The 72,089-nt window shown below is 43.0% G+C and overlaps 1 long non-coding RNA gene across 1 annotated transcript; it reads left to right on the top strand.

Moving 5' to 3' along the window:
- The first annotated feature begins 26,497 nt into the window (after positions 1-26,497).
- LOC142830158 (uncharacterized) lies at positions 26,498-51,909 on the top strand. Its single transcript, XR_012905145.1, has 3 exons — positions 26,498-26,997; positions 27,204-28,088; positions 48,820-51,909. It is a non-coding gene; the product is annotated as an uncharacterized LOC142830158 (long non-coding RNA).
- Positions 51,910-72,089: the final 20,180 nt, after the last annotated feature.

The raw sequence follows: 72,089 nt of genomic DNA, 5'->3' as shown, positions 1-72,089 counted from the left end.
GCTGAGATTAGGAGGTAAGAAAGAACCTTTTCATTTTTTGTCTCAATTTTTCATTCTGAAAGATGAGAACAAAAGAGACCAATCAATAACTATAATTATAATTTTCTTTTTATTGATTTCTCAAAAGTCCTTAAAGGCATCATCATTAACTGAAAGCTAGCTTATGAAAATGTATGAGGTTTTTACTTCTCTCCTGACAAAGTAAGTGACTTCTATATTCAAATGTTTAACATAGCCAGGCTGGAATAAGTAAAGACAACACTTGGTAAAAATGAATACAGTCATTGACACATTTTGGCTATCTTGCTTTCTCTGAACTGGAATAGGAGATACGTAAGAATATATTTTAGAAGCAGCAAAAGAATCAGGTTCCATGTTCTCTTCAATTTAATGCTTTGTGTTTGCAATGCTAGCACATTTTCTACATTTGTGCCCACTGTTTTATTTGTGTGTAACTTTATGGTTGATGATAGGTGCCTGATACACTATCCTAGATACTTAAATATTTCAGTCATACACAAAATGAATATATCACAAGCAGCTGCAGTGCAAGTTTTGCTAGGTTGGGTATGCTTCAATTCTCACTGAAATCAATGGAAGTCTTTCCACTAACTTTAACAGAAGTGGGACTGAGCCAACTGTCCCTCTCTGTCCTAGGAGCACTGTCTCTGATGGTATGAAGGCAGTTCAATCTCAATGCCAGGTAAAGCACAGGCCTCTCTAAGACAAACAGCAAGGGGTGAATTAGAGCAAATTATGGTGCAGATTTTTGGAAATGGACATCCTAGAACAGGAAAGAGACAAAAAATCTAATTTTACATAGGCCCTCAAAAAGCCAAGATGTAACAGCTGACCTGAGTTGGATTTGAAACAGCAATCTAGTAATGAAAGTGTCTGTCATTGTCAATGTTTAAAGTAATCTTTAAAAGTTGTTTTTTGCCATAAAAATAAGTTATCATCATATATAGAACCACAGAAGTTATATACACAGAGGAAAAGGCCTATTGGCTCATGCAGCCCGTCTTGCTATAAATTCAGAATGTCTCTTGATAGTATATTTTTAGTTATTTAGTCTGGTCTACTTTTAAAATATGCAATACAAAGAGGCTTCTATCACTTCTCTATGAATACTATTCCATAGCTCAATACTATAGATCTCATAGGAGAAGTCGATAGTAACAAATATAACTCAGAAGTTAGTAATGGTAGAAAATTTAAAAGGGAAGCAAAGGGACACAATGAAACTTGTGACCAGAAGAGTTAGAGACAATAAGAAGTTTATGTATACCAGGAACAAAAAAAATCCTAGCAATGGTACTGGTTCGTTACAAGGCAAAAATGATGGGATTATCAGTTTAATGTTGAAAAGGCCTGGTCTTTAATAATAATTTTTGTTCTATATTTAAGAAAAAGACAGGTGATGCAGTATTATCATACAACACTTTTTCCTTTCCAGTAATATGATTGGAAGATGTTCAACAGCAGCTATAAAAGTTAAACATATTTTAGTCAGCGGGTCTGGATAACTTCAAGATAAATCCAAAAGTTATAAAAGAGCTGGCTGAAGGGTTTGTTCACCATTAATGTTGCTTTTTGATAAATCTTGGAACACAGAGGAAGATCCAGAAGACTGAACGAAAGCTAATGTGCCAAGAGTTAAAAAGGAAAAATAGGATGATGTTAGGAGATATAGGCATGTAACTCTTACATCAATTCTGGACAAAATAACGATGACTCATTGACAACTTGATTAATAATGAATTAAAGGTAGATAATATAATTAATGCAAATCAATATGGATGTATGGGAAATAGATTCTGTCAAACTAATGTAATTGTTTTGATAAGATTGCATGTTTAGTTGATAAGGGTAATAATGTTTATGTAATACACTTAGAAGTGTTTGACTTGGTAGCATGCAACAATTTGATTATAAAATTAGAATGATATAAAATTAACATTAAATAGACAGGTCTTAAAATGTAATTGTAAAAGAGGGCTCATTACTGAGAGGCCCCTCAAGGATTAGTTCTTTGCCCTTGTGCTATTTAACATTTTTATCAATGACCTGGAAAAAAACCCAAAGTCATCACTGATAAAGTTTGCAGATGACAAAAAAGTAGGGAAGAGATAAACAATGAAGAGGTCTAGTGATCCATATAGTGTGATCTGGATCACTTTGTAAATGGAGTGCAAAACCAATATGCATTTTAATACAACTAAATTTAAAGGAACAATGAATGCAGGGAATATTTAAAGGATGGAGGAATCGGTGCTAGGAAATAGCGACTCAGAAAAGGATTGAGGGGGGAGAGGGATAATCATCTGAACTTAAGCTTTCAATGCAATACTGTGGAAAGGCATAATGCCACTAATGGATGAACACACAGGGAGATTTTGAACAGGAGCTGGGAGGTTATTTTACCTCTGTATTTGGCATGAGTGCAACCACTACTGGAATATGATCCTTAGTTCTGTCCACAATTCAAGAGGGGTGTTAATAAATTGGAGAGGCTTCAGCGAAGAGTCACAAGAATGTTAAGGATTAGGAAACATGGCTTATAGTCATATTCTCAAGGAGCTCAACCTATTTAGCTTAAAGAGAATGTTGTGAGGTGACTTGCTCTATTTGGGGGACACACATTTGATAATGGCTCTTCAATTTAGTAAAGAAAGGTTAAAAATGATCCAGTGGCTGATGGCTGAATCCAGACAAATTAAGAGTGGGAAGATAAAATGTAAATTGTCAGTAATAGGGACACTTAACTACTGAAACAATGTACCAAGGGTTGTGGAGGATTCTCCATCACTCACAATGTGTAAATCAATATTAGATATTTTTCTTAAAGATATGCTCCAAAAATCACTTTTGAGCTGTTCTGTGACTTGTGTTGTACAGAAGGTCAAATTAGTTATCAAAATGGTCCCTTCTGCTCTTGGAATTCATACATCATTGTTCAAAAGTTCTTCAGATATAAGTTTACATGTTCTCTTCTGATTTTTTCCATAGCACTTTTCAAATACAGCAGGTGATAACTGTGGTATTCTGGTCAGACAGTCCTTCTGTCTCTCAGTACAATATATCCAAGGCGATGTGTGAGAGTTGGGTTTTTACATTTGCCTATGGAATTCCTGCACTATTGATATTTAGCACATTACTTGAAAAAGTTATGTTGGGTAATTCTGACTAAAACAGATATTTTGTTTATTCAGTTTCATCCTTTCTAATCTACAAGTTAAGAACAGAAATCAAACTGTAGATAAAAGACCAAACCATGAATAGATAATTATTTTCCTTGGAAGTAAAAATGGAATACACCTGGTTTGGCAACAGCATGTTTCATTACTTCATAGAAGATTCAGGGTGAAAAGTGACATTCCCAGACAAACAGAACTTCAATGCATGATACAAGAGAGACATCTGAGCTGTTTGAGTATGCGGGTGATAACCTTCTCATAGTGTTCCAGGATAAGTCATTTGTGTAGACAATAAGGATTAATATTCTTACGTTGTGCCTAATGTCAAGGAGCTCTGATAATCATTGTTGAATGGAAAAAATTCACAGATTCCATTTGGCCAACTTGCACCACTAAGGTGTGGGCCAGTGAGAGAGAAGCCATATTTGTTTTGGATACCCCACAGGGAGGCGATATGGAATGTACTTCATCCCAGTATAAAAGAGAATAAGGACAACCCAGGGAATTATAGAACAATCAGCTTAACTTTGGTATCCAGAAAAATAATGAAACAAATACTGCAGAAAAAGACCTGTGGTTATAGTGGAACCCAAACTAAAATGAATACAAGGTAATACTGTTGCAAAAAGAGAGATAGAACATATTAGCAAGAGTGTTGTAAACAAGACACAACAAGTAATTATTGCTGTTTCCTCAGCACTGACAAAGCCTTAGCCTGAGTACTGTGTCCATTTCTGGGCACCACATTTCAGGAAATATGTGTACAAATTGGCAAAAGCCCAGCAGAGACCAACAAAAATGACTGAAGGTCTAGAAAATATGACCCAGGAAGAAAAAATAAAATAAAAAATTGGTATGTTTAGTCTGGAGAATAGAAAACTGAATAGGGACATAACAATCTTCAGGCACATAAAAAGTTATAAAGAGGCGGGTGATAATTGTTCTCCTTAGGCACTGAGGGTATGTCTACACTACAGCACTAATTCGAACTAACTTAATTTGAATTAGTTAATTCGAACTAAGCTAATTTGAATTAGTGCATCTAGACTTAAAAACTAGTTCGAATTAGTGTTTTGCTAATTCGAACTAGCATGTCCACACTGAGTGGACCCTGAACCGAGGTTAAGGATGGCCGGAAGCAGTGCCGGCAGGTCATCAGGTTAGGACTTAGAGCGTGGAGCTGCTCTCTCAGGCTAGCTGAGGGCTGTGATTAAAGGGACCTGACCCCCACCCTGGACAGACAGTTCTCAGGGGTTCCCCGCTTGCAAAGCAGTCCTGGCTTGGAGTGTTCTGAGTGCCCACACTTGGCACATCACAGCACTTGGCCATCAGCCTGGCTGCACTTGCCGCAGGCTGCCATCCGGAGGGGGGGTCAATTGAGGGGCTTCAGGAGAGCTTCCACCCCGAGGAGCCCGCAGAGCCAACCCAGTCCTCCCCATCGGGGGCTCGTAACCCATTCCTCCCTCACCTCCTTCCACTTACCCCTCCCTAGCCTCCCTTCCTGATGTAAAAAATAAAGGACACGTGTTCAAAAATAGAAACTCTCTTTATTTCACAAAACTGGGAGGGGGGAATAAAACTGTGGGAAGATGGAGGAGAGGAGGCGGGAAAGGGCAGGAGAGAGTGTGGGAGAGGGGAGGGGGAAAACTGGGAGGAGGGAGCTGGAAGGGGGAGGCAAAGGAAAGGAGGGGGAGGGGAAACTCAGAGATTGGAGTGGGGGTCTCGCCGGGCCAACCGCCTCCCAGCACGGCGAGGGAGGGGGCCTCAGCGTCCCCGGGGGGATGGGGTGGAGGGTGCGGAGGTTGAGGTGGGGGGTGTGGACATTGAGGAAGAGGATGTGGGGGTTGAGGAGGAAGAGGTGGGAGGGGGCAGGAGTGGGAGGAGGGACAGTAGTTGGGGGGGGGGCAGCAGGCGCAGGACCAGCACGGGGCACCATGCTCTGCAGCAGGGCCTGCAAGTTTGAGTTCAGCCCTTGGACCTCAGCCAGCTGCTCCTGGCGGAGCTGGAGGTCTGCCTGCATCCAGGCCTCCACTGTGCGGTGCACAGCTCGCAAGGATCCCAGGTGCTGGTCCCAGTACTCCTGCTCCGTGGTGGTGGTCCGGAGCAGGCCGCAGGTGTGGGAGCATGACCCGGGTGAGGTGGTGCGCCCTGAATGAGCAGCTGGTGCAGCTGTAGAGAAAGAAGAGAAGTGGTCAGTTCTCCCTGGGGACGCAGCAGATGATGCCCAGCCCCCTCCCCCCCCCCTGCGATGTGAGGGCGACCATGCCCTGCACCGTCAGAGCCACTGTGCTTGTACAGAGGCCGTGGTCAGGATGTCTGGCTCTCCCCGGGACTGGGAGCTGCCCCAAGACTGCACCCATGCCCCTGTGCCGTGTATAGTGTGGCCGGGGTGGCGGGACATGTCCCCTGCCTCCGTGTAGAGGGGACATGTGAAGGGAAAGCATCCTGCTGGGTCCCGCCCTGGGGTTGGGAGCATGTCAGGTCCCTTCACACATGCATGTGCCTATTGGGCCATAGCCCCTGGGTGTCACGCAGCTGGAGCCACCTGCCCAAGGGTGGCATGGCACGTGCTCGCACGTGCACAGGTGTATGCGTGATCCGTGGAAGGCATAGCCCACGCGCGCGGTCTCTGGTCTCCCTCCCGCCTCTCCCCCCCCCCCCCCGAACTACTTAATTCGAACTACTTACCCGGTACGGTCTCCCTGGATGACCCTGCCGACTCTGGTGCTGGAATTGCTTGCGGTGGCCCCTCCGGTGTGCCTGGGTCAGGGCCCTCCGGTCCTGGCTCGCTGTCCCCGGGCTGGCATGGACCGCCCCGCACCCCAAGAGTCGGTCGAGGGCGGGGAAGTAGGGGCAGGTGGCAGCCCCTGCTGCGGCGCCGTCCCTGGTGGCCCTGGCGTATGCCTGCCGCAGCTGCTTTACTTTCAGGCGCACCTGCTCCTGGGTGTGCCTGTGTCCCTTTCGGGCCATGGCGGCTGCTATGCAGCCATAGACAGCCGCGTTCCTCCTCCTAGAGATCATGGACATTGGGGGTCTGCCCTCAAACTTCAATGAGGTCCATGACCTCCGCACTAGTCCAGGAGGGTGCGCGCCGTCTACGGCCCCTGGATGGCCTCTGGGTGCTGGGGGGACTGGGCAGGGGACGGCTCACTGGCACTGGCTCCCTGGCTCATCCTGGGGCCACTGGTTCAGGGCACAGACTGCTGGCAGGGCTGGCTGTGTCAAGTGCCGTCTGGCCACAGTCTACCCCTTTAAGGGCCCGGGGCTGGGGGAGAGGAGAGGAGTTTTCCTGGTTGTGCCCAGAGTGGCCACCAGGGGAACCTGGGAAGGGCTAGCCTCCCACTAGTTCAAATTAAGTGGCTACACAGCCCTTAATTCGAACTAGTTAATTCGAACTAGGCGTTAGTCCTCGTAGAATGAGGTTTACCAAGTTCGAATTAAGTGCTCCGCTAGTTCGAATTAAGTTCGAACTAGCGGATTGCGTGTGTTGCGCCTATCAAATTTAATTTGAACTAACGGCCGTTAGTTCGAATTAACTTTGTAGTGTAGACATACCCTGAGACAGGACAAGAAATAATAGGTTTAAATTGCAGCAAGGAAAATTTAGGTTATATGTTAGGAAGGTTAGATGTTAGGAAAATCTTCCTCGCTGTAAGTGTAAGCACTGGAACAAATTATCTAGGAAGGTTATGGAATCTAATCTCTCCAATTGGTGGTTTTTATGAACATTTTAGAGAAATACTTCTTATAGATGATTTAGATACTTAGTCTTGCCTCATTGCGGAGGACTGTATTAGCTGAACTATTGAGGTCCTTTCAAGCCTTCAAGTTCTACATTTCTATGGTTCTATGAATATACAGTATGAAAACAGAAGTGAACAGACTAAAATCTATATTTTGTATGGAATGTTTTTGGTATATCATATTTACATCAATATCAGTCTCTTAGCAGTATGTTTGAAATTGTGTGAAAATAACAACATGCCTTACTTTCAAAACATTCAAAAATATATGTTTTAGCATTGGAGCTATAGACAAAAATGTGATTCTGACTACTAGAGTTGATTGAATGATTCATTAAGTATAGATTGTTCAACAGGATTTTTTCAGTTCTCTAGTTATCCTTTCATAGGCCCTGATTTTTATACAGGTGTTTATTATACATATATGTTCAATTAATATTGCCTGTGAACACATTCTGATATATTTGGGACCTAATCATTAGGGCTGCGTCTAAACTGGCAAGTTTTTCCACAAAAGCAGCTGCTTTTGCGGAAAAACTTGCCAGCTGTCTACACTGGCCGCTTGAATTTCTGCAAGAACACTGATGATCTCATGTAAGATTGTCAGTGTTCTTGCAGAAATGCTATGCTGCTCCTGTTCGGGCAAAAGCCCTCTTGCGCAAATGCTTTTGTGCAAGAGGTCCAGTGTAGACAACGTGGTATTGTTTTGTGCAAAAAGCCCCAATGGCGAAAAATGGCGATAGGGGCTTTCTTGCACAAAACCTCATCTAGATTGGCATGGATGCTTTTCCCGCAAATGCTTTTAATGGAAAAACTTTAATGGAGTATGTGCTAGCTGTGCCACATTCAGTGGTGAAAGTAACTTAAGTTTCTTACAAGTACTGATGTATTACTCTCCTTCCCTTCAGCGTTGGGGGGGCAGATAAGTGGATTGGGGGGGTGATATGACAATATTCATAAAACAAATTGGCTACGTCTAGACTGGCATGATTTTTTGCGGAAAAGCGTCCGTGCCAATCTAGACGAGGTTTTGCGCAAGAAAGCCCCAATTGCCATTTTCTCCATCGGGGCTTTTTTGCACAAATTAGTTTTTAGCTGTCTACACTGGCCCTCTTGCGCAAAAACATTTCTGGAAAAGGGCTTTTGCCCGAACGGGAACATCAAAGCATTTGTGCAAGAAGCACTGATTTCAGACAGTAGAACGTCAGTGCTTTTGCGCAAAATAAAGCGGCCAGTGTAGACAGCTGGCAAGTTTTTGCGCAAAAGCACTTGCTTTTGCGGAAAAACTTGCCAGTCTAGATGCAGCCATTAAGTGGCAGGGCAGGTAGTAGGGATGTGGGGGTGCAAGAGTCAGGACAGGGGGATGGAATGTGGGGGAGGGGTACAAGAGTCAGTGAAGAGGAGCTCAGGGCAGAGAGGTGGCAGTGGGAGGTTCAGGACACAAGGGCCATTTCTACACAGGCGGCTTCTTGCTCAAGAACACTTTGCGCAAGAGTTCTTATACAAGAACTTATACAAGAACTCTTGCGCAAGAATATGTCCACACTGACATGTGCGAGATGTTCTTTTGCGCAAGAGCACCCATGGCAGTGTGGATGCTCTCTTGCGCAAGAAAGCTCTGATGGCCATTTTAGCCATAGGGATGTCTTGCGCAAGAAATCCCTGTTGCGCGTCCACATTGCGCTCTTGCACAAGAGGGCTTACACCTGTTAGAAAAGAGTGTAGCTCCTGCACAAGAATCCCTCTCTTCCCACACTTTACTGTAAATCTTCTTGTGCAAGAGCAGGTGGACAGTGTGGACACTCTGCGGAAGAATGGCCGTTCTTGTGCAATAACCCGCCAGTGTAGACATAGCCTAGGTGAGGATGTGAGGGTGGCAGGAGTCAAAGCAGGGGGATAGGAATGTGGGGGTACAGAAGTTAAGGTTGGTTTGTGAGGAGGAGCTCAGGGCAGAGTATTGGAGTGAGGGGGTGCAAGAATCAGGGCTTGAGGCATCAGGGGGCTCAGGACAGGGTTGGTACGTATAGATGGGAGGGGGGCAAGAATGCCTTTTAGTGAGGGCAGGGAGGGCTGAAGCCCCCCATTCCTACTGACTGTGCTGGTTGCTTGCTGTTCCCCTTCTGTCACTGTCCGGTAATGAGAGGAAAGCACACACTCCTCTCCTCACTCCTCGGCTGCCCTCTGCCCTCAGCAGCCAGGAGAGAGAGGAAGGCAGTAAGCTGTGTACTTTCCTCTTGCTCCCTGACAGCGACAGCCGCAAGCAGTGTCAGTCGGAATGTGGGTGGGGCTTCAGCCCCCTGTCAATGTTAATGGCACCCTAGAAGGAGGCTGGAGCAGACCCAGATCGGCCTGTTTTACCTGCCTGCTGCTTAGCAGGAGAACCCCAGGAGCCCAGCAGGGAGTGTGCCGCCCCTCTTCCTGTAACCAAGTGCACCAGCCAACTCCAACCAAAGAAATGCACTGGGGCACACTGGCTTAGTTTCACCTCTGGCCACATGACTGGTCACCTTATGCCTGTTTTGTTAGCTCTGCTTCTTGATTGAATTACATGAGCTTTATAAATAAGAGGAATCTGGTTTTGAATTATCTGCAAACAGGTTACATTTTGCATTTGTTTACTGTGGTGTTTCTTTGTCAATTTAAATGGTTATGAGAGTACATATGGTTCAAATGTTCTCAAATATTTATTCACATTCATATTCACTACAACTTCTTGAGAATAAAATTTCTCTCACCAGAATGTTTACAGTAATTAATAAAAAGGGTTACAAATACTTGTGAATAAAGTCAATGAGTTTTTATTCAAAAGAATATGGACAAACAGGTTTTTTATATGTTGTATGGCCACTAATAGTTTGGAGAGAATTCTTTCTTCTCATCAAATTTCCTCTCTTTTGCCCCATATTGACTGACATAATTAACAGATGCTGAAATCTTCAATTTTGTATTATTTCTCAAAAACAAAATATTGCTTTCTAGTCATGAAGATATTTGGCCTGAAAACAGCTATGAAGCAGAAAGTTATGTATTTTTAATTGACTTAGATTTATAGCCTCATGTCTGAGGTATTTTTGATCACAGCAGAGAATTGTATGCAAATCACTATATTTAATTAAACATATTCAGACAGGACTAATAGAATATAAAACATCACTATTTTCCTAAAAAAAAAGATTACATTACATCTTAAAACATAAGCAAAAATGGTTGTGAATATACAACCCAAACCCTTTGATCTTACTATAGTGCTGTTGCTCTTTTGTCTACAGGATTTATAGCCAACATATGAGCCAAAGCAATAAGGCCTTAGATTCAATGGGCTAGATATGGTGCGGTGATTCCTAATAGGTTTAGGGTGACCTTTGAAACATCGCAATTCTCTCTGTGATGAAGGCCAGTAAGGCTGCTGACATAAGATGGATCAGCTCCAGAGACAGTTGTCATTTACAGCAGCCTGCTGACATTTCCCAATGGGCTTCTCCAGAATACCTTAGTACTGAGTGCTAGGATCACCAGCCTCCCCCAGCACATGAGTCTCTGCCAGTCTCTGCTTTTGGCAGGATTCATTTTAGAGGTCCTGTGCAAGGCAGTTGCCCTGGTGCCAATTTGGCCAGGCACATAATGTTCTGCTGACCATCTGGAGTTTTTTTAAATTGCATTTGCTCTGGTACATCTGTATGTGATGAAAATGTTTTCTGCCCTGAGTGGCAAAGACCTAGGCCTGGCCATGGCATGGCTTCTGGGTCAGGGATTGAAAGTGGGGATAGCTCACGTGGCATAAGTCTTGCACTGAAGGACCTCCCATTCAGGCAAGGACTCTTTATACTTCTGGAGCAGCTTATAGATGTTGGAACAATGGCCAGCTTAGTATGGATTTTTTTTAAGTAAGAAGTGGGGAAGGATGCCAAGAGTTGGCCCTATAGGCCTGATCCTACCAAGGGCTGAGCTTGTGCATCCTGCAGGCTTCAGTGAGATCTGAGGGAACTCATTACCATGTGTTTTTTATCCAAACATTAGAATCTCTGATTTTTTTCCCAGTCTTCTCCAATAGGCACCAGAACCTCCCAAAAGCAAAACCACCCCCTTTTCTGTGTCCATTAAAGGCCATGCCTGCAGTGGATTCACTTTGGAGAAGGCAGGATGCTATAAAGCACCAGGCAAGCCCAGCCCTAGTGGTTTTTTCACTATGTTACAGTAAGGCAAGGGTGGAAGTAAGTCTGGGTTAAAGAAGGATAGGCAGCGTGGGCAGAAAATTACAAGGACCCATCAACAAGAAACCTTCACTGCAACGGAGGAAAGGCACAGCCACACTGGTGAGTGGTGTGGGTTTAGAGAAGTCCAGTGGAAGTCCACATTTCTCTGGGTGGGTGCAGGAAGCTTTGGTCTAAAAACTATATTAAAGTTTTAGGGTAGTAACTTTAAAGAATTCCACAACACAGAGCACCACAGCAACTTGCTTAATGAGGACTACTCTCTTTTCATAGGTGTCAGAAATGCTTATTTTTCATTGTCTGTGAAACACTGTCAAACTAGCCAATGGCTTCTCTAAGCTTTAGGCTGTGCTTTCAAATATATTGGGTGTCTAGCACTGTTTTGGCCAAAATAAATACCAATCTCAGCCTCACGAACCTTATTTCATTTCATGTTTTCCATCTGCTACCACCTATTGATATTATTTGACTGGCAGCTGCTATTCAAAGTAAACAAACAAGCTCTCAGCCTCCTAAGCCTTTGTCTGAGTAACCCATTGCTATTTACTGGGAGGGTAGATGGCAGAGAGAGTTCTAGCACACCAAAGCTAACATGCCATTGTAAATAAATACAGAATGAAGAATGCTTTATTTTTAAGTTTGCAGTGTCTTGCTCCAAGTCCCTCTGCTGTGTACCCCTTAGCCCATCCTCTGCCAGGACTTCAGTGCCCTGCTCCTTTCCAAATGGAATCAGAGCATCACTCAGGAAGTATCAAACCCTTTGGGAGCTGCATAAATACATTCCATGTGTGCATCCTTTTCATTACAGCCATGGAAAGAGAAATCAGTGGCTACCTGCAGCATAACTGGGCTGGCCATCAACACTGGGCTTCATACAACTATCTTAAGGTTGGGGCAGTTCTCCCTCACAGCTGATGAGTGGGGGGCGGGGTTTAAGCCATCTTTACAAGCCTCCCACTGGATGCTTTAGAGAAACTTTGTGGCTTCTCAGTGTATGTCTATGCTGGTGCTGGAAGATTTGATTTCCAGCTTATACAGATATCCCTATGCGAGCTCCGCTCAAGGTAGTGCACCAGAACAGTTGGCATAGCGCAGTCAGTGGCTCAGCCTGATCTGGTGTCCATGCTATTCCAGCTATGCTTCTACTTGTAGCATGTTAGCATGAGTAATGAGTTGGAAATCACACCTCTCAGCTCTAATATGGATGTACCCTAAGTTACAACAGACTGGCCAGGACTCCAAGGACTGTTCTGTCTGCTGGTACTGCTTCAGCACAAGGACATGTGGATATGCCCCTTTTCCTCTTATCATACCCCTTACATTTAGGCTATGTCTAAACTACCCCCCTCTGTTGGCAGAGGGATGTAAATGAAGCACTTTGAAAGTGCAAATGAAGCAGGGATTTAAATATCCTGTGCTTCATTTGCATAATCGCACCATGGCACTGTTTTGAACAAGTGCCATTTCAAAACTGAAACAGCAGTCTGCAGACCAGGGAGACGCTGAACAAAGCCGCGCAGGACCCGGCCGGACCCACGGCGCTTCCAGCTGATCTGGAAGCGGCCGCGGGTCCGCCCCGGGTCCTCCGCTGCTTTGCTCAGTGTCTCCCTGGTCTGCAGACCAGGGAGACGCTGAGCAAAGGGCGCAGGACCCGGGCCGGACCGCGGCGCTTCCAGCTGATCTGGAAGCGCAGCGGGTCCGGCCAGGGTCCTCCGCCGCTTTGCTCCACGTCTCTCTGGTCTGCTGGGGGGGACACAGCTAGTGCCCCCCTCAGCAGACCAGGGAGATGTGGAGCAAAGCCCGGGGCCTGTGGTAGAGCAGGTGGGGTGCTGCCGGTTGGTCCCACAGCACCGCTCCTTGGTGCTACTGGATCAACCCGGCAGCACCCCAGCTACTCTGCCCCAAGAGTCCTGATTCAGCCGCTGCTGATCAGTTTCAGCAGTGGCTGAATCAGGACGCCTGGGGCAGAGCAGCTGGGGTGCTGCTGGGTTGGTCCAGTAGCGCCGAGGAGCAGCCGCGCTACTGGACCAACCCAGCAGCACCCGAGCTGCTCTGCCCCAGGCGTCCCCAAGTTAGCCGCTGCTGAAACTGACCAGCGGCTGACTACAGGAAGCCCGAGGCAGAGTTGCTCTGCCCCGGGCTTCCTGGAATCAGCTGCTGATCAGTTTCAGCAGCAGCTGACTTGGGGACGCCTGGGGTTCTTAAGTTGAATCTGTATGTAAGTCAGAACTGGTGTCCAGATTCAGCGGCTGAATCTGGATGCCAGTTCCGACTTACATACAGATTCAACTTAAGAACAAACCTACAGTCCCTATCTTGTACGTAACCCGGGGACTGCCTGTACTGAGGAGATATTCATACTTATAGGCTTAGTCCTGCCCTCAGGATTTGTGCCTGGATCTCCACCTTCTCACTTTGGACGTAGAGATCAGCCTCCTCTGTACCACACTGTCCCCTTCCCATCTAACCTCACAGAGAGCTCTCTTCAGATCAGTTTGGTGGAGTGGGCAAGAAGAAACCCTGAGGGACACAGATTGTACTTCTTCACCCAGGAAAAAGCCTCAGGACAGAGGCCCCAGGTGACAGCATAGCCCCATTGGAACCATATAGCTAAGGCAGAAATAGTGCAAAGGAATGGACTGATACACAGTTAACAACATTGTCATCTGCATCTACTTCAGAAGGGCTGAGCCAACCTTGGAAAATCAAGAAAGTAAGGAGGCATCCTGGGGCAATTTTATTGTACCCATCTTACTTCAGCCAATACTAGAAGGGAACAAGCTGTGGAGTGGCCATGCCATCGTTTCCCTGTGACCATTACATGTCTCTAACACTTCTATTTCCAGGACAACTCCTGCAGGGACACAATTAGGTCAGCATACCTAGGAGACGAAGAGTGGTTCTGTAGCAGTTCACACATATGACTCTCTTCATGCCAGTCTCTTCAACTATTAGGTCTTGGGCCTTTCCACCCAGATAGCTTCAACTGCACATAATGCACATATACTGAGAGGCTAAGGATCAAATCCCAATTCTATTGCATTCAATGGCAAAATTCCCACTGACTTCAATGGGGCTAGGATTTCACTCTAAAGTTTGGTCTAAACTACATACTTCCATTGCTCTAACTACATGGCTCAGGGGTGTGAAACCACAGCCATAAGTGATGAGTTATATGACCTTCAACTCATCAACGTAGACAGTATTATGTTGGCTGGAGAACTTCTTTTGCTGGAGAAGCTTCTACAGCTTCTTCACTATAAACCAGATAGATGGTCAGAGATCAATTCAGTGGGGGTCAATTTATTGCCAAGCGCTCTCCAGTCGACTCAGGTACACCACCTACACAAGAAGTGAAGGTGGAGTCAACAGCAGAGGATCTGTCCTTGATTTACTACACTGAAGATGCCATAAGTAGATCTTATTATGTTGACTTCAACTACATTATTCGCATAGTAGAAGTTGTGTAACTTAAATTGATGGCCCACAATAGTATAGACCAGGCCTGATATAGCTACTGTTTCTTATGAAGATGGACTTAAACCCATGAGAGCACTCTCTCCCTTCAGATTAGAGCATCTTTGATAGATATATGACTACAGTGCAGCTACATCAATATAAATGTGTAGCATAGCCGTGCCCTAAGACTTTCTTGATAATGCTGACAGTTACTCAAATACTTTTTAAAAAAAATTAGCAACCACGACATGTATTGGGGTTTTGTTTGCGTTAAATGTGTCAAAAAGAATCTTTTCCAGTGACTTTTTTTCAGTGAGTTGCTGTCACAAAATTGTTGGTTTTCAAAGAAAAAAAATCACCACCAACAAAAAACATGTTAAAGCTTAGTCAAGCAAATAAATCATTATAATGTCTTTTTAGCAACTCCTCTTTAAATATTGATGGTAATAATAGTTCAGGAAGAAACTTTAGATGGAGAGCTGGAAGTACTATGTAAGTAGAAGCTACTGTGTGTCATTTAATTCCTAATATGCTCTGAAACAGGACATAAAGAAAGCTGTCTACATATTTTAAATCTTTATGGTCATAATGATGATGACCCCTGGCCCCCCTGAAAAGTCAGCATATTTTCATGAATCTCTAATACAATTATACTAATAGAGCTGTGAGATTAAATGAAATTTACAGTTGTCTCATACAAAGAGAAATATTTCTGTTTAAGAGCAATCTAGCCCTTCCCTGGGAGAATGATAACAATTCAGTACAGGACATGGACATTGACTTTTATTGTTCCCCACAGCAGGGGGGACAACTGCTATATTGAACACTTTTATCACCATACACAAGCTTAACATTGCATCTGACTTTGTCAGACATTAAAAATTAACAGAAAGGTCTTCATTTGATTCAAGTCAATACAGCAACCGTCCCCTTCGGACAGAGGCAAATCATTTGCAGGTGAACTGCTGCAGCAAATAACAGGGATGTTGTTTTGTGTTTGTTTGTTTACCAATGCTTCCATAATATAATCCATTTATAAAGATGTTTCCTGTTAAAGAAATACTAATTAGGCTGTACCAGGATCCACAATTTGCATGAAGATTTACATGGACTATCATAAGCTTCTAAAATATACCAGATTTTGCCTAAGGAAGTCGATATCTCAGTAACAACATGGTAAATTAGTTGTTGCACACTATGTTACAGTCTGCTCTCTGGGCTCTATTTCCATGGAGTTGCTCCTGATTTGCACTAGTATAAGTGAGAGCAGATTCATGCATTCTTACTGCAATGGAGCTGACAGCTGATCTGGTTACCTTAACACTTCTCCAGTGTGTCAGCATCACTATTGCACAGTCAGAGGCTGTAAAACACACCCTGATACTTGAAGAATAAAACATTAAGAGATGTTGGTTATTCGAATTGTGTCTTCAGAAATGTCACATGCTTAAAGGGGGAAGAAAATTTTTATCTGTGTCCAAATACAAGTTGAATCTTTCTAGTCCAGCACTCTCAGGACCTGACCAGTGCCAAATCAGAGAATTTGCTGAACTATGGGAGGTCAATATTGTCTAACACTTCCCCTGCTTACTGGGCTCTGAGAAGACATATAGGGGTAAATTAGAGCTAATTAACAAAACAGAGCACTTAGAGCCAGGACTGGTAGCAGTAAACAAACTATATGGGACTGTGAGAAACTTGGCCACACTGTTAATAAGTGGATGTCTGGCTAACTAAATGCCTGCCAGACCACAGATGCTGCCTGACCAGAAAGATTCAACCTGTATAATTTCTTGATCTGTTAACTGCTCTCTTGCCTTCTCCTACAATGCCCCTCTCTTATGCTCCTGGGCTTCCCTCCTTGCCATCTGAAAATTTCAGAAACCGTGTCATAGATTTAAAATGTTAACTTGCAAACAAGGATTGTGTAAACTATTGTAAATCTAAAGATATGAACAATGAAAAATAATTAGTAATGTCTTCAACCTCAACCAAAATATATTTGCCTTGTTTTGAGAGAATAGTTAATCATCAGTAAGACCACAACATGTTGTGTGGATTTCTATTATTACTAATTCATTTTGGGCAGAGTGTTATTAATTAAGTTTAAACAGACTATACTGTGTTGTTATTATTATTGAGTAATAGCTGAGTATTATTAATTATATTTAAATGACACCACAGAATTCCTGCTGTAATACTGTGGATAGAATAATATTTAAACTCCATTTACTTGTAGACTCTTTTCTTTTTCATTTCAAAGGGAGAGCATTAGAATAGGCAGTAAGGAATTGAGAAACCTGAGTTTTGTTCCCAGCACTATTTCAGCACTGTAAGATGTCGGGGGCAAGTCATTTAAGTTCTCTATGGCTCAGTTTTCTCCCTGCATAAAAAAAGAATAGTAAAACACTTTGAGCTCTTGTAATAAAAATTGCAAGGTAATATTCTTCACAAAAAATAAGGCATAAATTCTTGCTACACTGTGATTAGTATTTACACAGAAATACTAGCATTAACTATTTTCTGCATAATTTCTTTTTAATTAATTATTTGTCAGAATCTTAGAAATGCAACAGATTTCTAAGAGAGTCCTGCTCCAAGTTAGGCATCTAAATTAAGATCTTAGCACAGAGGTGAAGGTAAGCCAGTATGCCGCACCAACAAGGATCAAACTGATGGGACACTTGGCAGCCAGGAGGAGGTGTGGTACACTCCCAGCTGGGCTCCTGGGGCTATCTGTAGGTTGCCACACTAAGCAGCAAGCAAGGAGGTTAAAGAGGCCGGCTGGGATGTACTCCCCACCATCCAAGACTGCCCAGCCCTGAGCCTCCCCAAGGCACCACTGAGGGAAGACAACAGTGTGAAGCCCCCCAGCTGCTTGCTGTTCCCATTTCCATTGGGAAGTGAGAGAAAAACATGGTGCGCTGCATTCCTCTCCCTTCTGGCAGGGGGCAAAGGCATGAGTGACCCACAGCAGGGATGTGATGAAGGGGAACAGCAAGATTCTTTCTGGTACCAATCTTGTGGGCGCTTCAGACTTCCTGCCCTCCCTGAATAGCGTCCTCAGCCCTTGCATTCCACCCATCCAAACATGCCTCAGCTCCCTATCGTGAACCTCTCCTCACACCCCCAACCCTGATTCCTGAATACACCCCCAACTGGCCGGCAGGTTAAAAGGGCCAGCTGGGGGTGCATTCCCCGCACACACCCCACCCTCTGCCCTGAGCCCCTTCTCATACACCCCAACCCTGACTCCCATAGCCTCACACCTCCAACCCCTTGCTTTGACTCCCACATCCCCAAACCTCTGTTCTGACTCCTAACCCCCTAGATCCCCACTCCATGTCCTCAGACTCCCACACCCACCACAACCCTCTGCCCTGAGCCCCTCCCACTGGGAGGGGGGATACAACAGTACCTGTAAGAAATTTAAGTTACTTTCACCTCCTGTTGAGAGCATGAAACCCTATTGTCCTTATGGGAGATGGTGGTGCTTAGTTGACCCACTGGATATCAGGCAAGCTGCTGGGAGCTAAGACCAAAATTCTAGCCTGGTCTAGCTGTGATCGGTGGGGGTGGGGGGAAAGACAGGGGGCAGGGAAGAAGCCATGGGCACCCACACAGCAGGCATCCCACACAGAAGGTAGAGAGGATTAAAGCCCATCTATGGCCTGGTCTATAGAGGACGGGAAGGTCAACCTAAGATGTGCAACTCCAGCTATGTTAATTGCATAGCTAAGCTCAACATACCTTAAATCCCCATCCACACTGTGGGAGGCCGATTGGAGCACATGCTCCCGCCAGCTTCCCTTACACTTGGCTGAAAGAGAATTACTGGACACTGTTGGGAGCTGCCCTCAGCGTTCGATTTAAGGGTCTACATTAGACCCACTAAATTGAATGCTAGAAAATTGACCTCTGGAGGGTCGATCTTCTCTATATTATAGACAGGCCCTGTGGGATTAGCCCTGACTACTTCTTCCCAGTCTTAGAAAATGTACCTTGTTTGGTGATGACCCATTTCACAGAGGAGCCCCCCAGTCCCTAGACTTCTTATTCATCAGTTTTCCACATCAGTCCTCAGTGTGGTGTGTTTAACCAATTGCGGTGTACCAAATAGAAAGGGCCTGATTCTCTCTGCTGACTGCACCATATGTAGCCACTGGAATAAGTCCAAATTCAGTACAAAGACAGCGTAAAATACTACAGTTCTAAGAATCGGGCCCATTATACACCCAGAATTCAATTCCTTCCAAATGATAGCAATGTTAATGTAAAGTTTTGGGCATCTATTGACACATTCACCTGTCAGGGAATCTCATTTTGAAGGTGCAATAAAATAACGTAAAATTGATACAAAAGGGCATTTTAATACATACTGCCACTGAATGAACTTATAATACAAACATGAGTAAACAATACAGAAAAGGGTTCTATTTAAGGCACAGAAGGTCTTTGAGCGACTAACAGGCTATTGGCTCAGGGCAAAAATCACCCCGTGCCCAAGATTGGTCCAAGGCTTTTGTACTACTTGGGATAACTTAAGTCCCACTTAACCCCAGTCCCAGGACTGGCTGTACATCCACAGGAAGGGATTCTAAAGAATGCAGGACTAGACATAACTATTTGTAGAGTAATTTTCCAGCAGTCACTGTGAAATGGTTCTTCCCCTTTTAAGGCTTCTGGCATTGCAAAATTAAAAAAATACAGTAATTTTAATTTAATTAAAATTTTGCATTGATGTTGTTCTGTCCTTTCATGGGTAAAGTGCCCTATAAACTGTGATAATGGTTTTATAATGCCCCATTTGTCTTGTGTACCATAGCTTTCCCATTGACAAAATAAAAATAATCTTTAAAAATATTAATGTAATTAAATTGACTTTGACCTGCTGAATATCTTGTCAACAAAATACAAATAATGCATCTGCTTCAGTATCACTAAAGTAATATTAGGACAAGTCTATACTCTGAAAATGACATTTTATATCAAGTCATAGGGACTTCATATAAAATATCTTCAGTTTACAAAGCCAAACAACATCTTGCTAAGATCTCTCTACCTTTTACATCATCGCTAGGAATTAAAGATTACTGCTGTGAGAAGCTGGCTGACAGTTCTGTTGAAAAGAGGCATGAAGCAGACTAGACATCAGTTCACTCTTCCACAGATGCATTGACTTTACAATGCTAGCATGGTCAAATTTGTTTATTTGTTTTCTGGAAAGAAAGCAGATACTAGTCATAGAAACAGATGGAAAGCTGATTAAGATGATGTATTTTTTTTCTAAACACTCATTCTTTTTTGAATACCAACACCATGAACAATAAATACAATTACTAGAAGTTGTCAAGCCATTGTTTGACAAGAAGCCATAGGATACTAAGACTCAGGAGAACAATAAAATTAGTAAGGGGCATAGACAAAATGATCTTCCATCTGTAACAGTGTTGATTCAATGTGCTGACAATGCCTGAGTTTCCAAGGAACAATTCCCAGACACATTTTGCATGTTTTGAACGTCTAGCAGTAAGACAGAGTGGTATCAGTACTACAGTACTAGTTAGCTAAATTATATTCACGGCTTAGAAACATTACATAGCAACATTACATAATAAATTATCTGAAAACATTTAGGAAGGCGTATGTTATTTATGTAACCCCCTTTTTCCTCCCCGGGTTACTGGGAAGCAGGTCACACTCACAGGTGTGCCTGGCGCCAGGTGTTTTAACCCAAAAAGAGATCCTGAGTACCCCAGTGGTGATGGTGTTTAGCTGGGGAAAGCCCTATTCACCCCCTTGCTGCAGTCCCTTGCTGGCAATGAATGTAAAGTGGCAGTGCTCCACCTGGCTGGCCTTGTACACACACTGGTGCCTTGAGAGCCTCCAGGAATATACTCATTCCAACATAAAGCTGGATCTAATTCCAGAACAACTACAAATCATATACATATAATAGAATACTTTAAAATAAACCATCTTTACTTAACTAAACAGGGATTAACAGATTAGCAAGGAATAGCATTAACAAAACACATAACAGTAACTGAAGCTTATATAGCTAGACAACAGTTACTCCACCCCAGAGTGTGCACACCCTTAGACTCAGTCCCAGACGCTTGCGTTGGCGCGCTGATGTTGCAGCTGTAGTGAGGGTTTGGTCCAGGCTAAACAGCAGCTCTGTCACAGGCAGCACTCTTCCAGCAAGGCCCAAACTTACTGCCTCATGCTGTGCCTATAGGAAGCAGCCTGCTAACTCCCAGTTCCAACAGGTATGTAGTAGCTGCATCCAACAGCCCCTACACTGGGTCAATGTACTTGGCAGCAGCCTGGCTCCCCCTTTGGTTCCAAACTGCAAGGCAGAGTCCCAGACTGCTAGGCTTCTTCTTCAAGCACATGGAGAGAGCTTCCTCTCTCTCACAAGAGTCCCTCCTACCTCTTTTGTTCGAAGGGAATTGTAGTCTGGATTGTAGCACACAGGGTCTTTTTAGAATAAAACAGAGACCCCTTTAGTAAGGGGACTACATTTACATAATATGAGAGCCTCAGATATCTGGCAGGGAAGAAGAAACCAAAACCAACTGAACTAATGAAAATAAAATTTTGAAAAATATATTCTTTAACCAAGCACATGAAAAAGTATCAGTGCAATTTTCACCGTAAATGTTTTCAAATAAATTCTATCTTAGCTTTCATTCTGACTACAAATAAGCTATTTTCAGTCTATAGTTCTTTGTAAACTGTTCATATTTTATATTTCTTGGTTTAAATTACACTAATTAATGATCTAAAATGATAAATGAAAAGTTTGGGAGTGATATTCCATATTTTAGTGCTAGGGAATATCACCTTAAATGAAACTAAAAATAATAATTACCGGATCTGGAACCTCAGATCATCCTTTCTTTCCATTTTGAATTTTGGTGCAGAGAAATTGAATATATGTCTACACTACCCAAGAGTTCAGAAGTTTGAATAGCAATGCACACTAAAATGAGGTCCTGTAACTCTCCCAGGGTATGTCTACACTACCCCGCTAGTTCGAACTAGCGGGGTAATGTATGCATACCGCACTTGCTAATGAAGCCCGGGATTTGAATTTCCCGGGCTTCATTAGCATAAGCGGGGAGCCGCCATTTTTAAATCCCCGCTGCTTCGAACCCCGTGTAGCGCGGCTACACGGGGCTCGAACTAGGTAGTTCGGACTAGGGTCCTATTCCGAACTACCGTTACTCCTCGTGAAACGAGGAGTACCGGTAGTTCGGAATAGGCACCCTAGTCCGAACTACCTAGTTCGAGCCCCGTGTAGCCGCGCTACACGGGGTTCGAAGCAGCGGGGATTTAAAAATGGCGGCTCCCCGCTTATGCTAATGAAGCCCGGGAAATTCAAATCCCGGGCTTCATTAGCAAGTGCGGTATGCATACATTACCCCGCTAGTTCGAACTAGCGGGGTAGTGTAGACATACCCCCAGGGAGACACTGAACTAAAAGGTTTCTAGTTGATGTTTAGTCCTCTTCAGGTAGAACTTTAGTTTTTACCATTAGTGTACATGTTGGAAAGTTTCAGGGCATTGTTTTGATTCTCTCTGCTATTCACACCCCAATAGTCCAAACTGCAGGGCAGTGTACACAATCCCTTAGGGTATGTCTACAGTACAAAGTTAATTCGAACTAACAGACGTTAGTTCGAATTAACTTTGATAGGCGCTACACATGCAAACCGCTAGTTCGAACTTAATTCGAACTAGCGGTGCGCTTAATTCGAACTAGGTAAACCTCATTCTACAAGGACTAACGCCTAGTTCTAATTAACTAGTTCGAATTAAGGGCTGTGTAGCCACTTAATTTGAACTAGTGGGAGACTAGACCTCCCCAGCTTTCCCTGGTGGCCACTCTGGAAACTCTTCTGCTCCCGGCCTGGCCCCAGAGCCCTTAAAGGGGCACGGTCTGGCTACGGTGCCCGTGCCAGGTGCAAGCCTGCCAGCACCCAGCCAGCAGACCCTGCACCTGGCACGGCTCGAGCCAGCCAACCGCTGCCACCCAGCCCTCCGCCTCTTCCCGGAACCAGGCTGGCGGCTCCCGGGAGCCTGCCCAGGTCCGCAAGAGGTGGGCGCCCGCCTGGTCTAGTGCAGACATCGTGGACGTCATCCACGACCTCTGCACTAGGCACAGGAAAGTGGCCGTCTAGGGCAGGATAGCTGTCAGCCTGGCCACCCAGGAGCAGGTTGGCATGAAAATCATGGTGGTCCACTGAGACCCCCGACCCTGAGCTTTGAATGGCCGTACTGGGTCAGACCAAAGTACCCTCTAGCCCAGTAGCCTGTCTGCCGACAGCGGCCAACACTAGGGTCCCTGGAGGGGATGGACCGAAGACAATGACTAAGCCATTTGTCTCGTGCCATCCATCTCCAGCCTTCCACAAACAGAGGCCAGGGACACCATTCCTACCCCTTGGCTAATACCACTCCATGGACCCAACCTCCATAATTTAATCTCACTTCTCTTTAAACTCTGTTATAGTTCTAGCCTTCACAGCCTCCTGCTGCAAGGAGTTCCACAGGTTGGCTATTTGCTTTGTGAAGAAGAACTTTCTGTTGTTAGTTTGAAGCCTGCTACCCATTCATTTCATTTGGTGTCCTTTAGTCCTTCTATTATGGGAACTGATGAAGAACTTTTCTTTATGCACCCTCTCCACACCACTCATGCTTTTATAGACCTCTATCATATCCCCCCTCAGTCTCCTCTTTTCTAAGCTGAGAAGTCCCAGTCTCTTTAGCCTCTCTTCATATGGGACCCATTCCAAACCCCTGATCATTTTAGTTGCCCTCCCCTCTCCCACCCTCTCTCTTCCCCTCTCCCACCTTCTTTTCCCAGTCTCCCCAAGTTTTGTTATATAAAGAGAGTTTCTATTTTTGAACACACGTGTCCTTTAGTTTGTACATCAGGAAGGGGGGCTAGGGAGGGGTAAGTGGAAGGAGGTGAGGGAGGAATGGGGTATGAGTCCCCAATGGGGAGGACTGGGCTGGCTCTGCGGGCTCCTCGGGGTGGAAACTCTCCTGAAGCCCCTTGATTGACCCCCCTCCAGATGGCAGCCTGCGGCAAGTGCAGCCGGGCTGATGGCCGAGTGCTGTGATGTGCCGAGAGTGGGCACTCAGAGCACTCCAAGCCAGGACTGCTTTGCAAGCGGGGAACTCCTGAGAACTGTCTGTCCGGGGTGGGGGTCGGGACACTTTAAGCACAGCCCTCGGCTAGCCTGAGACAGCAGCTCTATGCTCTAAGTCCTACTCTGATGCCCTGCCGGCACTGCTTCCGACCATCCTTAACCTCGGTTCATGGTCCACTCAGTGTGGACATGCTAGTTCGAATTAGCAAATCGCTAATTCGAACTATTTTTTAAGTCTAGATGCACTAGTTCGAATTAACTAATTAAAGTGCTGTAGTGTAGACATATCCTTAGAGTCTAGTCCCTGAAAACAAACGTAAGTTGGATGTAAAACAAGAAGGATTTTATTTTCTGCTTCCCTTTCAACTGTGGTGATAATTGTGAGATTTCGGACCAAGATGGCAAACATCCTGTAATTAAAGCACTGGAGGTTTTAAGGTTGACAGATCTAAATTTCAGTCATAGCCCTGATTTGTCCTTGAATCCTAGCCTAAACTTATTCATAGAATACTAAAAATGGAAGGGACCTTGAGAGGTCATCAAGTCTAGTCCCCTGCCCTCACGGCAGAACCCAGTACCGTCTAGACCATCTCAGATAGATGTCTATCTAACCTGCTCTTCAATATCTCCAGTGATGGAGATTCCACAACCTTCCTAGGTAATCTATTCCAGTGTTTAACCACCCTGACAGTTAGGAAGTTTTTCCTAGGCTGTGTCCAGACTCGGGTTTTTTCGGAAAAAGTAGCCTTTTTCCAAAAAAACTTCACCTGCGTCTAGACTGCAGCCGCGTTCTTTCGAAATTAAATCGAAAGAACGCGGCTTTTCTTTCAACGGCGGTAAACCTCATTTCACGAGGAAGAACGCCTTCTTTCGAAAGTGCTCTTTCCAAAGAAGGCGTTCTTGAATGTAAATAGGGCTTATTCGAAGGAGAGCATCCAGACTCACTGGGTGCTTTCTTTCGAAAAAGCGGCTTGCTTTTTCGAAAGTTCCGCGTGCAGTCTAGATGCTCTCTTTCGAAAGAGGCTCTTTCGAAAGAGGCTTGCAGTCTAGACATAGCCCTAGTGTCCAACCTAACCCTCCCTTGCTGCAGTTTAAACCCATTGCTTCTTGTCCTGTCCTCAGAGGCCAAGGAGAACATTTTTTCTCACTCCTACTTGTGACACCCCTTTAAGATATCTGAAAACCACCATCATGTCCCCTCTCAGTCTTCTTCTTCCTAAACTAAACAAGCCCAATTTTTTCAGTCTTCCTTCATAGGTCATGTTCTCTAGACCTTTAATCATTCTTGTTGCTCTTTTCTGGACCTTCTCCAATTTCTCCACATCTTTCTTGAAATGTGGTGCCCAGAACTGGATGCAATACTCCATTTGAGGCCTAATCAGTACAGAGAAGAGCTAAAGAATGACTTCTTGTGTCTTGATCACAACACTCCTGTTAATGCTTCCCAGAATCATGTTTGCTTTTTTGTGAAACAGTGTCACATTGTTGACTTATATTTAGCTTGTGGTCCACTATGATTCCTCTATCCCTTTCTGTAGTACTCTGGATTTGAACACCAGCTCCTTGACACATCCTCAGCAGTTATTAATTATTAGAAACTGAAATGGATATTTTGTAGCCCTAATTCTTTTAACCCTTTCTATAGCTCCTGAATGCTCTCTAGAGGGACACAAGATTATACACAATCCATACAGCAGCACCAAATTTGGATTCATTGGAATTACAGCAAACAGCAATTCATGAGCTAATTTGTGATCACTCATTGCCACAAGAATCACATTGTTTCATGATCAAAAACAGGCCTGCAAAAAAGCCAGCAAAATGTCTAGAAGTTAGTAAAAATTAAGAACTAAACACCTTCGTACTTTCAAAATCACAGAATGTACAATTTCTCTGTCAACCTGAGGTTAATCTTTAATTTCTCCTGGAGACTCAACAGCCCTAGTAAAACACTTTAAAAGCAAGTTAAGGATTATAATGGGATTGCCTCTAGCTTTGGAAAAAGTTCAGAAAAGGGCAACAAAAATTATTAGGAGTTTGGAACGGATGCCAAATGAAGAGAAATTAAAAAGACTGGGACTTATCTTAGAAAAGAGGAGACTAAGGGCATATGATAGAGGTCTATAAGATCATGAATGGTGTGGAAAAAGTAAATAAGGGAAAGTTATTTACTTTTCCCCATAATATAAGAACTAGGGGTCACCACATGAAATTAATAGATAGCAGGTTTAAAACAAACAAAAGGAAATACTGCTTCATGCAACACACACTCAATCTGTGGCACTCCTTGCCAGAATGTGTTGTAAAGCGCTAGATAAATTCATTGAGGATAGGGTCACCAATGGCTATTAGCAAAGATGGGCAGGAATGATGTCCTTGGCCTCTGTTTCTCAGAAGCTGTAGATGGGCAAAGGGGTGGAATCATTTAGAGTATGTCTACAAAGCATGTTTTTTTTTAAATAAGCTATTTTGGAATTTATTTTCTGAAATAGTTTATTTCAAAATAACGCCTCTACTCACAAAAAGCACATCGAAATAGCACTTTGCTATTTCAAAATAGAGTGTCCACACTGAATCACATTTAACATTTCCCAGAACCATTTCAGGCAGGGCATCAGGATGCAGTTACTTCCTGGAGCTGCTGCCTGAGGCTATCTGAGACTTGTGCTTAAAAGAACTCCCTGTACAGCCATTTCTCAGATTCTTCTCCTGCCTGCCTACCTCTGAGGGAAAGCAAAGTCTTTGCTCTGACTGCTGTGGTTCTGCTTGTGGACACCTCAGCTTGCCAGACATGGAGCTGGAGCTGCCTCTGGGCACACGATGACCATTATCTGTTTTGCTGAAGTTTCTGAAGGCTGCCTTCCTGGCTCATTCAGGAGACCCTCACCACCTGTCTGGGAGCACAGATCTCCCAGCTTCACCCCACCATGCACCACCACTTCTGGCAGCTGGACACCAGTTCTGACTGGTGGAACTAGCTCATTATTGGGCAATGGGATGACCAGCAGTGACTCCAGAATTTCCACCCGAGGAAGAAAACTTTTCTGAAGCTGTGTGCCTGGCATGCTCCAACCCTCATGTGACAGGACACACATATGTGACCCGCCATCCCCTTGGAAAACTGGGTCACCATCACTGTGTAGAACCTCAACACACTGGACAGTTATTTGTCAGAAACCACTTTGGTGTAGGGAAGTCTACCGTCGGGGCTCTTGTCATTCAGGTATGGCAGTCCCAGGCTATTGTCCCAGGTGGAGAAGTCCCCTTCCCCAGGCGGTTCTCCAGTCCCATCCTCACATAGCTCTGCCAGGGGATGGGCTTTGTAGTGGGTGGCTCCTGGTGTTGGGGGGGAGGAAGGGGCTGGGTTTGAAGACCTACTGATGGTTCTAGCACCCCTGTGATTCTCTGTTTGTTTCCCTCCTTCTGTAGGTGGTGAGGGCCATCATCACTGGACCCCATCATAGCTGGCTTTGCCACAATGGGCTTCCCCAACTGTGGGGGAGGGAGGCTATTAACAGCACCTACATCCTCTTACAGGCCCCAACCACTGGACATCTCTCTACATAAACTGCAAGGCTACTTCTTCATGGTTCAGCAGAACCTGGCTGACCACCATGGGCAGTTTACTGGTACCTTTGTCAGGTGGTATGGGAAGGCGCATGACAGCTGTACCTTCTGCAACTCTAGTGTCTTCCAGCAGCTGGAGGTCTTTTCTTCCCTAAGCGCACCATTAGGGTCAGGGACCTGGTCATGCCACTGGGCATCTTGGGGGAAGTGGCTTAACCTCTCATGCTCTGGCTCCTGAAGCCCTACGTCGGACACCTCAACCCCAGCAAGGAACACTTTAATGACAGGCTGAGCAGGTCTCATGGTCATGGCGAGTGCCTTTGGGCATCTCAAGGCAACGTTCAGATGCCTCCCCACCTGAAATAAAAAGCAGCTTGTATTGATGTGGGGTAGCTATTTCGGGATGACTCTGGTATCCTGAAATAGCTATGCAGTGTAGACGTACCGTCAGTGTGAAAAGAGTGTAAGTGATAAATGACAGAGTAGAAACCAAAATGTATGGAGTAGGTTAGTTACTTCATTGCAAAAACATTTTTAAAAAGCTAGTTGTTTGGCATGCAACTATGAAAAAGGACAAAAAAAATGCTATCTATTTTCAGGTGGAGTTAATATATACAATATTGAAACCTAGAAAACAGAGTTTATGGACCAAATTCAGGCTGCATGTACAATGGGTGAAAAATTAACTTCATTGTATTCTTATCGAATCATCAAGTACCAAGAGGCTACTGAGAACCATGGTATAAGGTATGAATAATTTTTAACATTTTATGAAAGTCTATTCTTTAGAAAAATAGATTAATTGATGATTGAAAAGCACTTGAAGATGAAAAATTCAATATAAAATCCCTTTAAAAATATGATTAGAAACCATGTAACATTCAGAACATTCAGAAGCTAGAAAACAACATTATACATTTAAAGTAAGAGAAACTGCTAACTGTGCATGATTAGTTAAAACAAAGAAAAGTGATTTCCATACTTGTCACTTTTCTGGGGTTCTTAAGATTATATACACTATATAAACTTGAAGTATAAAATATACATTTGCATCTTAGTCTTTTGGAAGACATTTTTCAAAACATTTTGTTTATTCAGGTTGTTCTATATATGTGCAATTATTCAAGTAAATGAATACATTTGTAATTCCAATAGGTGGAACCAAACCTGGGACCTCTAGAACTTTAGTACATGAGCCTTGACCACAAGAGCTAAAAACCAACTTGTTCTCAGCTAAGGCTGTCGAGAAGGCTCTCTAAATTGTCTCAGTGCCACTAGATAGGCCAGTACACTACACCCAGAAGGCCTTTGTGTTACATGTTATCTTTACAATTCTGTAATTTTCAGTATTTGGTATCACTCATCTGCACTATGTATCTTTAGCAATGTCTCCTTTGTTTCTTAAATCTCCCCTTTTTCAAGTCCTTTATTCAAGTTTGTAGGATTTTTTCACTTGTTTAGTCTCTTACACTGTAATTCTTAACTCTGGATTTTTAAGTCTTATCTGAATGGCAGCAAATACTTGTTTCATCCTATTGATGAAGGATTACACCTTTATACATCGCCATGGAAGAATGTGCTTCTTTTAGATATTCACCTTCTAATTCTTATCCTCTACATTCTATTCCACTTAATTAAATCAGCATTTAATTTGATTTTCCAATTAATTTGAGCAGAATGTCTGGAACAAAATAATTTGTATTAATAACAGCCCAGCTTCAACCCATTAATAAGCAGTTATTATTAGACATTTCAATCACTGGCTGTAGTGAGCTGATTTTAATTAACAAGGCAGGGACAAAATCATAAACAGATTGAAGGAAAAAAGAAAAGGAATACATCCAACAAATATGATCCATGTTCTATAACAGATTGCCCACAGAGAGCTAAGAGCGTCATTCAGACATTCCTCTTGATAACATAAGCACTGCCTTGTACTATGTAAATGTGACATGCATCAAGGTGATATCAGGTGGATACAATTAACTGTTTATCAATGAATACAATGAACTCACTAATTCTATGCAGTATTAGGCCTGAATTCAGGTTTTATCTCATGCAGTTCAATTGAACACAAACGCGATTTAAACTGCAACAAAGAAATTGAGACATTGCCTTATTAAAGAATTTAAGCAAATCAGAACAATGGTCCCACTGGGAAACCTGAACTTATCATTTAGTTGCATAATGGGAGACAGAACTCTTTTAAATTCTGGCTATTTAGATGCCTAAATGAGCATTGTTTGTAAAGCTCTTTTGAGAATCTACTGACTGTCCTGCTCTATGAACATTAATGTAAGTGTTGCCATTTCTGAATATTGTTTCATGGCCATGTAGAAAATCTTGGCAGGGGCTATCAGAACCAAGTGACTCAGGCATATTTAGGAGAAAAAATGAATTTACAGCAGGGCAGAAATCTGCAGATTAGAATCCTGATACTGGAATGAGTCATATGTAACTTCAGTATTAAGGGTAAGAACAGCACATCTATAGAGATAGTCTCTTCCTTATTAATTAAATAAAGAAGAATAAAGAAAGCAGAAAAACTAAAAAAGCAAGAAATAAAAGTGAGAACTCCCTTCATAAGTGAATATGGACTGAATCTCTGGTCTAATATGACTTAGATCCAGGTGCTATCCAGGTTCTTCCAATAGCAAAATTAACTTTTGATTGAAATAGCTTCCAATTTAAACACTGCCTCTTGAATTACCGCTGGGGGATAAGGGATGATACTGAACTTGTTACCTGTTTCTTTTCCCCCTATATTCTCTGACAATGCTAACCAATTACAGCATGTACTCCAAGTTTTTACGTAGGCATAGTCCTAAATTGCCTCCCAAAAGCCAAGTCAAGTGGGAACACAACACCAACTTGCAATTATCTGTGCCCAAAAATGTCCAGACTGCTGCTAACAGATACAAGCAACAGTTACTTCTGAAAGACCTGTCAAATTCACTGCTTGGGGTGGGGGGACTGCCAAACCATCTACTAATCTTAGAATAGCTAGGAAAGGGAAAGAATGCAGAGAGAAATTACCAATGTTAATAGTGACAAAATGATGTTCAGACAGAGAACTAAAGCGGCATCAAAATTAAAAGACAGAAAACAAAAGAAAAATAAAAAGCATAAATGAGATAATGAAACAGGTTTCCTAATAAAAAGCTTAGGTTGAATCTCAGTTAGATCCTTTGATCACCAAATCTATACAGTCTGCCGAGTCAAAAGCAATATCTTTCCCCATTGACTCATAAGAATCAGAAACTGAAATTCGTGCAGACTCTTCCTGAAATCACTGTTAACCAGTCAGCTGATTAACCAACCACACAGCTAAATTTATAGTTTTTTTTTTTAAATAAAACCCTACAGCAAAATGCTTCAGACTTAGGGGAAACAGCCTGCTTTCTGCTCAGCATCTTCCAGCCCATGCATGGCCTTTTTAAAAGCAAATGTCCTGATTGATTACCCTCATGGAGTCTGACTCCAGCTTCAGGCAACCAAATCTACCACACCTAATTCCAGAAATTTCTGGGTGTAGAGTGCTAATTGTACATCTGGCTACCAACAATGATCCAGACACAAATCATCCATTTTTATTAGGCGCACGCACGTGCGCGCAATAACACACACTCTCTCTCTCTGCAGCCTTTTGTTATTCTTTATGGAATAAGCACCCTGATCTCTCTCAGGTGTTGCTATTGCTGCTATCACAGGATGGATAACACCAGCCCTTAAGAGGCCAGCCATGCTATTACAGGCAGCCTCCAACTCCTTTTTTGTGTTAATCATTGAATATTACTTTCAATATCGTGGGAGATTTTTTTTTTTTTGCATCTTCTTAATCAGTGTACAAAGTCATCCTAATATTTGGCAAAATAATCATCATCTTAAAAGACAATTTAAATTCAAGGATAAAAATTGGAGATCTTTTCTCATGCCAGGCTGAAAATATTTCCTCAAGGATTATGTTCTCTGCATCACAAAACAAATCCTAAATGTTATCAGTAGGTACTAGTCGTTGATGTGAAATAAAATCAAACTGGAGCTAATGAACATCTAATCTGAACTGCCTCAGGGGTCAAATATTATAGTCCTTGATGTCAAGACCATCAGTGGATCTGGCCTCCTATGTTACCTATTTCCATTGGTATCATTTTTGGGAGGTTGTTGTTGACATACTCCAAGCATGCTTGCATTACAGAAGCTTTCATTGACATAAATCACTCCACAGCAAAACTCCTAAAGCAGATGCACAGCACAGATGTAAACTGAAGTTTGCACCAATGTCGTTTAGTCCAGTAATTTATCAACTTTCACCACTGCAAGCCTCTGTAAATCTTTGAATGTCAATTAATCAAACATAGCTGTTTGGGGTTCATTATCTGGTATATTTCTGAACACTATAGAGACAACTGAGAGGATTCCAGCAAATTCATAGACCCAGATCTTCATCCCTAGCTCCTTACAGGCAGCTGGGGATATTCTGGATGGAGTCCATAAACCCTGAATTAGGCCCATTAGCTCTCCCTTCAGTACACTGGAAGAGATAGAGATCTATGAATGAGATCCATAAAAGCCAACACACTAGACAAGGACCCACCTAAACTAGTCATCAGAAGATGCCAAATTTGTAAGAGTTTGTGACTTCTTGTGGAAATTGGCACCTACATCCAGGTGGGGAGAGAGGTGCCTATGCTCTTTTCTTGGAAGAATTGTGGCACATGTCTAACTTCACAGAATCAACAGGAGCATGGCGAGAAGGAGGAGACCTTCCGTTACACTACAGAATTGGGGCCTGAGGCTGTAAGGCCGAGATCCAACAGAGAACTTGGGTGCCTAACTCCCACTTTAGGCACCAAAGCATAAAATGTAGGTCTCACTGGGATCTCGGGAGGAGTCTAAGGCATCTTAGTACCTGTGTCTCTGACATTAAAGTAACCAAGGTACCTGCATTTCTGCTACTAGGCATGCACATTGATGGCTGACACCTATTTCACACCTAAGCCTTGGCAGCCTTCTCAAAGGCATCCCATTACTAGCTTTCCTCTTGGGCTTGGTCTGTCTGGCACTCACAGAGCTTACCTAATGCCACACAAAACAACTGGGAGTAGGAAAAAGAAATGAAGCGATAGCAGTCTTCCCTATAACCTAACCTTTAGTTCAGTGGTTGGAGTATTCATCCAGGATGTGATAGACCCTAGTTCAATCCTCCCACCCCTTAGATGAGTAGATGGGATTTAACTTTAGGTTTCCCATCTCTCAGGTAACCTTCCCATCCTGTTGGACTATTCTAGTGTGGGAACCTAACTTGTTGAAGGGCCATGTAAAAATAATTAAATATGCACCGACCAGAAAGTCAGTGAGAATTAAATACCAATCTTCACCTTATTTTAGGATCACACTAGAGTTTGAGAATGGCCTAGACAGAGGCAGAGTGTGCTTTCATCCAATGCCCAGAAGCAGGAATTTAGGTGTATAGGGAATTTTACAGTGAAAATGTAGATGCCTCTACAGCTAGGCAGCAACTGACAAGGGTTTTGAGGATTTCAGTGCTGCTTACATTTTGGACTTAGGTATCCATTTTGGACTTACATTTTGGAGTTTGGTCTAATTCTGGGTCTTACTCTACCTATATGTGTAATCCAATCACAGTTTGTTAGAATAACCCCCTGTCTTCTTGCGCTCTATCTTTAAGCAAGTGTAAAATGAAGAGATAGTTTCATCCCAATTCCCAATGTGAGCATGTTATAAAAAAAAAGCACCCATTTAGCCCAATCAGATTTAACTGATGGTCTCCACTCAGGAGAAGGCCAAGGGTATTGTAAGATGGAATTGTGCCATATCAAAAAGCTTACCCGTGGGATAGATGGCTTAGAATAGTGTTATAGCTCCCATACCTGCCTGAGCATTGTATGTACTCTCAAAATTATAGTAAAGAAAAAAATTAAAAAGAAGACAGCTATATTATAATTTTGGTATTCGATTTTCTGACAAGTGAGTTATGGAATCAGACTCCTTTTCTATATGGCTTACATTTAATCTTTTTTTGTTAACAGCCAGAATCCTCTTGCAGCTGTCTACTTATCCATAAGTCCCTCATGAATGCAATATCCAAATACCTCATTAATGAATGTATCCTCTTAATACCAGATAGGCAAATACCATTACCCCCAATTTACAGATGAGAAACTAAGGCACAGGAAGCTTAAATGGCTTGCCATGGTCAGACAGCCAAGAAATAGAGACAAGCCAGTGCCTTCACCACAAGATCATCCTTCCATAATAGAGCAACAGTGACATACTGTGGCCAAAAGCTTCAGAGGGGTAGCCGAGTTAGTCTGTAACTGGATAAACTTAAAAAACAATGAATAGTCTAGCAGCACCTTAATGACTAACAAAACATGTAGATGGTATTGTGGGCATAACACATGAATATGTAGCAATGAATTAATATGGCAGATCTTCAAATTATTCATTCTAATGTGTTCAGACAAGAGAAGATATTCTACAGGAAATCACTAGAATCTGGCCTAAATTTAGTATGTTGTATGTATGAGTCACTATCTCTTTTTGCATTTATATTTATCTGTGTTAAAATATCTAATTCTAAAAAAAGATTAATAGTGAGTTTCAGCAATAACCTAGTAAGTAAACCAGAGCACCACTGTAGCTTGTAGTAACCTTATAGGGTCAGTGTTATTAGTATTGTGAATACTTTCTGCAGCAGCATCCTTCCTGTCCTCCAGACAGTCTTCATTATTTTACAAGCTAGAAAAGGTACAAACCAGACATTGGCTTATGAATCTCATCCCAGGGGATGACTGTAGGTCCTGATGACAAGCCCCTAATAGGTTGTATGGCTGCTGCTGAGGTGAAGCAATATATAAAGAGGAGCGAAAGCTATTGCTGTGTGCTACTCCCACTTTGCCTTCCACTAATTTTGGTTTACAGATTTGGGCTTGTTCTTCTTAGACTCTTGTTTTACAGTGGGACATAGTTCATTGTCTATCCCTCGAGTTGTAGCTGAAAACTACTACAGAGTCCTTACAGCTTGACAGAGAGAATACTTGCCTTGAGACACAGACTTTCAGCTTCTAGCAGTACTTTGCTCTCCTTCCATAGCAACTTTTATTCAGGATCTTTACAATACATATAACTAATATAGTAGCTTTACAATGGTCTTCACACTTCACATCTTTATCTAGTCTATGCTAGTTCTTACACTTTACTTGTCTCTGTAGTTATCATACCACCTTTCATCACATTAGTAATATCATTGAAGTCAATGGCTAGTTCACCTGAATAAGACAAATATCACAATCTATGGCCCACATCCTCAAAGGTATTTTTGCATCTGTGTGACTTAGCAAGGTCATGAAGCTAGCTATTGATATCTGCCCTTTTTTCCTGAATTGTTCCTTTCTTTTTTTGTTGCAGTGGACATCTGACTTCTCCCATGAATCCTAGTTTAAGTTACTAATTCCTTATTCTTGGTCAATAGCACTGCCTGCTCAAAATGTATCAGAAATACAAAGCAATTTAGATTAATTATCACCTTTTAAATGATAAGTTCTGCAGACTTTCTTCATATATTCATTTTGTACAGTGCAGGAACACAGCTGGCACTTAAATTAATAAATAAGCAACATGCTGACCTAGAACCCTCATGTAAAACATTGCAGTTAACATCCCTTCCCCTTCTTCCAATGTCTTCATCTGCCAAGCAGTTCTCTGATGGTGTCTTCCTACATCTGTGAGCCCCATTAACTTCAAAGGTGATCTACATGGGCACATGGGTCTCCCTGCTTGCAGAATCAGGGACATGAATTTGTCAATTTCTCTGGGAAAGATATATATTTCCGTAAAACACCATGTTTTCCTGCTGCTTTCTTCAGCACTAAAAATAAGTACTTTTCTTTTACAACTTTGTTTTCTGGAACATGACGATGATAATCAGAACCAAAGGAAAATTAGACCATACCATATAGCAGGCCATTTTTTTCTCAGTCATTTTTGTTCCAGTACTCATGAAGTCTCCCTTTGTCTGATTATGCCTTCTTGGCTGTGTGACTGTCAACTAAGATTGAGAAGGCAGAAATGGATTGACGTGAGGTTATCCTTTAACCTCAGAGCTCACTGTACTATCATATGTAAATGTACTTATGCTACAAAAGAGCTGTTGTTGAAGAAGGAACTAGAAAATCTGTCCCAGTGGAAAAAGACTTTCTAAAAATCATATTTAATCCCTGACATAAAGCCCCAAGTCACCAGTTTCACTTTACCTGGAACATCGTATGACTCTCAGATGAAAGAAGAATAGCTCACCATCCCTGGCTTAGGAATTACAAAGTAAAGAGGAACTCTCACTTACACAGAATATAACTGAAACATTATTTCATACATTCCACACTCATACTTCAAGACCTTAGTCTAACGACATGCTCAGAAAATACTAATTTTAGCTGTGAGCTCATTGGATTGCTAACGTAAGACGCCTCAGCCCTCTACAAAATTAAGGCTCAGCTGGGTATAACATGGCATTCTGTAGGTGCCACTTTTCACTGAGAGTCAATACGAAGCCAATGTGCTCACATAATATCCTTTTGATGAGATATAAAATTGAGTTCCTGACCTTGTCTCATTAGTGATCTCATGGCATTTTTCCCAAGTGTACCAAAATCAGACTCAATGTCCCAGGAAATGCAAATATATGTGATTATATACTGCCTACTAAATTACCTCTTCTGTTTCAATATGAAATGTTTCCTCTTCCCTTCTAATCCAGAACAGGTCTGTAATATCAAAGTGTATAATTAAAACTACTACCATAGATTACCTCCAAAATTGACAAAGGAATTTTTACTTAAAAATACCTCTGATCACCCACATGTGTAACTAGCAAGCAAAGAGAAATTTCCTTGAACTCCTAATAGAGAAAGAAGAACACATTTCCCTGCAAGTCAATAATATGTACATGGCACTGAATGTAAAATTTTTATAGTGCATGTGAATCCTTTGGGATAAAGAATGTCATAAAATGTAAACTGTTAAAAAGAAAAGTGATCATCAATACAGTACAGTCTGCATCTAGATTTTTTGGTAATGAACTCACTACAGAGAGATTAGTTACACAGACCATACATGAACTTCAGTCCTCCATGGAAATTTCTAGTTCTTTGGGGACGCTTGAAAGACCTGGAATCCCTTCTGTGTTTGTCATTTGTAATACATATATAAGCAAGTGTGAAAACTCACCAGAGGGAATGGAAACATGTAGTCCCAGCTACCAGGTTCTTCGCATCCTTGTTTTCAGAACTTGTCCTGTTTCCAAAAATTCAATGCCACATCCAGAATTCAAACAAGGAATGTGAGGGAGCATTCAGTAGGTACTATCCTCCTGAAGTCTTTCCTGCCCCTACAAGTTGGGATGGGAAGAACTTCACTTACCTTTTAGGGTCCCTTCCTGACAACCCTAGGGCTTCCGTGATTCCAGATCTCTCTTGTCTGCTGCCTCTGCCTAAGAAGAAAGAAATCTTAGGTCTGGTTTTCTTAGGTTACTAGCTTCCTCAGTCATATGCTTTAACTATAGCTCTTGCTTTTAAAAGAGCTTAGCAGGCATACTGAGATGGGTGCACATGCCCCCTCCCAGGCCTAGTGTCCTATTACAATATGGTTTGTAATTGGCCATATTTGTGTTTTCAGGTCCTAGTTCCTGTACTCAAACTATAAATAAAAAGCTCGAAGGCAATACCCAAGAAATTAAAGTAAGATCCTTTATATTGTACACAAACTTCCCAGAAGGGAAGAACTCAGGCACAATAGTGGTTGCAGGGGGTAGTAGAAGTTACAGTAGAAGCAACTTCTGTGTAAGGTCAGTCCAGAACTTATGGCAGTGGGAGGATGAGACATAGGAGAGCTCTCCTCATTATGCCCTCCCTGCCTTTTATTAGTATGCTCACCTCGCCTTTAATATTGGGGATGAAGTGTCATAGGTGGCATATGCAGCACAAAATGTGTTACGTAACACATCAGAGAACCCAGTTTTCCGAGTCTATTCTTTTTCAAATAAACATGCACAGAAATGCTTTAGTACATGGTTGGTGCTTACTAGAGAAAGTGGGTAAGGTCATATCTTTAATTGGCCTAACTTGTAACAGTGAGAAACACAAAATTTCAGGCAACACAGAGCTCTTCTGAAGAAGAAAAAGCTCAAAATCTTGACTCTCTCACCAACTTTTGTTCAATAAAAGATACTACCTCCCACATTTTGTCTCTCTAATATCCTGGGACTGACAGAACTTCACCTGTGCTACATACAAATTGGTGCATACAGAACAATATGAGCTTTAGAGATGATCCCTATCTAAACTCATCTTCCCTCTCAGGCTATGTCTAGACTGCAAGCCTCTTTCGAAAGAGGCTCTTTTGAAAGATACTTTTGAAAGAGCCTCTTTCGAAAGAGAGCGTCTAGACTGCACGCGGAACTTTCGAAAAAGCAAGCCGCTTTTTCGAAAGAAAGCACCCAGTGAGTCTGGATGCTCTCTTTCTAAAAAGCCTGTTTGCTTTCAAGAACGCCTTCTTTCGAAAGAGCACTTTCGAAAGAAAGCGTTCTTCCTCGTGGAATTAGGTTTACCACCGTCGAAAGAAAAGCCGCATTCTTTCGATTTAATTTCGAAAGAACGCGGCTGCAGTCTAAACGCAGGTGAAGTTTTTTCGAAAAAAGGCTACTTTTTTCGAAAAAAACCCTGAGTCTGGACACAGCCTCAGTGAAATACAAATTAGTGTCCAATTTTTAGTGCACTCCTGTTTTGAATGATCTGATAATCCTGGTTTTAAATGATTATACTCAAAGTGCTAACACATCCACGGAACAAATACACTGTAGGTTGCTATACATTATTTCTTTTATGTTCACCTTCAGATCAATAAATGTAGCACACAAGCTCCAGTGTGGCTTTTGCTAAAATCTGAAACCCTCTCAATTCGGGAGTTGGGGGAGAGGGGCAGTAAATAGCTTGTTATCTGGCAATTCTTCTTTGGAAGCACTGAAGACCGTTGTTTGTTCTGGATACCTATCTCAGGCTATGTCTACACTATAGAGTATTTGCGGAAAAAATCGCGGCACGTCCACACCTCAAGCACATTTTGGCGCAAGTAAATCGAAAGATCAGAGGAGTTTTTGCGCAATTGGTAATCCTCATTCTATGAGGAAGAATGCCTTTTTGCACAAGAGCCCTTGCGCAAAAAGTCATGTGTGGATGAGGAAGAAGGGTTTTTGTGCAAGAAGAGGGAAGACGAAAAAGTACAGGTGCCCTGCTGGCCATTCTGTCCATAGCAATCACAGCTTACTTGCGAGGGAGCATTCAGGCAGTCTGGATGCTCTCTTTTGAAAAATCACATCACTTTTTCAATCCGTTTCTGTGGAATATCTCTTCCGACAAAAGCTTCTTGCTCAAAAAGCCTGCACTCTAGGGGTGTGTCTAGACTACATGCCTCCTTCGACGGAGGCATGTAGATTAGCCAGATCGGAAGAGGGAAATGAAGCCGCGATTAAAATAATCGCGGCTTCATTTAAATTTAAATGGCTGCCCCGATCTGCCGATCAGCTGTTTGTCGGCAGATCGGGGCAGTCTGGACGCGATGCCCCGACAAAGAAGCCTTTCTTCATCGACACAGGTAAGCCTCGTGAAACCAGGCTTACCTGTGTCGATGAAGAAAGGCTTCTTTGTCGGGGCATCGCGTCCAGACTGCCCCGATCTGCCGACAAACAGCTGATCGGCAGATCGGGGCAGCCATTTAAATTTAAATGAAGCCGCGATTATTTTAATCGCGGCTTCATTTCCCTCTTCCGATCTGGCTAATCTACATGCCTCCGTCGAAGGAGGCATGTAGTCTAGACACACCCTAGATGTAGCCTCAGTTAGAAACTGTGGAAAATTCTTTGTTTATCTCTTGCAACCTACTCAAGAATGCATAGGTTATTGTGCAGAAGGTAGGTTTAGTAAAGGACGTGTTTATCAATAACATGGTATGCGCCTCTCTAGCTATGTGTTCAAAGGTCTTGGTATTGTAATACATATCTTAGTAACCTTGCAAGTCAAGCATTGCTCCTAGTAAGATGCAGACTATGTAGCAAATAAATCTGCAGCATTCCAAGGTGTTCCTGAGGAATAGCTGTTATTACTGGTGCTAAATTTAACTGGGTGTATATTACTGAAGTGTACTTAACTTGCTTTCAGTTCACATATAAACTTTACTACTATCTTTTTCTCTGTTTTGGTTTGAAGTTGTGAAACTGGCAAATTTTTTGGTTGTTGTTTGTGTTTCTTTGCAACTATTGTATCTAAGGTTTGAGCTTATCTTAAGTAATCCAGTGTTAAAAAAAAAAAAAGATAAGATAAGATAAGATAAGATAAGATAAGATAAGATAAGATAAGATAAGATAAGATAAGTCTGACCCTCAGAAAAAAATCTGATAAGATAACAGTTTTCCAGGACATTTATGTAATTACTCTCATCAGAAATAATTTCCAGCCTGTTACAATAGTTCTGTTCTGCAGCTAAGAAACAAAGCAATAGCAGAAAGCAATCACTCACTCACTTATACCTTCTGAGTGTTCAGGTCCATATAGATTCAGATAGAAATGGTTCTCCTTTCTCAAAAGGAAAAATGCTATTTATACTTTCATTTCAGCATTTTTTTAATATTAGCTCTCGTGAACATGACACACTTAGAAACTAATCACAATATAAACTAAAAAAGTGGATTTTTAGTGATGAAAACTCTTGATGAAAACATTCCAAACAGAATTATCTGAATGAAAAGAAACGTTTTATCCTTTAGAATACATATTTCACATTCAAATATTTATGTTCTTCCTTTTTCCATTTTTAAAGACAAAAAAAGGGAAACAGAAGAAAATTTGCTTTTTTAAAAATTTTGTTCTAACTTTTTCCAGTCTAGAGAAAGTAGTTTTGAGCAACTTTTTTTAAACCTTACTGATAGAAAAAAAAAAGACAGGAGGGTATAAAAACTGAGAAGTCAGATTTCTCCCTCTGTTGTAAAAATATTTTTTTTAAGAATTAAGATTAAAAACCTACTGTTGATTTTTATCTGAAAAAATGAAAAATGGTGTCAAACCTATTTTTAATAATTTGGAAGAAACCCCACCCTAAAAACACTCAACCTCCTTTATCAATTAACTCAATTTGCTAGTCTTCCTGTTAAATGGACAATATCAATGGCTAACCATAGTCATTCCCTAAAGATGAAACTTCTCCTGGTTCCTGGGAGAAGGAACCCAGTTTTCTAGTTGAGATGGATGGAATTTCACCATATTCTCCTTTGCCTCTAGGCAGGTTTTATACTTCATTACTCCACCATTATTTCAGCAGTACTCACATGTCTGGGTTCATAATTCACACTGCCAGACCTGCAAGATTACTGATCAGAGATCCTGATGTCAACAAGTCCAACTGTGTAGGAGCTGCATGAATTACACTCTTGTACTATAGGTGACACTTCATTTCAAACACAGAGGATCCAAACGACTAGCTAAGAAATAATAAATATTGAGCAGGTAGAAACTGTAATTCCAGTATTGGCATGGGAGGAACAAATGAAGGGGAAAAACCCATCCATGGATCAAAAATTCTGAGGAAGGAGTGTGTTGCCCCTCCAGGCAAACACTATTGAAACTATTCAGCACTTCCATATTCAGCATCAAAAACTCAAACTCCCAGGCTGTGTCTACACTGGGCCACTTATTCCGGAAAATCAGCCGCTTTTCCGGAATAAGCTGCGAGCTGTCTACACTGGCCGCTTGAATTTCCAGAAAAGCAACGACGCTCTACTGTACAAAATCAGCCGCTATTCCGGAAAAGCTACACTGCTCCCGCTCGGGCATAAGTCCTTATTTCGGAAAAGCTTTTCCGAAAAAGGGCCAGTGTAGACAGCTTTTCCAGAAAAGCAGAAGAAATGGAAAAAAGCGCTTTGGACGCCGCGAGACCCCGTAGGAGCCCCGGACTTCCAGCTAACCCGAGCTCTTAAAGAGCTCGGAGGCTGCTGGGTGCCCGTGGCAGGAGCCTGCCGGAGACCCTGCTGCTTCAGCTCTGCCACGTGGCGCTATGCTGCCCAACAGTCGCCTCTGAGCCCAGCATGGCAGCTGCGGGTGGTGAGCCACCTGCACCCGCAGGGGAGGAAGCCCCCAGGGGCTGGAAACGCCGGGCCCCATCCTGGACCACTGGGGAGCTGGAGACCCTCCTGGACCTGTGGCAGGAGGAGGAGGGTCTCCACGACTTGCAGTCCTGCTGCCGGAATGTGGACCTTTACAGGCGGCTGGCACAGACCCTGGCGCAGAAGGGACACCCCGGCCGCAACTGCGAGCAGGTGCGCTCGAAGGTCAAAGAACTGCGGCTGGGGTACATGTGGGCCACTGAGGGTACGGGGGCAGGACCCGATGCCTGCCCCTATTATGACCGGCTGCATTCGTTTCTGGGCCAGCCAGCCCTGCAAGCCCCAGCTGTCCCCGTGGACACCTGCCAGCGCCACCCCATCAACCGTCCCACCAAGCCAGGGGAGGGAGAAGACAGCGCCAGCGCGTCCGGCAGTGAGGAGGCCAGCATAGCCACCACCCAGCAGGCTCCCTCCAGCAGCTCCTCCGAGGCCGAGGCCGGGGAGGAACCCACTGGTGAGTTTATGCAGTTTGCACTCCCAGAGGGCAGGGGGTGGAGGGCGGGGGGGGGGGGGGAGCCAGGTGCCCGGAGGGAGGAGGGGGAGAGCATGTCACTCAGGCCACGTGAGCTGCACGCTGCGTAGCATTAGGCAGGAAGCAACACGTGCAACCACGTGCAGCCTGTGACCAAGTGGCACGTGGCTGCGGCAGGCAGCTTCAGGGCACGCCTGGGACCGTGCTGCTCACACACATTCGGCGGGACCAGGGGGAAGGGTGGATGCCGGCTGGAACCGGCCAGGGCCCCAGGGACTCAGCCCAGAGCCCGCAGCTCCACCAAGGGTGCAGCACGGAGAACGGCACACTGTCCCATGCCTCGCTGTGAGGCACAGCCAGCTGCTATTGGGTAGACCGCAGCATCACGGTCCTGTGAACGTGGCCCCCACCGAGCCCCTCGCCTGCTCCCGGTGCCTTGGCTGCCTCCCCGAGGGAAGTCCCCACTGTGGCCACACACGTCCCTGGGCTATCGGGCTTGCGGGATGGATAGTGGGAGGGAGAAGGGCCCCTGAGTTTTGCTGCAAGGATGGAACATCCCCCCACCCAGTCACTCTTCTGGTTCCGTCCAGGAGATATCCCACGCGAGGAGATCTGAGAGCCCAGACCGCCTCTGCCAGATGTGCTCCCAGGCACTGCGTGGGGATTCATCTCGCTCCCTGTCAAACACCAGTGATTAGCCCAAAGCTTTTCACAGTCTCCACCGGCAGGGAGTTCCACAGGTGAACGCAGCACAAGCACCCTCCTGCCCTCCACAGGGCCAGGATACAGACTGGTGCTTACAATACTGGAGGGAGGACCCTACTCCAGGGGCGGTCCTCCTTGCAAACATACAACACGTGGGCAGGAGGGGAACCGAGTGGGCCCAAGCCACACAACTGTGGGGTCACCTGGGCTCAGGGGTGGAGGGCATGCGGTATGGGGACAGTGGACGGCCTGCCTGACTGACCCATCCTTTCTTCTCTTCCCTGCAGCGGGACTGAGCACAAGACCCTCGACTCCAGCAGCAGCGGCACCCCCAGCTGGCCAACCCCGGAGGCACAGGCTCCAACAGAGGGACCAGCTGCTTCGCCGGCATGTCAACGCCGTGGAGGCAATCCAGGCCTCCATCGCTGAGCAGGTGCAGGGGGACATGCAGTGGCGGCAGGAGGGCTGGGCTGCCTTCCTCGATGAGTGCCGAGGGATGCGCACCACCATGGACACGCTGACGGCACATGTTGTGCATGCCATTCATTATGGCATGGGCGGAGCCCAGGCCCCTGCCATCCCTCCCGTAGCACAGCCCATGCCCCCTCCCATCCCTGCTCCTATCCCAGCTCCTGCCCCTGTTCCTGCCCCTCCTCCTATCCCAGCTCCTGCCCCTGCCCCTGCTCCTGCCCCTGCCCCTGCCCCTGCCTCTGCTCCCCGGCCACCTTCGCGTGCAGCCTTCCCCGACGCGGTCTGCCCAGCGTGGGCAGGCCGGCCCCCGGAGGAGCGCTCGCAGGGGCCGCCTGTCCCAGTAACTGCTCGCCCTCCCTGTCCCAGTTGAAGGTCTCCCCCCTCCCTTGTAAATAAACAGTTCTCTATTTTGCTGTTCATTCCTGTGTTGGTAATTGTGTAACTCTAGTTAGTGTAAAAAATGATGTGAGATGCCAAGTAGCCACTTAACTTTAACATGGTTGCAAACTGTGGACAACAAAATCTGTACTCTATCACCGGGGGGGGGGGGGGGCTTTTTAAGTCAGTGGTTTGTGGTGCATAAATAAATACTGAGACTTTTCAGTAAAATGTAAACCACAAACTATATTTACATAGCTAACAAACTAGCAAGAACGGTTACAAGATTCACACTACAGATAATTAAACATAGTCTAGGCACAGGGAGGACAATTGGGTAGTGTTGCTGGCCACCTCAATCCTTTGGTCCTTCCGGGCCTCAGGAGAGGAACAGCCAGGAGATCCCTCGACGGAAGATGACAGCAAAGCTGGCCACCTCAATCCTTTGGTCCTTCCGGGCCTCAGGAGAGGAACAACCAGGAGATCCCTCGATGACTGCAATCAGGTACACTGACTTCAGCCTTCCGGACGAACCCTGAATCCTCGTGGCTGTTCTTCGGGACAGGCGATGGTGGCCTAAACCCTAGCCTAAGCTAAAAAGAAAAACCCTAACTAAACAGTCTCGATGACAGCCCCGATGATCAGTCTCGATGACAGCCGATATGCTTTGACCCGACGCTTTACAATTGGGGGGGAGGTAAGGGGAAGGGTCGGGCGGGAGTAGTCTGGGGAGACCCAGGCGACCCTACTATGGGGCTTGGGCAAACATGTCCACCAGGGCCTCTCTGATGCGCACCGCATCCTGGCGTGCCTGGCGGACGGCAGCTGTGTTGGGCTGTTCCAAGGTCTGTGCCTCGGCTGCCACCCATGCAGGGAGGAAGGCCTCCCCACTGCACTCCACAATGTTGTGGAGCACACAGCACGCGGCCAGGACCTCTGTTGCATTCTGCTCACCCATCTCGAGACAGGTGAGCAAGCAACAGAAGCGGGCTTTTAAACATCCAAAGGCCAGCTCCACTGGGTTTTGGGCCCGGTTGAGGCGGTCATTGAACCAGGCCCGGTTCTGGTCCAGCTGCCCCGTGTAGGGCCGCATTAGCCAGGGCATCAGGGGGTAGGCCGCATCCCCGACGACGCAGATGGGCATAGGCACATCCCCGACAGTCAAGTCCCGCTGGGGAAAGTAGGTGCTCGCCTCCAACCTGCGAAACAGTCCAGAGTTCTGGAGGATGCGGGCGTCGTGTGCCCGGCCAAACCAGCCCCCGTAAATGTTCACGAAGCGGCCCCGGTGATCCACGAGGGCCTGCAGAACAATGGAGCAGTACCCCTTGCGGTTCATGAAATGGCCTGCTCGATACTCCAGGGCCCGGATGGGGATGTGGGTGGCGTCCAGGGCTCCCCCGCAGTTGGGGAACCCGAGGGCAGTGAAGCCGGCCATGGTATCATCCACGTCGCGCAGGCGGATGATTCGCGGGAGCAGGATATTGTTGATGGTGTAGACGACCTGCAGAAGGGTGCAGAGAAACACAAGGGAACACATCACATACAGCAGGGGTGAGTGTGCGCTCCCTTGGCCCCCCCCTTGATTCCCTCTGTACACACACACACACACACACACACACACACACACACGGCCCCCCTCGCCGCACGCCCCCCCCTCCACCGGGCCTGTGCAAGGGAGGGACGGCCCAAACCCCTGGGCGACCCAGCCGGGAGTCTTGGCTGTCCCTGGGCCTGGAGTGCAGCACCCTCCCCCCATCCCACTCCCCCTGGGACTTACCTCCACAACGATCACTCCGACGGTTGATCTTCCCACCCCGAACTGCTGGGCCACTGAGCGGTAGCTGTCCGGTGTGGCCAGCTTCCAGAGCGTGATGGCTACCCTCTTCTTCACGGGGATGGGTGCCCACAGCCGGGTGCTGGCTCTCTGCAGCACGGAGGTGAGCCAGGTGCACAGCTGCAGGAAGGTCCGCTTTCTCATCCGGAAATTCCAGATCCACTGGTGGTCGTCCCATCGTCCGAGGACCATCCGGTCCCACCAGTCGGTGCTGCTGTCCAAACTCCAGACGGGCCTGTCTACAGTCGGGTGCTGATGCCACACGGTTGCCACGGCCTCCTTGGTGAGGGAGTCCAAGGCGATCTCTGCCTCCTGGTCCATGTACACCATGGCACTGGCCTGCAGCACGAGCCGCAGGCACCTGTACAGCCCCAACAGGGGCCCGAGCAGGCACATGGCCACCCATGGCTCCATAGCAGACAGAGCAGGGCAGACAAAACAAAACTCACAGAAAAGCAGTTGGGGCCAAAGGTTGGTGTCCCCAAAACTCAGAGGGCAACCACCAACCCTGCGAAGGGTGCCAGTCCCTGGCAGAGGCCCCAAGGCACGGGAGCAGGAGACCAACAGCTGTCCGGCGAGACCCCCTTAAGCACGTGTCTGAAAGGTGCTCTGGCCCCGCCCCCGGAAAGGTCTGGTGGCCTTTGCCCTCTTCAAAATGGCTCCGGGCTTCTGCTTTTCCGGAAAAGCGCATCGTTATGACGATAACTCCGGGGCCAATGTAGACGCTCCTTTTCCGGAAAAACTGAAAACGGAATAGTATTCCGTTTTAAGCAGTTCCGGAAATTCATGCCAGTGTAGACACAGCCCCAATGTTTAGACCTTAATTTCAGGAAATGGACGTGGCTGAGAAAGGTACATGTAGAGAGGGTTATCCTGCTCTCACCCTCCCATAGCCTGGTTTTCAAAACTCTACACCTTGCATAATTTTCTGCAGAAAGTCATGATCTGAACCATATTGTGAGGCAGTTTCTGTTAGAACACAAATGCATTAGCTTTTAGCTACTTAGCCTCTATTTTAAGAAATTGTTATTCCTTTACTACCTCTTGTTATTTGCCCTAGACAATTATTAACATATTGATTATTAATTCTGAAATAACTGTTTCATGTTTCAAACTCTTGGACCATGTTGAAGAGTTCAGGGTGCAATCCAAGATAGTAAAGAATTGTGCCACCACTTGCCTTGCAACCCTGGATGCCTTACAAAGCTTTGCTGCTACAGGTAGCAACTTGGGATGCTCACTACGGCTACGTCTACACTGGCCCCTTTTCCGAAGGGGCATGTAAATTTCAGCAGTCGTCGTAGGGAAATCCGCGGGGGATTTAAATATCCCCCGCAGCATTTAAATAAAAATGTCCGCCGCTTTTTTCCGGCTTTTAAAAAAGCCGGAAAAGAGCGTCTAGACTGGCCCCGATCCTCCGGAAAAAGTGCCCTTTTCCAGAGGCTCTTATTCCTACTTCAAAGTGTAGACACAGTAGTAAGTGTACTTCAAAGTAGGAATAAGAGCCTCCGGAAAAGGGCACTTTTTCCGGCGGATCAGGGCCAGTCTAGACGCTCTTTTCCGGCTTTTTTAAAAGCCAGAAAAAAGCGGCGGACATTTTTATTTAAATTCCACGGGGGATATTTAAATCCCCCGCGGATTTCCCTACGACGATTGCTGAAATTTACATGCCCCTTCCGGAAAAGGGGCCAGTGTAGACGTAGCCCACCAGTCTACCAGCATGCAAAGCACATCCTGAGCATCAATGTGCCATTATGTTTTAAAATCTGTGCCCTTAATATTAAAAATTCTCCATCCATAAAACAGCCCTGGCTTGGCAGTTCTGACCCCAGCAACCTGTCTTCTGTTCCCCGTCCCCAAGTTGGCTTCCATCAGCCTTTCTTGCTTACAGAGTGACCCGAATATTCATTCCCATTCTTTAATTTTTCCAAAACCATGTGCTTTGAGATGCCCTCACCTGGATAGTTTAGAGGAACAAATGGAACATATTTCTCTGGAGACACAAAAGTAAACCCAATTTATCAACAAAAGAAAATAGATGTGAACTCCATTAACTTTCAATCCATTAACTTTCAGAAAAGATCTCACACTGTACATTTTCATAATACAATAATATTGTATACAACCAGTTGATTCAATTAATCACTTGAGATTTAGCTTCCTCCCCCATCTTTATAGAGCAGTAAAAATTTCAAATAGATTTTTTGAGGGTTTTCTCTTAAAGTAAAATTTATTCAGGCTGTGAGAAAAGCAACACAGTTCTGTGCTCTTTCTTCTCCCACTTGTTAACTTTATAGCTTTTCTTTACTGAATAGTATTCATTGTCTTTGCCTGAAGATCAGGCTGGTCAGAGCATCAAATTCAAATTCCCTTGGCTAAGGCAGACCAATTTACCAACTCCCCCTGACATGCCTGGTTTAAACACACTTTTGTCATCATTTTAGCATATATTCATAACTGTTAATAGCCCTGTGTGCATGCATCATTCAAGAATGTTAATGATCACTTAGTTTTCAAATGATACTTTAACAAGTCATATTTTTTACAGAGATTGTTACAATAGTTTGCAGAGTGTGAATAGAGAAGGGTTTAGTGCCACAGACTCTCAAAACATTCCTTCAAATGTTTCTTAATTCAGTCCCTTCAAAATATCCAAAATGGTTCTGTGTTCCACTTGAACCTAGGACTCTAAAGATGGAAGGGCAATGTATTGACTCCCAGTATTACACTTGTTGTTTCCACTCTTAAGGTTTACAGGAAAGCTTTTAAACTCAAAGTATTTATTGAAGCATAGAGAAGGGAAAATATATTTAGAGCAAAGGTAATTATCCAGAGTGCGGTGGGAGTGAGCGTGCATGGGCACCAACACATTCCATATTTTTTATCTTTTGTGAGAGTGCCAATTACATCGTAGAATACCATAAAAGGGTTCTTCATTACATGGGACTATCAGTTAGTAGTTCTTTGAGGGCCAGTGGAGATGGTATATAAATACTTCTACCCACTTCTTCAGTACACTCAATTCACATATATTTGCTTTAGCTGTTACAGAGTTGAAACTGAAGGTCTATGCTCCTGGGGAATCTGAGGTTGAAGGTATTTGCCAGGATAATTAAATAAAATTAATTTATAGCAAATGCATGATTTGTATGCATACATATTCTTTTTGTATAATGGACAAAGTTCCAGGTCAAATGCAAGACCTGTTAATTATTTTACATTAGCCGAGTTCTTTATTTTCACTGTAGTTAAAATATTATCTTGCTATTTATATTAAAACAATAGAATTGCAACAAAATGGCAATGTGATATTTCTGGCACATTTAGTTGTGTTATTTTTACTTGATGAAAGAATAAGTGTGCTTCTTATTCCCTTTCTCTCCAGGAAAACGACTAGCCCTGACTTTACAATCAGTGATTACTCCTGAGGTTCTGAGAGCCAACGTCCTGCTCAAATGTGCTTACCGCCGTCCACTGTCAAATCAGCCGTTGCACTGCGTGGTGGTTTGGTCACGCCTTTCCACAGCCAGCATGAAATAACAGATTCATAGTCACACAACTCTGCAGACATTCTCCTACGTGGAGATGGATGGAGTTAATTTCAGATTGGGAGATATCGTAATGCTTTCCTGAACTCAGTAAACAAGGTCAAGCATTCAGAGGAACTGAATTCTCTTGTAGAATATTTGTTTGGCATTTATTACTTCTATTCCCCACTGGCAGTACTTATTTCAACTGAGAGAGAATTTGCTTAAATGGGATTGCATTTTAAAGCAGGATTATTAAATACTATTTGTCAAGGTCAGAACCTGTAACATCACTGTGAGATGCTATTCACAGCAATCTTTCATTTTACTTATTTTCTTAATATTTTCATTAAGTGATATGTGATGGAGATAACAAAGGAAAATGCTGAGCCCAGAGAGTCCCAGAATCCCAGGCCTATAAAGCATTCTCAGTGTGAAGGAGTAGGTTAAAATGAGCTTAGAAGCCCAGACAAATGGGGAAGTGCAAATGGGGAAGTGCAAACGGGTTGGAGGGAAGTCAGGCCACTTTTTAAAAACACACATGGATGGTTGAAACTGGGGTGAGACTATGGTGCTTGTAAGGCTCGTAGACAGTGCTTTCTCCATACCCCTTACCCTTATTGGGAGCTGGCATCCTTTTGGGGATCTGACCATTTGAATGCTGTTAAATTCCAGGTTGTTTGAACTGTAAGGAATCATGCCCTGAGATGAAAGAGAACAGATATAGGAAGTAGCCCAAGGTGGCAGACTTAGATCTTCTTCATGGAGGACTCAGGTGGTGATATTCCCTACAGGGCCTTTGACGGCCTTGCATGGAGAGGGAAGCTATAACCCCTGTCATCCTCTAATTGAGAGCTATGCCTGAGTCTGGCTGAGACAATTATGCATCCAATTTAATGGCAGGGGCAGGCATCTGTACACTCCCCTTATCAAACAATCTATACTAACACACACAGGCCATCTGGCTCCCTAAATTAATATCACATAGTATAATACACCTAGAGTTTCCCTGCTTCTAGGATAAGGGTACCTAATTCCTTAAGTACCAAGATAAAAAAAGCTTGATTACATGATGTATCTATTGAAACAAACCATGCCTAGCAGCAATAATAACTTTGAGTAAAAACATCTAGTTCAAGCACTGGGTAATTTCTATTCTCATGGACAGCCCCATAATGATATCTCTCCACACACAAAATAATATTAAAGAATATGAAATTTTAAAGTAGATGGAGGTTTATTTCATGGCCTTTTCCATGGTTTTCTGCCTACCTGAGTTTGTTACCGTAGTTCAATTGTATGCTGAAAGATGGAGTTCATTACAGAACAATCTTCAAGCAATGCATTTAATGGTTTACATAGCAACTCTGCTCTAGTTCCAGAAACAGAAACAAAAATAAAAATGCCACAACTGGACACCAATACCAGCCATGAAAAAAATTGACTTGTACATAAATTGAAGGCCTTCCACAGCACAAAAATCGGACTTTACAGTTAAATTAGGTTCATAACTGTTATAAACAGAGAACCATTAGTGATGCTAAATAGCACTTCAAGAATAAACATTGCAATTATAATAGCTCCATGTTAAATATAGGTTATACGCACCCCTGGTGTTTTGAATCTTTTCTTCCATAAGAAGTCACATTAAAAATATGAATACATTTATTTAAATTCTTATAAAAGTGAATAATTTAAAAAAGGGTTACCTCCAGACACTTTGGCAAGTTGACACTAAGCTGAAGGAGAGGTAGATATGTTGGAGGGCAGGAATAGGGTCCAGAGTGACCTAGATAAATTGGAGGATTGGGCCAAAAGAAATCTGATGAGGTTCAAAAGGACAAGTGCCAGCAAGTTAAGGAAGCAGGAACTGGATAAATGGACTGTAAGATGCATAGAAAGCTGGCTAGACTGTTGGGACTGTTGCTCTATGTCAGGTTGGCAGTCGGTTTCTAGCGGAGTACCCCAAGGATTGGTTCTAGGGCAGGTTTTGTTCAACATCTTTATTAATGACCTGGATGAGGGGATGGATTGCACCCTCAGCAACTTTGCAGATGACACTAAGCTAGGGGAGAAATAGATACATTGGAGGGCAGGGATAGGGTCCAGAGTGACCAACACAGATTAGAGGACTGGTCCAAAGAAATCTGATGAGGTTCAACAAGGACAAGTTTAGAGTCCTCCACTTGGGACGGAAGAATCCCAAGCATTGTTATAGGCTGGGGACTGAATGGCTAAGTAGCAGTTCTGCAAAAAAGGACTTGGGGCTCACAGTGGATGAGAAGCTGGATATGAGTCAACAGTGTGTCTTTATAGCCAAGAAGGCTAGTGGCATATTAGGGTGCATTAGGAGGAGCATTGCCAGCAGATCCAGAGACGTGATTATTCCCCTTTATTAGGTTCTGGTGAGGCCACATCTGGCGTATTGTGTCCAATTCTCTCTCCTCCCCACATTACAGTAATAATGTAAATGCATTGGAGAATGTACAGCAGAGGGCAACCAAAATTATTTGGGGGTTGGAGCACATGACTTATGAGGAGAGGCTAAGGGATTGGGGCTTATTCAGTCTGAAGAAGTGAGGAGTGAGGGGTGATTTGATAGTAGCCTTTTAGCACCTGAAGGTGGTTTCCAAAGAGGATGGAAAGAAGCTGTTGTCAGTGGTGACTCATGACAGAAAGAGGAGCAATAGTCTCAAGCTGCAGGGGGGGAGGTCTAGGTTAAATATTAGGAAAAACTATTTCTCTAGGAGGGTGGTGAAGCACTGGAATGGGTTACCTAGGGAAGTGGTGGAATCTCCATCTACACAGGTTTGTAAGTCCCAGTTTGACAAAGCCCTCGCTAGGATGATTTAGCTGGGATTGGTCCTGCTTTGAGCAGGCAGTTGGATTCAATGGCCTCCTGAGGTCTCTTCAGGTATGTCTACACTGCATCCCTAGTTCGAACTAGGGATGCAAATGGAGACAATCGAAGTAGTTAATGAAGCGGGGATTTAAATACCCCGCACTCCATTAACATGATCTCGCCGGCGCGTTAGTTCGAATCACAGCTGATTCGAACCAGGAAGTGCGCGCCGGGACGCGTTAGTTCGGACTAAAGCCCTTAGTCTGAACTAATGTTACTCCTCATTTTTTGAGGAGTAACATTAGTTCGGACTAAGGGCTTTAGTCTGAACTAACGCGTCCCGGCGCGCACTTCCTGGTTCGAATCAGCTGTGATTCGAACTAGCGTGCCGGCGATATCATGTTAATGGAGCGCAGGGTATTTAAATCCCTGCTTCATTAACTACTTCGATTGTCTCCATTTGCATCCCTAGTTCGAACTAGGGATGCAGTGTAGACATACCCTTCCAGCCCTATGATTCTATGATTTCTTCTCATAATAATGCTACCTGCATTTGAGTCAGACAAACTAATTCTGCCAGACTTATGGTGAGCTTATCTTACATAGAGATAGCTATTATCATCAAAATAATTTCATTGCAATCAATTCAATCCAGATTTAAACAATCCTGGAGGGGGAAAAACAGATCTGTTAACTAATAGTGATACCTACCCATTATTTTTATCGCATTATAAGTTGTTTTCAAAAGCTCTTCTCTGTTCTATGCTGAAACACACTTGTTTAACTTCCAATTTAGACTGGGATGTTTAGTTCATTGGGGACTTTTTAAAGCTTTTCATGGTCTGTTTGAGTAATTATTATTAGACACAAATTGTCACAAGTGAAAACAGACAATAATGCTTTAGCTGTAACAGGGATTTTAGTGTAAAATATTTCACAAGCTAAAGATGTTTAAAGGCCCTTTACCATATTCCACTGTGGGTTCCGAATAACCTCCTGAACTCATGAAGCCTGCATAACAGAAGGGATTCTCCAGGGTCAGGTTAGCTTTAAAGTAAGGCCAGAGTCTTCCATGCAGAGGCTATGCAATCCCAAATGGGCCAAATTAAGATCTGGTGTAACACATATAACTTTACTCACTTGCATCTGCTTATTGTCTTTTTCATCCACTTACACATGGTCTGAATTTAGCTCTAATGCTTTTGCAGAAGAAATTGAGGAGTTGCCTTATTTATAATCTTTTTCTGAAATCAGGATCTTCTCTTTTCATTCTCTGATATAATGTAGTCAAGAGAAAAGATTTTTATTTTTAAATAATTGTATGTGATTGATACTTGTACTACTTCTCATTCATCACAATGTCTCCTGATAATATGGTAAGGCACATAAACTATCCATCAATATGTTTCAATATCCATTGACATTATTTAATAGCTTTAATAGGCCCTTACAGAGTAATTGAAACTTAGTGGGCCAATGATATTTGAACTTTTATTGACTTCTCTATAGTTTAAACAGCCAAATATATTTCTTAATGCTAATCTGTGCATTTCCCCCCACCCCCACCTCCACCTCCACCCCCACACACATACACACTATGGGCTCTGATTTTTTTGTTTTAGACAATATGATGCCAGCATTATGTTAGAAAAACTAGATTGCCGCTTTAAATAAATCTATAATATGCAGCTATTGCTACATAAAACGGAAAGAAGCCCATTACATCTGATTTGAAAATCTCAGCAGTACCAAGTCTTATTTATACAATATTGTTGGAGGTCAAGCCATTCCTAGAAGCACAGCCATTTGTAAATTATGGTAGGCAGAGTATGTGTAATAAGCTATACTATAAAAGGGGGAGGGGGACAAGTCTGCTCAGCACAGCAATCAGAACTTTCATAGGGTGAGAAAACAATTGTCACCAACCATAAAAAATAATAGCCATTTTAAAATAAAAGGTTGAAATAAAAAATGCTGGCCTTTCTGAGCTGCTTGCTGGTACATAAACACTGTTTGTGACACCAGAAATATAGAATTTCATGCAAAAGGATGTAATCTAGTGTCTATCCTGCTTTAATATACAAAGGAGAACAAGTTAACTTCTACTGAAAGTAGGGAGGAAGGGTTTCCTGTTCTTCAATTATCACTTTCTCTACATGAGTGATTTGACATAAATGTTAAATCATTCTATTAGGAGACTGCAGACTCTCTTAAAATATATTTTTTCAAATTCCTTCTCCACACTTTTTGTTGGGTCATTGGCAGAACATGGTGAACATCCCAAGGGTATTTCCATACAGACTACTAAGTCTCAAGGGAGAATTCTGTAACAAACAGGGATATGTAGTCTACAGAGGAACTGGTCCTCAATTGGGTTGGTTCAGTTTTCAAATTTCAAAACCTTTGAAATTCCCCATCATTAGGTTCATGTGAAGGTCTGCTGCTTAGAGGTTGATTTACTTTGCACATTTGCCTGCTGTTTGGAGGTTGGTACAGACTATGTATTTGTATATAAGTTAGCTTTGATATGCCTAGCTTACATCATACTTTCCCATGTAATTTTGCTAAGTTAATATTAGGGTTTTCATGATGTAGAATTTCACCTGATGGTAACTGGTGGAAACTTAGGTGCCTCTGAGATTTAATTGCCTATGGGGATAAATAAGTAAGGGTATGTCTACACTAGCCCCTAGTTCAAACAAAGGTGGCTAATGTAGGCATTTGAACTTGCAAATGAAGCCCGGGATTTAAATATCCCAGGCTTCATTTGCATGTTCTCGAGCAGGCACCATTTTTAAATCCCCTTAGTTCGAACTGACTGCCCATGGCTACACGCGGCAGTCAGAAGTGAATCTGAACTAAATCCTTAGTTTGGATTAACTGTTATACCTCATTGCAGGAGGAGTAACAGTTAATCTGAACTAAGGATTTAAATCGGCAGTCAGTTCAAACTAGGGGATTTAAAAATAGCACCCGCTCGGGAACATGCAAATGAAGCCCGGGATATTTAAATCCCAGGTTTCATTTGCAAGTTTGAATGCCTACATTAGCCACCCTAGTTCAAACTAGGGGGCTAGTGTAGACATACCCTAATAGTTTTAAGTGTGCCAGGGGGCCTAGCTGTTTGATTTCAAAATACTTTTGTGAATCTAGTCCTAAATCATAACTGAAAATGGGACTGAAAATCAGTCTAGACTGATGCCTCTCCATAATAAAGCAATGCCAACAATCACTGTGGCACTGATCTCAGACTTGCATCTCTTGCTGTGGCTGCCCACATCCTAAAGTTCAAAGTCACATGTTGCCCTTGACTGGCAACAAGAGGCAGAACCTGGTAGGGAGCACTTTCCCAGTTCAGGAGGCAGAACCAGAATATCTTTCCTGCCTGATTTAGCATATGCTTGTGTGCATATGACACAATTGCGTATGTGGCTTTCTGTGAAGTGTTTTATACCATCCCTCTCTCGTCTTTATGATAAGCCAAAACTGCAAGATGGCCTCAATAAGTACTTGCAAGAGTAATTTTGAATGCAGAAAATTGACAAATCAGAGTTTTTCAAGCTCAAAGTGAATTTCACAAGCTGAACTTCAAATGAATTTAGAAGCTTTTGGTCTTCACAAAGTTTTGCAGAAAATGTTATTTTGAGATTTCAAAAAAACCCTCCCAATCCCATAAACATTTCTGAAAAAAAAAGAAGAAAAAGAATAATAGATAGTAATCTACGTAAATTAGAAGTTATGAAATGTACAAAACTGAAGCTTTTATCAGGCAATAATCCATGGCGACAAGGCTAAAGATAGTTAGCTATGCTTCAAAGCAAATTAGGAACAAAAGAAATCCTGGCAGTCGTGTCGGTCCATTGCTAGATGGCGATGGTAAAATTGAGTGTCAGCAGGGGAATGATCACATTATCATGGGGAATTTTCCAGTGCAATCATATAGAGAGATCTGGATAGGTTAGTAACCTAGGAACATTCAAATAAAATGCACTTGCTATAGTCAAATGCAAAGCAACACATGTAGGAACAAGGAATGCAGGTGTTATATACACCATGGACAATTGTACATTTTCAGAACTGTGACATCTTAAAAGGAAGGGTGGGTTATAATGGAAAAGCAACTCAACATGAAAAGTTGTGGCGAAAAAGGGAAATGCAAATCACATTGGATGTATAAAAAAGGGATCCGTGAGTAAAAGTAGGAGGTGATTTTACCTCTTCATATGTCATCTGTGATACTTATGCTGGGATACTATATACAGTTCAGGTTTCCAGAATTTTAAAAGGATGTTAAAAAACTGGAGAGGGTGAAGCAAAAAAGCAAAATGTAATTCGTTGGCTGGAGGAAATGTTTTATTGTGAGAGTCTTGAAGAACTCAATTTCTTTAGTCTAGCAAAAAGAAGATTGAGAATGGACTTGATTACAGGGCCTTAGTATCTTCACACAAAGAAAATAATAGGTACTAAATGACTTTTTGATCTTTTGGGGAAAGGTATAACAAAATCCAATGATTGAAAGCTGAAGCCACATTGGCTCAAATTATAAATATCTATCTTTGAGAGTGATGAACCACTGGAGCAAACTATCCACGGAAATGGAGGTTTCTCCATCTCTTGATCTCTTTAGTCAAGCAAGTTCTTGGACTCAATGCAGGGGTAACTGGTTGAAATTTAATGGACTGTGATATATAGAAAGTCAGACTAGGTCCCTTCTACCTTAAACTCAATGTATCTATCAGAGTTCTTCATTCAAGTTGCTGAGGAAAAATGCCAGTGACTGGAACAAGACCTACTGCGAGATTAATGCTCTGCATCCCATGACCACTTCCCAAAGGCACCTAATTCCCCTCTTCCAACATTAATATTGAATTTTGCCTTTGGTTGCATGCCCAGTTCACACTGATTTCAGAATAAAGTAGATGTGTAACTAAAGTTGTCAGTGGGAATTGCATCTAAGGGCAGAAGCCAGACCCAATTTTAAAAGAGAATTTTTTAAAAAATCACCCCTTTTGTTTTATCATTTTCTACCTAACAGTGGATTTTGCCCTAAAGAAATAATTTCAGATATACAGATGCAAGGAAGCAAACTACAGCCTGAAGCAATTGGGTTATGGTGTCTGACATCCCCATTATAGATTGCTATTGCTTTAAAAGGAATGAAGACAAAATATAATTTTATTTTAAAAGATGTGAGGCATTTGTGGAAAATATCACCTCGCCTTGTCACTGTTGTCAGCAAGGTGCCATCAGCTCTGTTATTATCTCTTTGTTTAAATGATATGTTGATATGAAAAAAAAAAAAAACCACACACACACATTGCTGATTCCTGAGCTGGAGAAGAGCTGGTATTTGGCTGAAGGCAAAACAAAACAGAAACAAAAACAAAACCCCCAAAAACAAAAACAAAAAAACCTCCACCTCCCAAGAAGAACTACAATAATAATTATGTGGCAAACTGTCAACCTGTAGCTCAGTGGTTAATGAACACATCTGATGATTATGAAGAGATGTGTACACCTACTGAGCAAAGAAGAAACCCAGGAAGGAGAAGAACAATAAAAAAAGATAGGAATAAAATATAATGCTAGAACAAGTCCAGTGTCTATATGCTTCTGATTTGCAAATAATGTACCGGTCTTCACATGTGCTATAGATCTTGTCCAATGCACAGAGCTCTGCATCTCCATGGGTATCCATGGATAGTAGAGTGGATACCCATGCATGGCACTTGACCCCCACTCTGCCAGGCAGTCAGATGGAAGAGGAGGACATCAGGGCAGGCTCATGTACTGCCAGCAGGGAAAGGATGCAACAAGCTCTGTCCTAAATCTCCCTGGGTATGTCTACACAGCAAAGTTATTTCGAAATAACAGCCCTTATTTTGAAATAACTTTCCTAGCATCTACACAGCCAAACCACTATTTCAAAATAAATTCAAAATAGTGGAGCACTTAATTTGAATTTGGTAAATCTCATTCTACGAGGAATAACATCAAATTCGAAATAGCTATTTCGAAATAAGTGCTGTGTAGACACTTTTTTTGTAATAGGGGGCCTCCATCCTTCCCAGGGTGCCCTGGTGGCCACTCCAGCCTCAACCGAGAACACTTCTCTCCCTCCCTCTCCCCTCGGAGCCCTTAAAGGGGTAGACTCTGGCCACAGTGCTTGTGCCAGCTCCAAGCCTGCCAGCCCAGAGCCAGAAGTCACTTCCCCTGACCCAGTGGCCCCAAAACATGAGTCAGCAAGCCACTGGCAGCCAGCCCTCCACTGTGCCCCAGGAGCAGTCTGCCAGCTCCCAGGAGCCTGCCAGGGCCGGAGAAAGCGGGCACCTTCCTGGTCCAGGGTGGACAACAGGGTGGGCCTTACTTAGGATTAGGGAGGATGCCCCCAATGTCCATGATCTCCGCACTAGATGGAGGAACATGGCCATCTATGGCAGGAAAGCTGCCAGCCTGGCCTCCAAAGGCCACATGTGAACCCAGGAGCAGGTTTGCATGACAATCCAGTTGGTCCAGCGAGACCCCCAACCCTGAGCTCTGAGTTTCCCCTCCCCCTTCTTCCCCTTGCTTCCCCCTTCCAGCTCCCTCCTCCCAGGTTTCTCCCTCCCCCTCCCACCCTCTCTTCTCCCCTCTCCTGCCTCCTTTCCCCAGTCTCACCAGAGTTTCATTCCCTCCCCCCCCCCCCCAGTTTTGTTAAATAAAGAGATTTTGTGTTCATGAAAACACACGTATTTTATTTGACAACAGGAAGCGGGGTTAGGGAGGAATAAGTGGAAAGATGTGAGAGAGGCACAAGCCCCCAATGGGGCAGACCAGGGAGGCTCTTAGGCTCCTCAGGGTAGAAGCTCTCCCGCAGGGCGTCCTGGATACCAACAGCCCCCAATGGACCTCCCTGATGGCAGTCTGCAGAAAGTGCAGTCAGGCTCGCAGCAACGCATCCAAGAGAAGCACCAGAGTGATCAGGGCAGCTCTGGCTCCATGTTGCAGAGTGCTGTGGTGTCCTGAGTGAGGGCAACCAGAGCACACAGAGCAAAATGCTTTGCTGTCCCTCATCGAGGTAGACAAGCAGGCAGGGAAACCTGAGAACTGGCTGTCTGGGGGAGTCCCTTTAAGCACAGGTCTCAGATAGCCTCAGGCAGCAGCTACATACAGTAATTCCTGACCTGGTGTCCTGCTGGTACTGGTTCCGGCCAGCCTTAAAAGCAATTCAGAGTCAACTCAGTGTGGACACACTATTTCGAAATAGCAAAGTGCTATTTCAAAATGAATTTTGTGTGTCGATACATTATTTTGAAATAAGCTATTTCAAAATAACTATTTTGAAATAAGATATTTTGAAATAACACTGTAGAGTAGACATACCTCCTGAAAGAGAGGCAAAGGGCTGGCCATGCCCAGACCCCTTCAAGTCCTGCCTGGAAAGCACGGACCTGCAGATCCTCAGCTCCAAGTCCCTACTGCCTCTATCTCCCAGACCCTGATTTTGTGCTGCTGTCCTCTGCCCTGCATGACCCTGCCCCCTCCTCGCTCATCTGTGCTCCCTCCCCACTTTCCTCCAGACTGTCCGCTGTTCAGATGCAAGTAAAATGCAGAACGCGGATTAGATGATAAAATGAGCCTAGTAGCCGTGGATTGGATCTGCATTTTTTATCTGCACAGGGTTCTACCAATGCTCAAAGGTGCCTAATATTCAAGGTATTCTAACTTTTTGTTTGGCAAAAATATATGGCCATATACAAATGTGGAATGGTATATTAAATATACCAAATTATCCTCTCTATATTTTTGCGTGTGGGATTCTATGTGCCGTACACATAAAAACTTTAGCCAAGTTCTTTGATTATTAAGGTGATCTGGCATAAGTAGTATATCCTATGGTAAGTTCATGCTCTTTAATAAAAAGTTCCTAAATAAACAAATAAGCCACTTTGTTCTGCAACAGGGAAAATATATTTTGGGAAAACGAGACTGTGTTACTGATGCATTTTTCAAGATGCATGTCACCTTACTACAATCCATCTTGGAATCTTTTGACAGATCCACCCCCTCCTTTCCTTTTCAGCCTCCTAGTGAGCAATCTTGACAGCTTTAATTGTCTCTCTCTTCTTGGCAGGGATTGTCAAAGTGGTGTTTTCAAATGGAAGTCACCGTATGAATATTCTTGGATAAAACTGTTGAAGCAAAAAAGTGCAACACAGCTCAGCAAATTTCACCATTGTCTTTGTCAATACTATATCTGCATTGCAGCTGCATTGGACACTCATACTCTGAGGTGTAATGGAATGTTTTGGTTTTTTTTACTTGAGGGAGTGGCAAAGGGGGGAGATATTATCTGATTTCTTTCTTTTTTCCTGTTGCTACTGACTTGTCAGCTCTTGATTTTTTCAGAAGACTCCGTCCAATGTTCCCTCTAATCTTTTCCATCTATGTGCAGATTTTTTCTGTCCATGTGCAGAATAATTTTTATGCACACCAAGGTATGTGCCAATGTGCATCACCAGTAGAAACAAAACCTAGCTTTGAGCACACCTCTAATCAGCTGGGCAGCATTTGAACCTTTCCTGTGTGGACACCTAAGCATACTGCTTACAGAGAATACAGACTGTGTCTGGTAGCAGCAGTGACAGGAATAGTATGAAGCATAACAATTACACTCTGCCATGAAAAAAAAAGATCGTTCTTAAAATTTCATACATTGAATGTGGGCTATTAGGAATGGTAATGTCTTGAGGGACAATAAGCCCCTAGTGATAACAAGGAACTAAATCGTACAACACACTTTTTTCTTATTAAATACAAAGAAGTTGAGGAACCTCTTAGAGAAGCAGGTGATTGTCATTGAAAAGGTGAAAACGTGCTAAGACGAAAAAGACTGTTCAAATAAGGAAGAATAGTAGTTCCCCTCAGCAACCTGAGCTTCTAAGGTAGATGGTCTGTCAGGGAACATCTACACAGCAGGGCAAAAGTTGAATTAAGATACTCAATTTCAGCTATGTCAATTGTGTAGCTGAAATTGAAATAGTCTAATTCAGCTTTTGGTGCTGTCTACACAGCAGGAAGTCGAAGGAAGAATACTCTGTCTTTGACTTCCCCTACTCTTCATGAAATGCGGGTTACAGCAGTCAGAGTAAGAAGTCCTCCAGTTTGACATTATTTAGAAATAAATGCGCATTTTGTTATTTTGAAATGTCAATTATTCCAAATAATGATGCTGTGTAGACATACTCTCGGAAACAAAATCTGAAATAAAAACCAAGGTGCTGGACAGTGCACAGGCCCTGAGAGGGAACTAGAAATACTCCAATTGGATTTAGAGGGAAGAGCAAGGGCACAGCTACACAGCAGAGCTAACGCTGAAATAAGTTATGCAACTTTAGCTACATCAATTATGTAGCTAAAGTTGAAATAGCTTACTTTGTCTTTTGGAGTCTTTCGTCATAGCAGAAAGTCCAAGAAAGAGCATTCTTCCTCCACCTTCCTTTACTCCTCGTGAAATGAGGGTTACAGGAGTTGGAGTAAGAAGTCCTCCAGCTCAACATTATTTTGACATTATGTCAAAAGGACTGCTTTTAGTGTAAACGCAGACTAGGTTATTTTGGAATAATGTGAGTTATTCCGAAATAACACGGTTGTATAGATGTGCCCTAAGTGAAATACGCAGTTCTTCAGGTTCAATGATCTAGGTGAGATCCATATAGCACATGAAATATTCTTTGCATTCTGAATGCATACAAATGAGTTAGGAAGGAAGGATTCCTAGACCTGCTACAAAATTTGAAAGTAAAATGCATCATACAGCTAGGGGAGGAGCGAGCCATGACATATATGGAGTGGAAGAGGGAAGGAGAGGAGCACCTTATACAAACCTGGGAAGTTAATTGAGGTTGCATGAAAGTCTTCTTATTTGTTCTGAATCGGTTTGCACAGTCTTAGGGCTAGATTTTAAAAAAAAATGGCTTAGCTCCTATTTAGGCCCCTGCCTAAGAACCGATTTCCAGAAATGCTCAGAACCCAGTTGCTATGAACGTGACACTTACGGATGGAATAACACAACATGAAAAGTTCTGAGTTCTTCTGATAATCATATCAAAAGAGCTTACTCACAACACAAAATAAGCTAGCTGAGCCTAGCTTTCCCTGCCAGGTTACTTTAGGCCTTAAAAATGCAGCAACTATAAATATATCCTCTGAACACATTAAAAGGATGTCATAGTTCCTGAGACAACCGTACCTCTGATCCCCTCCTGGAGTCTGTGAGGGAACCCCCTTTAAATCTCAGGCATCTAACCAGAACCTTTCTTGGTGGGGTATCCTTCAACCTTCACCCTCCAGACTGGGGAATTAGGCTGCAGATCCCTGCAAATCAACATAAGAACATAAGGGCCATACTGGATCAGACTAAAGGTCCATCTAGCTCAGCATCCTGCTTTCCGACAGTGGCCAATGCTAGGCGCTCCCAGGAAAGTGAACAGAACAGGCAATCATAAAGTGATTCCACCCCTGTCACCCATCCCCAGCTTCTGACCCATTGAGGTCGGACACCATTCCTACCAGTTCTGGCTAATAGCCATTGATGGACCTATCCTCCATAAATTTATCTAGCTTTTTTGAACTTTGTAATCATCTTGAACTTTACAACATCCTCTGGCAAGGAGTTCCACGGGTTGACTGTGCATTGCATTAATAAGTACTTCCTTTTGTTTGTTTTAAACTGCTATCAATTTCATTTGGTGACCCTTAGGTTTTATGTTATGAATAGGAAACTTTTCCTTATTCACTTTCTCCATACCAGTCATGATATTATATACCTCTATTATATCCCCCCTTAGTATCCTCTTTTCTAAGCAAAAAAGTCCAAGTCTTTTTAATCTCTCTTCATATGGCAGCCTTTCCAAACCCTAATCATATTTGTTGCCCTTTGTTGAACTTTTTCCAATGCTATGATATCTTTTTTTTTTAGATGAAGCAACCACATCTATATGTAATATTCAAGATGTGGGTGTACCATGGATTTTTACGGAAGCAATAAGATATTTTCTAAATTCTCCATCCCTTTTTCAATGATTCCTAAAATTGTCTGGTTTTTTTTACTGCTGCTGCACATTGAGTGGATGTTTTCAGCAGACTATCCACAATGACTCTGAGATCTCGATCGAGTGGTAATAGTTAATTCAGTCCCCATCATTTTGTATATATAGTTGGGGATATGTTTTCAAGTATACATTACTTTGCATTTATTAACCTCACAAGGTCTGACTAATGTAGCACATACAATCCTGTTGTCTCAGGGACAACGAGAGGTTTCACAAATAACCAGCCATCTTTCATATAGCAAAGTACTAGCCATCCAGAAAAAAAACATCACAGGAAAACAATAAGCAGTTCGTACACATTCTAGTGTAGCAAATAGCTACCCATCTTCCACACAGGGACCCGAGTAGGTTTTAAAGAGCTTCCGATCCTTTCTGCAGGGCCAGTCTCTCTGAGCATGTCTAGACTGCATCCCTCTGTTGGCAGAGGGATGCAGATTAGGCAGGTCGACATTGCAAATGAGGCAGGGATTTAAATATCCCGCACCTAATTTGCATTAAAATGGCCATCACATTTTGCTGACTCAGCACTTTGTCGGCAAAAAGTGGCCGTCTGGGGGGGGGAGGGTCTGTCGAGAAAGAAAGCCTTTTTTGACAGATCCTGTAAACTTCCTTGCTAATTAGGCACAGGATATTTAAATCCCTGCCTCATTTGCAGTGTCGACCTTCCTAATCTGCATCCCTCTGCCAACAGAGGGATGCAGTCTAGACATACCCTCTTAGTCATAGTCTTGGTCATGTCTATATTGAAGGTGAATGGTATCTTCCCCCCCATATACCATCTCAAGTCCTATGCACTTTGAGACAACTTGAAACAGTCAACTCAGGATATGGTATTTTCCCAAGAGGGGAGGGGGGGATAAAGCACCAGAAGGACTTGTTTCCTGTATGTTTTTTTCAATAGTGGGGATTTACATTAATTCGCACCACTGCCTTTCCTTTCTGTACAAAACATTTTTTAGCTCACCCACTGAACCAGGAATACAAGCAACAAAATGCCCATAAAGATATATATAACATTTATAGTATAGATAAAATAATATTTGAATAGACCATTTTCCAAAGCATCTGTCACCAAGGGACTTCACAATCTTGAGATTATTTTGAGCTTGGATGTTGGTGTACCTGGACCAACATAAAATATAGCCTCAAAAATATGGCCTAAAAATAGGCTGAGAGCTAATAGATAGGTCTGCAAACAAGGTTTTATTCCTGGCTTTATTCCTGGCCTAAGTGTGACCTTCTACAAGTTGTTTCATCTTATGAATCACCTCCCTCTAATGGGATGATAATATTTACACTGACAATGTGAAAGTGCTTATGTAAGTAATAAGTACTATTAATTGCCATGACTGGGACCTGATGCTCCTTCCTTTTTTAATAAATAGATCCAAAACACTTTAACTCCTCAGGGTTTACAAATATAATCAAAATCCACCCCTAAAAAAATGTCTGTTCAAGAGATAAAAACAACCACCACCTAGATAACTAGTGATTATGCATAACTATGTCTCCCTTTGGCTTTATTTCAAGTAAAAATATTTATGTATTATAGGTCTTTTGCACTGTCACTGCTTTTCTGAAGGATTCTCCCAATCATCAGTCATTGCCTGAAGACAGCGATGGATTTGATGCAGGGATTAATGTAATGTAGATGTCCTTGATTTACTGCAGTTCACCAGGATATCACTGTAGAATATCTGAATATTAACCAGCATGCTCTGGAATGCACTATTCAAAAATAGGACTTGATTATCATAATCAATGTAGCTTCTACAAGCCCACTGTGAAAATGTCTTTATAAATCACACGCCATTCTATAAGCCTATATAAAGCATGTGTGTAGTGCCTAGCTGCTGATACTGTCAGAACATAAAAAGTATGCAAAAGTGCTCCATCCACTGTCTAGCATGTGTCCAGATGTATTCCAGTGGCCATGGAGTGCCAGGATGACATGAGATGGATCTATTCTACCTAGTTTTCAGAAAAGCATTTAATAGAGTTCTATATGGACATTATTAGTTTAATTTGTCTAGAGGGAGATTAATGTGAATCAAAAGGTGGGTAAGGAACTGTTTAAAGGGGAGACTACATTGGGTCATGATGAAAGGGGAACTATCAGGATGCAGGAAAGTTACTAGTTTAGCTTCTTAGGGGCTGCTCTTGAGTCCAACATTCAGTTGCATTTTCTTTAACGGCCTTGGCACAAAAACAGGGGGGAGGGATAGCTCAGTGGTTTGGTGCTAGAATGTCAGTGCATTTCAAAGTGGCAGTGTTGGTGCTAGAATGTCCCCAGGCTGCATGAGGCATTTCAAAGCAGTAGCAGCACCGTTTTGAAATGCTGCGTGCAACCTGAGGACACCCCCAGCTGGGCCTGGGCTGCAAGCAGCTTTTCAAAGCAACAGCATCACATGGAGCCCAGGGTCTGGCCTCAGGCTCCAAGCTGTGCTGCCGCTTTGAAGTACCTCTACCTCTTCCTCCCCACTTGCTGCTTCTTTCTGATAGCAAAGGGGGGGGGGGGGGACTAGTCGACAAACATTTGCCAATCAGATAGTCAACTAGTCCTTCACATCCCTATTGTGAAGTTGTGCTGCCACGCAGCTTAGAGGGAGCACTGGCTGGGACCTGCTTGTTTATTTGTTTCTTCTTTTGCATCATGGGACCAGACTCACTGGTTTGAACTACAGTAAATGATGGATTCTCTATAACTTGAAATTTTTAAAGTCAAGATTTGATGACTTGATCAATTTATAAGCTCTGGCTGAATTAATTACAGTTGAAGTGCATGAGGTTCTCTGGCCTGTAATGTGCAGGAGCTCAGATTAGATTATTATGATGCTCTCTTCTGACCTTAAAGTCTATGAATTTAAATCAGAATATCACTGCATTCAGAAGTATGAGAAAAGAAATTTAACAAACACGTGGAAAGAAATTAGAAAATCTTGCTTGTGAGTAGACTGACTTAGATTATTTAATTTTGTAAGGTAATTAGACATCACTGTGATGGTTGAAGTATATCATGATAGAGAAGGATTAAGAGTGTCCAGTCTGAATGCTTTTTTGGTCCAGAAGCCACACTTTGTAGTACTACTTATTCTCTAAGATTTACCTATACTAATTACAGAGAATACTATGAGTACCCTGTTATTTAGTTAGCAACAGCAAAATAGGAGCAGTTTTATGAGCAGCCACTGTAAATATGCACAATTCCCACTGAAGTCAACAGGAGCTGATCTAGAGTAACCAAAAGCACAATTTGACTCTCAGGTTATTATAAAATTCACTGGGATCCTAAGTAGTGAAAAGTATTGTCCTGTATAAATGCAAGACATAATTATTGACAGCCAGATTGTCTCTTGGGCTACATGTGAGGACACTAAAGGGAGTTAGCTCCAGCTCACATGTATGTACTACCCAGATTTTGGGTTCAGATGGGCCAGGGCAAGAGTGCTATGTACCAGCTACTCTCCTATCTGAACAGCTGGGCCAGGAGGGGGTGGGAGTGCCTGGAGTCTTGGCTTTGCTTTGGAATGCACAAGCCAGCAGAGTGATGCTGGCATGGAAGAGGAACTAATCTGCTTCCTGTATGAGCCACAGAGAGACTATTTTCCTGCAAGAAGAAGAAACAAGGAGGGAACTGTGTTTACCTGCACTGCTCCTGGACAGTGCACCAGCGTGACACCTCATTTGCAGGGCTTGTGATACTGTCACACTCTAGTCCATGATCAATGACAATAGAACTCGCAGTGGACTGTAATTAGATTTTTCAAGTGATACTGAAAATGAATCCAAAGCTATCTTAGGGCACGGCTACACTCCATAGAAGATCAACACAGCTGTGTTTGATCTTCTGAAGTTCTTAGACCTGTTATATTGAACTCAAAGGGCCCCCACCCCATCAGCACTGGTACTCCTGCTCCTCATGAAGGGGAAGGGCAGCCGATGGGAGCATTTGCTCCTGTTGGCCTCCCACTATGTGGATGGTGCCGAAATATGATGTAAGACACATTGACTCCAGCTATGTAATTTACCTAGCTGGAGTTGACTGTTTTACTTCAACTTTCCTGTGTAGTGTAGACCAGGTCCTATTGTTTTCAGGACTTTTTTAAAGATTCTTTTCAGACCAGAAATAAGAAACAGTTACAGACTGCTGATAAAACAAGAACAAATATTTTTCAAATTCCTGAACATACCGCAAAAGCTTAAAAAGCAATTTTAACTTTTGCAATTAGAGACAATATTTACTTTATAAACTAATTATCATAATTTCCAACAAGTAGTTTTTGGTTAAAAAGGAAAAAAATCTATCTTTATATTTCAAAAATACCAATGTAGCCTTACCTTACTGTCATCATTATCTATTTTATCCCTGTGCACACCAGAGTCATTACAAATTGCAAAGGATGGCAAAAGAACATGTTTTGATTATTTTAGGTACTGTACCTATTATCTGCAAAGGTCAAGATTTTATCTGTAAAACTAGTTTACAATTGAAAAGATTCTGGTAAGAGATTTGTGCATTGCAGTTAATTCACTGTGACTACAGGTAGAACCTCTAAAAACTGGGAGTCTCTGGTCCAGCAACATCTGTGGTCTGGCAGCACCACAAGTATTGCTGGAGTCCCAGTTGGCCAGGTTCAGAGGCATAGCCCAGGCTGGGCTGGTGGCAGGAATTGCATCTCCAGTGACAACAAGGACCGTAGCCCTGGCCAGGGTTGGAGTGCAGCCCCACTGAGGCTGGTGAGGTGGGGAGCACTGCCCCCCCTCCTCATCCCTGTGGCTGGCATGGTGGGAAACACATCTTTGGTCAGTGCTTACATGGTTGGGAGGATGCACAGCCCCAATTAGGGCTGGCAGTGGGGAGCGCAACCCTATACAGGGATGGAGGCAGCAGAGCTGGCAACCAGAGGCACAGTCCTGGCCAGGACTGGCTGTGGAGAGTGCAGCCCCCACCCAGGGCTGGAATCAGCAGAGCCAGTCCCTTGTCCAGCGCTGGCATGGCGCGGGACACAGCCGTGGTCAGGGATGACATGGGGAGGGGGGGGCGAAGGCAACAGTAGGGATCACAGCTTCAGCCGGGAGCAGAACCTACAGTGAGGCAAGGGAACTTTGACTGCCCCTTTTCTAGCAAACTCTGTAGTTTGGGACCACTCAGGTCCCAAGGGTGCTGGACAAGGGAAGTTCAACCTGTACTTCCTTTTTGTGGCCTATAGGATACAATGAATTTAAAAGGGAAACTTTAATATTTAGATAATGTTGGAAGGTTGAAAAAACTAAATAGCATGTTAGCTTGTAAAACAAAGTAGATTAGAAAAGTCACTCACTGTTTGTTGCTAAAACATTAAGTAATTTCAATAACTATATTGAAAATAAGGATAGATAAAAGGGTTTTTAATATTTAGGATTATAAAATAGCATTACAAGGTTCTGTATCATGAATGGCTCTTACCCAAAATGACACAAAAAACAATTTAATCACTTATTGATGGTCACTCAAAGTCATCAATGCATTATTCAAGAGCTGGCTCTATAATAAATAATTTCTTGAATGGATTTTGCAACTTTTTCTGGATAAATTGTGCTTTTATTGAAGTTAGTAACATGTTGTTAAGGTCAGTCCCAAAGATTTTATAGCAATAAAGCCTCCGTTCTACGAGACATAAGCACATGTGTAACTTTATACACTTGAGGATTCCAATGGACTTCAGTGTGATTATAAATAAATTATAAACATGTTAAATCTTTGCACCATTAGGTCTTCAAAGACTTTTGAATGGAGAAGAAAATCATGAAAACTTTCCAGACATTTCTTTTGTATCTCATGTAACCTAATTTTCCTAGTTACAGTGCATACCTCAAGAACAACATGGAATGCAGAAATTCTCTTTTTAAAATATCAAGAGTTAGTTCTACATTACATTCCTTTTCTTGAAAATAAAAATCTAAAGGATTTGGGGGGAGGGGGTTGGGGGGAAGGGTTACATTGTTTGTGATGTAAGGGAAGGCTTGCTAGACTAGAACATGGTAGAGGTAAAATGGTGAACAAACATCTTTTATTGGACCAATCTCTGTTAGCAAGAGACAATCTTTCAAGGTCCACACACTGGGTCTCACTCATACTGGGACCAAAACTACTGCATTTTTTTGTGACTGTAGGGTGGATTGACACTGTTGTGATCAATCCACTAGCAGTTGATTTATTGAGTCTAGTAAAGACCCACTAAATTGACAGCTGATCACTCTTCTATTGACTCTGGTATTCCAGCAGAAAGAGATGAGTAAGGGGAGTCAACAGGAGAGCTTTTTCTGTCAACCCCTGGCAGTGTGGACCCCACAATAAGTAAACTGATGTTGCTTAGATCTGCCTTATACTACAAACAGAACTCAAATTACATAGCTAATGGTACGTCTAGACTACAGGCTTTTGTCGACAGAAGTTTTGTTGACAGATACTGTCGACAAAGCTTCTGCCAACAAAGAGCGTCTAGACTACATCCAGTTCTGTCAACAAAGCAAGCTGCTTTGTTGACATGAGAGTGTAAACACAAAAGATAGTGTAGATGCAATAATGCCTTCTGTCTACAGAACTCTGTCGACAAAAGGCATTATTCCTCGTAGAATGAGGTTTACAGCCGTTGACAAAACTGCTGAGTTCTGTCGACGTTATGTCGACAGAACTCAGCGGCAATGTAAGCCCTGTTGTCTAGACACACCCTTGTAGTGCAGATCTGCCCATACTATTGATGACATGCTAAGCTGTGTGATTGAAAATATTAGCAAATTTTATCTAAAGAAATACCTTGGCATCTTGATCCGCAAATATTTTTTCCAAGGCCAAAGTGGTGTAATTCTATTCACATGCAAAAATTATGGATTTCCATTTTCTTCACTTAACAAAAAATTTTTTCTAGCAAGGGACTAGTTCTGCTGCACTTCAGGATATGTTGTTCCCTTGAAGTCAACAGGAGTTGCTTTGGGAAACAGGATCACAATATCAGGGCATTTTTCCACCTGTAAAATGTTGTATCACATCTTAAAAATTCAAAACAAAACATCGTATGATCTCTGGGATTTTTTTCTTTAAATTCCTAGCAAATGTGGCTTTTACTATGTACCAGTTTTACAATTGATGAATTTTTCTTCAAAAGCACCAAAGCAGGTTAGATAACTTTGAAAATCAGGCCAATGGTGAAGTCATGGGCAGTGAGATGTTAAAACCACAGGGGCTACTCTGCTGAAGATAGCATCTAATACAAACTTGCTTGACAGGGACCTATTCCATTTTCACTGCATGTTTTAACAGTCTCTTAATAGCTGAAGGGAAACTGACCCAGTACAGTTTTCAGAGATAGATTTATTTTCAAGGTGTTAATGAACTTGACAATTTGGTGCTGAGAGGTGAAGAGATAGAGATTCAACTATACCAATTAACTAGTCTTGGAAAGAAGCTGTTACAGAGGTGGCAAGATTCTGTCCCTTTTAATCATCTCATTTGTATAGTTTAAATTAATAACCAATTATTATAATTGACTGGTCCACCCTGAGGTTGGTTTTTCTGTGTGTGTCACTAGGCCCCATATGTTCAACTGAGATGCTAAATGTCTATAAATAGCTTCTGCTTTACATGTGCATATGTATTTTGCAAGAATGTTTATTCATTGCTTCAGTTGCATTTGATTTTTGTTTGAAAGTAAACCAGGGTCTTTGAATACTGTAGGTGTAAATTGACTACACATTGGAAATAAAGGCTAGTTTAGTTTTTATTCATTTCTGCTAAAGGAAATTCAGTGACAAATTCCGTGTATAGTGGAGTCCATTTAACATCAGTGTTGTGATAATTATGTAGATAATAGGTATTAAGAAAGCCAATTAAAAGCATAGAAATATATCTCTATGTTTACATAATAAAATGAATCTGAGTACACAGAGCTGTTATTATGCTGCTTGCTTTATGTGTATAATTATTTTAACAAGGTTATTTTGTTTGATTTTAAACTTTTATTCTGGGTAGTGAGCAAACCTCACAGGACTACAGTAGCAATAGCTATCTTTTATGGAAAAAATGAGGAATCCTGTTGCACCTTGGAGACTAACAGATACATTATAGGGCATAACTTTTCATGAGTAAAACCCACTTAATCAGAAACACTTACTCAAGAACCTATGCCTGCAAAAAACCTGTTTCCACCTCTGCCACATATATATACACAAGTGACATCATCACAGGACCTAACCACATAAACCACATCACAAGGATTCATCCAACTGCACATCTACTAACATGATATTTGACATCATGTGCCAGCAATACCCCTCTGCCAAGTATATTGGCCAAATCAGTCTCTGCCCCCAAAGGATAAATGAATACAAATCAAACATCAAGAAAGGTAACTTCAAACACAGCTTACAAAAAGAAACAACAGAACTGCAATTCATTTGCAAATTCAATACAATCAAATTAGGACTGAATAAAGACTTAAACTGGTTAACATACTACAAAAGCAATTTTCCCTCTCTTGGTAGTCACATCTCCTCATCAGCTGCTGTGAATGAGACATCTCCCTCACTTGATTAGACTCCTTAATATTGGTCCTACTCTTGATAAGTAATTTCTTTCTTTTCTTGTACACACACACACACACACACACACACACACACACACCCTGACCTCTGTAATTTCCATTTCAATTCATCTGACGAAGCGGGTTTTACACATGAAAGCTTATGCCCTAATAAATCTGATAGACACGGAGGTGCTACCAGACTTCTCAGAGTCTATGTCTGCAAAAACAGTCATGTCTTCCCCTCTGAGAAGGGAACCCTACTATCCTTTATGGAATGCTGTTGTTTAACTGACTTAAAAAACCTTGAAAATGATCCAGAACTTTGCTAAGTCAACTTTAAAGATTTGATATCCCAGATACTGCTCTATTAAATGCCACGTATTTTAGTTCAGTTTGTTCAGAACCCATCAGTTTAATCTCAGTTACATTGTACAGTGTTTTCTCCCCTATAAGACATGAAACACAGATTATTTAGAAATGTTTGAATATTTTTACACCATCTGAAAAGAAATTAAGAAGTAAATCCATGAATGATGAATATATATATATATATATATATAACTTTGTTTTCACTATTTTAATCCAATTCCCCTAATTTCTTGTAATTAGGTGTTGGCTTGGACTGTGGAAAC

The sequence above is a fragment of the Pelodiscus sinensis genome, chromosome 7 (genome assembly GCF_049634645.1).
Source record: "Pelodiscus sinensis isolate JC-2024 chromosome 7, ASM4963464v1, whole genome shotgun sequence".
In the NCBI taxonomy this organism is placed as follows: Eukaryota; Metazoa; Chordata; order Testudines; family Trionychidae; genus Pelodiscus; species Pelodiscus sinensis.
Note: the sequence above shows the minus strand (reverse complement) of the source record. Positions and strands in the feature narration are given on the sequence as shown.